General features: G+C 38.1%; 1 pseudogene; it reads left to right on the top strand.

Moving 5' to 3' along the window:
- The first annotated feature begins 13,298 nt into the window (after positions 1-13,298).
- LOC109260147 (MARCKS-related protein-like) lies at positions 13,299-47,686 on the top strand (annotated as a pseudogene).
- Positions 47,687-58,608: the final 10,922 nt, after the last annotated feature.

Here is a 58,608-nt window from a genome sequence, read left to right as displayed (position 1 = left end):
CCATACAACACCCAGTGCTCATCCCAAAATGTGCCCTCCTCAATACCCATCACCCACCCTGCCCTCCCTCCCACCCCCCATCAACCCTCAGTTTGTTCTCAGTTTTTAACAGTCTCTTATGCCTTGGCTCTCTCCCACTCTAACCTCTTTTTTTTTTTCCTTCCCCTCCCACATGGGTTTCTGTTACGTTTCTCAGGATCCACATAAGAGTGAAACCATATGGTATATGTCTTTCTCTGTATGGCTTATTTCACTTAGCATCACACTCTCCAGTTCCATCCATGTTGCTACAAAAGGCCATATTTCATTCTTTCTCATTGCCACGTAGTATTCCATTGTGTATATAAACCACAATTTCTTTATCCATTCATCAGTTGATGGACATTTAGGCTCTTTCCATAATTTGGCTACTGTTGAGAGTGCTGCTATAAACATTGGGGTACAAGTGCCCCTATGCATCAGTACTCCTGTATCCCTTGGATAAATTCCTAGCAGTGCTATTGCTGGGTCATAGGGTAGGTCTATTTTTAATTTTCTGAGGAACCTCCACATTGCTTTCCAGAGCGGCTGCACCAATTTGCATTCCCACCAACAGTGCAAGAGGGTTCCCATTTCTCCACATCCTCTCCAGCATCTATAGTCTCCTGATTTGTTCATTGTGGCCACTCTGACTGGCGTGAGGTGATATCTGAGTGTGGTTTTGATTTGTATTTCCCTGATAAGGAGCGACGTTGAACATCTTTTCATGTGCCTGTTGGCCATCTGGATGTCTTCTTTAGAGAAGTGTCTATTCATGTTTTCTGCCCATTTCTTCACTGGGTTATTTGTTTTTCGGGTGTGGAGTTTGATGAGCTCTTTATAGATTTTGGATACTAGCCCTTTGTCCGATATGTCATTTGCAAATATCTTTTCCCATTCCGTTGGTTGCCTTTTAGTTTTGTTGGTTGTTTCCTTTGCTGTGCAGAAGCTTTTTATCTTCATAAGGTCCCAGTAATTCACTTTTGCTTTTAATTCCCTTGCCTTTGGGGATGTGCAGAGTAAGAGATTGCTACGGCTGAGGTCAGAGAGGTCTTTTCCTGCTTTCTCCTCTAAGGTTTTGATGGTTTCCTGTCTCACATTCAGGTCCTTTATCCATTTTGAGTTTATTTTTGTGAATGGTGTGAGAAAGTGGTCTAGTTTCAACCTTCTGCATGTTGCTGTCCAGTTCTCCCAGCACCATTTGTTAAAGAGACTGTCTTTTTTCCATTGGATGTTCTTTCCTGCTTTGTCAAAGATGAGTTGGCCATACGTTTGTGGGTCTAGTTCTGGGGTTTCTATTCTATTCCATTGGTCTATGTGTCTGTTTTTATGCCAATACCATGCTGTCTTGATGATTACAGCTTTGTGGTAGAGGCTAAAGTCTGGGATTGTGATGCCTCCTGCTTTGGTCTTCTTCTTCAAAATTACTTTGGCTATTCGGGGCCTTTTGTGGTTCCTTATGAATTTTAGGATTGCTTGTTCTAGTTTCGAGAAGAATGCTGGTGCAATTTTGATTGGGATTGCATTGAATGTGCAGATAGCTTTGGGTAGTATTGACATTTTGACAATATTTATTCTTCCAATCCATGAGCAGGGAATGTCTTTCCATTTCTTTATATCTTCTTCAATTACCTGCATAAGCTTTCTATAGTTTTGAGCATACAGATCTTTGACATCTTTGGTTAGATTTATTCCTAGGTATTTTATGCTTCTTGGTGCAATTGTGAATGGGATCAGTTTCTTTATTTGTCTTTCTGTTGCTTCATTGTTAGTGTCTAAGAATGCAAGTGATTTGTGTACACTGATTTTGTATCCTGCAACTTTGCTGAATTCATGTATCAGTTCTGGCAGACTTTTGGTGGAGTCTATCGGATTTTCCATGTATAATATCATGTCATCTGCAAAAAGCGAAAGCTTGACTTCATCTTTGCCAATTTTGATGCCTTTGATTTCCTTTTGTTGTCTGATTGCTGATGCTAGAACTTCCAGCACTATGTTAAACAACAGCGGTGAGAGTGGGCATCCCTGTCGTGTTCCTGATCTCAGGGGGAAAGCTCTCAGTTTTTCCCCGTTGAGGATGATGTTAGCTGTGGGCTTTTCATAAATGGCTTTTATGATCTTTAAGTATGTTCCTTCTATCCCGACTTTCTCAAGGGTTTTTATTAAGAAAGGGTGTTGGATTTTGTCAAAGGCCTTTTCTACATCGATTGACAGGATCATATGCTTCTTCTCTTTTTTTTTTTTTTGTTAATGTGATGTATCACGTTGATCGATTTGCGAATGTTGAACCAGCCCTGCATCCCAGGAATGAATCCCACTTGATCATGGTGAATAATTCTTTTTATATGCTGTTGAATTCAATTTGCTAGTATCTTATTGAGAATTTTTGCATCCATATTCATCAGGGATATTGGCCTGTAGTTCTCTTTTTTTACTGGGTCTCTGTCTGGTTTAGGAATCAAAGGAATACTGGCTTCATAGAATGAGTCTGAAAGTTTTCCTTCCCTTTCTATTTCTTGGAATAGCTTGAGAAGGATAGGTATTATCTCTGCTTTAAACGTCTGGTAGAACTCCCCTGGGAAGCCTCTGGTCCTGGACTCTTATTTGTTGGGAGATTTTTGATGACTGATTCAATTTCTTCGCTGGTTATGGGTCTGTTCAAGCTTTCTATTTCCTCCTGATTGAGTTTTGGAAGAGTGTGGGTGTTTAGGAATTTGTCCATTTCTTCCAGGTTGTCCAATTTGTTGGCATATAATTTTTCATAGTATTCCCTGATAATTGTTTGTATCTCTGAGGGATTGGTTGTAATCATTCCATTTTCATTCATGATTTTATCTATTTGGGTCATCTCCCTTTTCTTTTTGAGAAGCCTGGCTAGAGGTTTGTCAATTTTGTTTATTTTTTCAAAAAACCAACTCTTGGTTTCGTTGATCGGCTGTACAGTTTTTTTAGATTCTATATTGTTTATTTTTTTCTCTGATCTTTATTATTTCTCTTCTTCTGCTGGGTTTAGGCTGCCTTTGCTGCTCTGCTTCTATTTCCTTTAGATGTGCTGTTAGATTTTGTATTTGGGATTTTTCTTGTTTCTTGAGATAGGCCTGGATTGCAATGTATTTTCCTCTCAGGACTGCCTTCGCTGCGTCCCAAAGTGTTTGGATTGTTGTGTTTTCATTTTCGTTTGTTTCCATATATTTTTTAATTTCTTCTCTAATTGCCTGGTTGACCCACTCATTCGTTAGTAGGCTGTTCTTTAACCTCCATGCTTTTGGAGGTTTTCCAGACTTTTTCCTGTGGTTGATTTCAAGCTTCATAGCATTGTGGTCTGAAAGTATGCATGGTATAATTTCAATTCTTGTAAACTTATGAAGGGCTGTTTTGTGACCCAGTATATGATCTATCTTGGAGAATGTTCCATGTGCACTCGAGAAGAAAGTATATTCTGCTTCTTTGGGATACAGAGTTCTAAATATATCTGTCAAGTCCATCTGTTCCAATGTATCATTCAGGGCCCTTGTTTCTTTATTGACCGTGTGTCTAGATGATCTATCCATTTCTGTAAGTGGGGTGTTAAAGTCTCCTGCAATGACCACATTCTTATCAATAAGGTTGCTTATGTTTATGAGTAATTGTTTTATATATTTGGGGGCTCTGGTATTCGGTGCATAGACATTTATAATTGTTAGCTCTTCCTGATGGATAGACCCTGTAATTATTATATAATGTCCTTCTTCATCTCTTGTTCCAGCCTTTAATTTAAAGTCTAGTTTGTCTGATATAAGTATGGCTACTCCAGCTTTCTTTGGCTTCCAGTAGCATGATAAATAGTTCTCCATCCCCTCACTCTCAATCTAAAGGTGTCCTCAGATCTAAAATGAGTCTCTTGTAGACAGCAAATAGATGGGTCTTGTTTTTTTATCCATTCTGATACCCTATGTCTTTTGGTTGGTGCATTTAATCCATTTACATTCAGTGTTATTATAGAAAGATACAGGTTTAGAGTCATTGTGATGTCCGTATGTTTTATGCTTGTAATGATGTCTCTGGTACTTTGTCTCACAGGATCTCCCTTAGGATCTCTTGTAGGGCTGGTTTAGTGGTGACAAATTCCTTCAGTTTTTGTTTGTTTGGGAAGACCTTTATCTCTCCTTCTATTCTAAATGACAGACTTGCTGGATAAAGGATTCTCGGCTGCATATTTTTTCTGTTTAGCACACTGAAGATATCATGCCAAGCCTTTCTGGCCTGCCAAGTTTCAAAGGAGAGATCAGTCACGAGTCTTATAGGTCTCCCTTTATATGTGAGGGCACGTTTATCCCTGCAGCCAAGAATTCTTTATCCAGCAAGGCTGTCATTCAAAATAGAAGGACAGATAAAAAGTTTCCCAAACAAAACTTAAAGGAGTTTGTGATCACTAAGCCAGCCCTGAAAGATGGAAATATATACATATATATATATATATATATATATATATATATATATATACCAAAAGCAACAAAAGATTAGAAAGGACCTGAGGACACCACCAGAAATACCAACTCTACAAGCATCATAATGGCAATAAATTCTTATCTTTCAGTACTCACTCTAAACGTCAATGGACTGACTCAATGCTCCAATCAAAATACATAGGGTAACAGAATGGATAAGAAAACAAGATCCATCTATATGCTGTTTACAAGAGACCCACTTTAGACCTAAAGACACCTTCAGAATGAAAATAAGGGGATGGAGAACCATCTATCAGGCTAATGGTCAACCAAAGAACGCTGGAGTAGCCATATTTATATCAGACAATCTAGACTTTAAAATAAAGACTGTATCAAGAGATGCAGAAGGGCATTATATCATAATCAAGGGGCCTATACCAAGAAGACCTAACAATTGTAAACATTTATGAGCCAAATGTGGCAGCACCCAAATATATAAATTAATTAATCACAAACTCATTGATAGTAATACCATAATAGGAGGAGACTTCAACACTCCATTCACAGCAATGGACAGATCATCTAATCAAAAAATCAACAAGGAAACAATGGCTTTGAGTGACACACTCGACCAGATGGACTTAACAGATATATTCAGAACATTTAATCCTAAAGCAGCAGAATATACATTCTTCTCAGTGCATATGGAACGTTCTCCAGAAGATACCATATACTGGGACACAAATCAACCCTAAGTAAGTACAAAAAGATCGAGATCACACCGTGCATATTTTCAGACCACAGCACTATGAAACTGGAAATCAACCACAAGAAAACATTTGGAAAGGTTACAAATACTTGGAGACTGAAGAACATCCTACCAAAGAATGAATGGGCTAACCAAGCATTTAAAGAGGAAATTAAAAAGTATATGGAAGTCAATGAAAATGATAACACCTCAACCCAAAACCTCTGGGACACAGCAAAGGCAATCATAAGAGGAAAGTATATAGCAATCTAGGCCTTCCTAAAGAAGAAAGAAAGATCTCGGATATACAACCTAAGCTTACACCTTAAGGAGCTGGAAAAAGAACAGCAAATAAAGCCTAAAACCAGCAGAAGACAGGAAATAATAAAGATTAGAGCAGAAATTAATGCTATCAAAACCAAAAAAAAAAAAAAGTATAACAGATCAATGAAACCAGAAGCTGGTTCTTTGAAAGAATTAACAAAATTGATAAAGCACTAGCCAGTTTGATCAAAAAGAAAAAGGAAGGACCCAAATAAATAAAATCAAGAATGAAAGAGGAGAGATCACAACCAACACAACAGAAATAAAAACAATAATAAGACAATATTATGAGCAATTATATGCCAATAAAATGGGCAATCTGGAAGAAATGGACGAATTCCTAGAAACATATACACTACCAAAATTGAAACAGGAAGAAATAGAAAATTTGAACAGACCCATAACCAGTAAGGAAATCGAATTTGTAATCAAAAATCTCCCAAAACACAAGAGTCCAGGGCCAGATGGCTTTCCAGGGGAATTCTACTAAATATTTAAGGAAGAGTTAACTCCTATTCTCTTGAAGGTGTTCCAAAAAATAGAAATGGAAGGAAATACTCCAAACTCTTTCTATGAAGCTAGCATTACCTTGATTCCAAAACCAGACAGAGACCCCACTAAAAAGGACAACTATAGACCAATTTCCCTGATGAACATGGATGCAAAAATCCTCCACAAGATATTAGCCAACAGGATCCAAAATACATTTAAAAAAGTATTCACCATGACCAAGTGGGATTTATACCTGGGGTGCAAGGCTGGTTCAATATCCGCAAAACAATTAACGTGATTCACCACATCAATAAAGGAAAGGACAAGAACCATATGATTCTCTCAATAGATGCAGAGAAAGAATTTAACAAAATACAGCATCCTTTCCTGATAAAAACCCTCAAGAAAGTAGGGATAGAAGGAGAATACCTCGAGATATAAAAGCCATATATGAATGACCCAACACTAATATCATTCTTAATGGGGAAAAACTGAGAGCTTTCCCCCTAAGGTCAGGAACAAGACAGGGATGTCCACTCTCACCACTGTTATTCAACATAGTATTGGAAGTCTTAGCCTCTGCAATCAGACAACACAAAGAAATAAAAGGCATCCAAATTGGCCAGGAGAAGGTCAAACTTTCACTCTTTGCAGATGACATGATACTCTATATGGAACACCCAAAAGATTCCACCAGAAAACTGCTAGAATTGATTCATGAATTCAGAAAACTTGCAGGATATAAAATCAATGCACAGAAATCGGTTCCATTCCTATACACCAACAATGAAGCAACAGAAAGAGAAATCAAGGAATCAATCCCATTTAGAGTTGCACTAAAAACCATAAAATACCTAGGAATAAATCTAACCAAATAGGTGAAAAATCTATACACTGAAAACTATAGAATGCTTATGAAAGAAATTGAAGAAGACACAAAAAAAATGGAAAAAGATTCCATGCTCCTGGATAGGAAGAACAAATATTGTGAAAATGTCGATACTACCCAAAGCAATCTATATATTCAATGCAATCCCTATCAAAGTAACACCAGCATTCTTCACAGAGCTAGAACTAATATTCCTAAAATTTGTATAGAACCAGAAAAGACCCTGAACAGCCAAGAAAATCTTGAAAAAAACACAGCAGGAGGCATCACAATCCCAGACTTCAAGCAATACTACAAAGCTGTAATCATCAAGACAGTATGGTACTGGCCCAAAACCAGACACATAGATCAATGGAACAGAATGGAGAACCCAGAAATGGACCCACAAACGTATGGCCAACTAATCTTTGACAAAGCATGAAAGAATGTCCGATGGAATAAACACAGTCTCTGCAGCAAGTGGTGCTGGGAAAAGTGGACAGCGACATACAGAAAAATGAACCTGGACTACTTTCTTAAACCATACACAAAAATAAACTCAAAATGGATGAAAGATCTCAATGTAAGACAGCAAGCCATCAAAATCCTCAAGGAGAAAGCAGGCAAAAACCTCTTTGACCTTGGTCACAGCAACTTCTTACTCAACACGTCTCTGGAGGCAAGGGAAACAAAAGCAAAAATGAACTATTGGGACCTCATCAACATAAAAAGCTTCTGCACAGCAAAGGAGACAATCAGCAAAACTAAAAGGCAACCGACAGAATGGGAGAAGATATTTGCAAATGAAATAGCAGATAAAGGGTTAGTATCCAAAATCTATAAATAACTTATCAAACTCAACACCCAAAAAACTAATAATCCAGTAAGAAATGGGCACAAGACATGAATAGACACTTCTCCAAGGAAGACATCCAGATGGCCAACCGACACATGAAAAAATGCTCAACTTCACTCCATCAGGGAAATACAAATCAAAACCACAATGAGATACCACCTCACACCTGTTAGAATGGCTAACATTAACAACTCAGGCAACAACAGATGTTGGCGAGGATGCGGAGAAAGCATCTCTTTTGCATTGTTGGTGGGAATGGAAGCTGGTGCAGCCACTCTGGAAAACAATATGGAGATTCCTCAAAAAACTAAAAATAGAACTACCCTACGACCCAGTCATTGCATCCTAGGCACTTATCCACGGGATACAGGTGTGCTGTTTCCAAGGGATACATGCACCCCTATGTTTATAGCAGCACTATAAACAATAGCCAAAGTATGGAAAGAGTCCAAATGTCCATCAATGGATGAATGGATAAAGAAGAAGTGGTATATATATACAATAGAGTATTACTCAACAATCAAAAAGAATGAAATCTTGCCATTTGCAACTACGTGGATGGAACTGGAGGGTATTATGCTAAGTGAAATTAGTCAGAGAAAGACAAAAATCATATGACTTCACTCATATGAGGACTTTAAGAGACAAAACAGATGAACATAAGGGAAGGAGAACAAAAATAATATAAAAATAGGGAGGAGGACAAAACAGAAGAGACTCGTAAATATGGAGATCAAATTGAGGGCTGCTGGAAGGGTTCTTCGAGGGGGGATGGGCTAAATGGGTAAGGGGCATTAAGGAATCTACTCCTGAATTCATTGTTTCACTATATGCGAATTTTTATGTAAATTTTAAAAAATAGATAATAAAATAAAATAAAAAAGAATACTAGGTTGGGTTGAAAAAAGCATAGAAGACAAGAGAATCACCTTCAGCACAGACAAAAGAACTAAAACCCAGTCAGGCCAAAATTAAATGTTATAACCAACATGCAATATCAAATGGATGGATGCCATGATGGTGATGGTGGATGAATCGGTAGTGCATCAGTAATATAGAATATAGAATAGTAATATAGAAGATAAAATTATGGAAATTAATGAACCTGAAGAGAAAGAAACAAAGGCAAAATATTATGATACAACAGTTAGAGAATTCAGCAACTTACTAAAGAGGACTAACATTCGTATCATAGGGGCCCGAGAAGATGAAGAGTGAGAAAAAGGTACAGAACATTTATGTGAGCAAATTATAACTGAAGACTTTCCTAATCTGGAGAAGGGCACAGCTATCAAAATTCAAGAAGTACAGAGAACTCCAATTAAATTCAACAAAAGCTGACCATCACCAAGGCATACCATAATATCAAATCCACAAAATACACAGACAGGGAAAGAATCATGAAAGCAGCAAAGAGTAAAAAGTCCTTAACCTACAAGGGAAGACAGGTCAGGTTCACAGTTGATCTGTCCACAGAAACTCAGCAAACCAGAAAGGAGTGGAGGATATATTCAATGTGTTGAATCAGAAAAATATGCATCCACGAATTCTTTTCAAGCAATGCTGTCATTCAGAATAGGAGAGATAAAAGAATTTCCCAGACAAACAAACACTAAAGGAGTTCATGACCACTAAACCTGCCCTGCAAGAAATTTTAAGGGGAATTCTTTGAGTGGAGAAAACAAACAAACAAACAAAAAAACAAAACAAACAAAAAAAAACCCCAAAGCAACAAAGACTAGAAAGGACCAGAGAACACCACCAGAAACGCCTACTTTACAGGCAACACAATGTCATGAAATTAATACCTTTCAATAATCACTCTGAATGTAAATGGACTAAATGCTCCAATCAAAAGACATAGAATATCAGAATGAATAAAAAAACAAGATCCATCTATATGCTGCCTACAAGAGACTCATTTTAGACCTAAAGTCACCTGTATATTGACAGACAAACGAGATTTAAAAACAAGACTGTAACTAGAGATGAAGAAGGGCATTATATCATAATTAAGGGGTTTATCCATCAAGAAGATCTAACAATTGTAAATATTTAAGCTCCCAACTTGGAAGAACCCAAATATATAAATCAATTAATAACAAACATTAAAAAAAAATCTTTGATAACAATACAAAAATAGTAAGGACTTTAACACCCCGCTAACAGCAATAGACAGATCATCTAAGCAGAAAATCAACAAGGAAGCAATGGCTTTGAATAACACACCAAAGCAGATGGACTTTACAGATATCTTCAGAACATTTCATCATAAAGCAGCAGAATGCACTTTCTTCTCAAGTGCACATGAAATATTCTCCAGAATAGATCACATAATGGGTCACAAATCAGCCCTCAACAAGTACAAAAAGATTGAGATCATACCATGCATATTTTCAGACCATAATGCTATGAAAGTTGAAAACAACCACAAGAAAAAAAATTGGAAAGACCACAAATACTTGGAGGTTAAAAAACATCCTACTAAAGAATGTATGGGTTAACCAAGAAATTAAAGAGGAAATAAATAGGTACATGAAAGCCAATAAAAATGAAAATATGACAGTCCAAAAACTCCAGGATGCAGACTGGGATGCAGGTGGTCATAAGAAGGAAGCATATAGCAATCCAGGCCCTTCCTTAAGAAGAAAGGTCTCAAATACATAACCTAATCTTAGACGTAAAGGAGCTGGAAAAAGAACAACAAAAAAAGCCCAAAACAAGCGGAAGAAGGGAAATAATAAAGATTAGAGCAGAAATCAATGATATTGAAATTTAAAAAAAACACAGAAGAGATCAGTGAAACTAGGAGCTGTTTCTTTAAAGAATTAACAAAATTGATAAGCCCTTAGCCAATTGATCAAAAAAAAAAGGAAAAGACACAAATAAAATCATTAGTGAAAGAGGAGAAATCACAACCAACACCACAGAAATACAAACAATCATAAGAGAATATTATGAGAAATTATATGCCAACAATTTGGACAATCTGGAAGAAATGGATGAATTCTTAGAAACATATAAACCACCAAAACTAAAACAGGAAGAAAGAGAAAATTTGAACAGACCCATAACCAGGAAAAGTATTGAATCAGTAATCAAATATCTCCCCACAAAGAAGAGTCCAGAGCCTCATGGCTTCCAGGGGAATTCTACCAGATATTTAAAGAAGAGTTAATACCTATTCTTTTGAAACCATTCCAAAAAAACATAAATGGAAGGAAAACTTCCAATCTCATTCTATGAGGCCATACTACCCTGATTCCAAAACCAGGCAAAGGCCACACTAAAAAGGAGAATGACGGACCAATTTCTTTTTAAATATGGATGCAAGAATTCTCAACAAGATACTAACAAATTGAATCCAAAAATACATTAAAAAATTATTCACCATGATCAAATGAGATTTATTCCTGTGTCACAAGGGTGGTTCAATATCTGCAAATCAATGTTATACACCACATCAATAAGAGAAAGAATAAAAACCACATGATCTGCTCAATATATGCAGAAAAAATGTTTGACAAAATACAGCATTCTTTCTTGAAAAAAACTCTCAAGGAAGTAGGGATAGAAGGAGCATACCTCAACATTATAATGTCTATATATGAAAAACCCACAACTAATATCATCCACAATGGGGAAAAACTGAGAGCTTTCCCCCTAAGATCAGGAACACGACAAGGATGTCCACTCTCATCATTGTTGTTCAACAATAAAACTGGAAGTCCTAGCTTCAGCTATCAGACAACAAAAAGAAATAAAAGGCATACAATTTGTCAAGGAAGAAGTCAAACTTTCACTCTTCATGGATGACATGATACTGTACGTGGAAAACCTGAAAGAGTCCATCAAAAAACTGCTAGAACTGATACATGAATTCAGCAAAGTCCCAGGTTATAAAATCAACATACAGAAATCTGTTGCATTACTATACACCAATAATTAAGCAGCAAAAAAAGATATCAAGGAATCAATCCCATTTACAATTGCACCAAAAACCATAAGATACCTAGGAATAACCCTAACTAAAGGAGGTAAAAGATCTGTATGCTTAAAACTATAGAATGTTTATGAAAGAAATTGAAGAAGACACAAAGATATGGAAAAATATTCCATGCTCATGGATTAAAAAAAACAAATATTGTTAAAATGTCGATACTGCCCAAAGAAATATACATATAGAATGCACTCCCTATCAAAATGACATGAGCACTCTTCACAGAGCTAAAAAAAACAATGCTAAAATTTGTGTGGAACCAGAAAAGACCACGAGTAGCCAAAGTAATGTTGAAAAAGAAAACCAAAGCTGGAGGCATCACAATTTCGGACTTCAAGCTGTATTACAAACCTGTAATCATCAAGACAGTATGGTACTGGAACAAAAACAGACACATATATCAATAGAATAAAACAGAGAACCCAAAAATGGACCCACAAATGTATGGCAAACTAGTCTTCAACAAAGCAGGAAAGACTATCCAATGGAAATAAGACAGTCTCTTTAGCAAATGGTGTTGTGAAAAATGGACAGCGACACGCAGAAGAATGAACCTGGAACCCTTTTTTATACCATACACAAAAATAAATTCAAAATAGATAAAAGACCTAAATGTAAGATAGGAAACCACCAAAGTCCTACAGGACAAAACAGGCAGCAACCTCTTTGACCTTGGCTGCAGCAACTTCTTACTTAACATGTCTACAGAGGCAAGGGAAATGAAAATAAAAATGAACATTGGGACATCATCAAAATCAAAAGCTTCTGCACAGCAAACAACCAACAAAACTAAACAGCAACCAACGGAATGAGAGAAGATATTTGCAAATGACATATCAAGTAAAGGGATAGCATCCAAAATTTATAAAGTCGTTATCAAAGTCAACACCCCAAAAACAAATAATCCAGTGAAGAAATGGGCAGAGGATATGAATAGACACTTTTCCATGAAAACATCCGGATGACTAACAGACATGAAAAGATGCTCAAAATCACTCATCAGCAGAGAAATACAAATCAAAACCACAATGGGATACCACATCACACCTCTCAGAATGGCTAAAATTAACAACTCAGCAAACAACAGATGTTGGCAAGGATGTGGAGAAAGGGGACCCCTCTTACACTATTGGTGGGAATACAAACTGGTGTAGCCACTCTGGAAAACAGTATGGAGGTTCCTCAAAAAAATGGAAAATGGGACTACCCTATGACCCAGCAATTGCATTACTAGGTATTTATCCAAACGATACAAAAAAACACAAAAAACAACACCCCATTGTTTATAGCAGTGCTATCACCAATAGCCAAATTATGCAACAAGCCCAAATGTCCATCAATGATGAATGGATAAAGTAGATGTGGTATAGATTCTGGCACAGGTCGGTGGGCACAGCTAGCGGGTCCTGAGATGGAAAGGGGGGTGAAGCTCTGTTCACCCCCATACTCCTCCCCCTCAGGTGCAAGCGTCACCCTTTTGCCAGCCAGGCCAACCCGGCTGAACTATCCACTGCAGCACAAGGGGAAGGGGGGGAGGCTCCGGGCGACCCCAGTAGACCCCCATCATGGGAAGCCAGAGTTCCAAGGCTCCCTGGGGCAAGGTGACCACCAAGGAGGCAGCTGGCACCTCCCCTGCTAAGGTAAAGTGACAGGAGAATGGCCACGTGAAAAGCAATGGAAACTTATCCCCCAAGGGCGAAGGGGAATCGCCCTCCATGAACGGAACAGAGGAGGCAGCCAGGGGCCACTGGCGATCCCATTGAGCCAGTACCCCCTAGCCAGGGCATTGAGGTCAAGGGGGATGCCCCCACCAAGGAGACCCCCAAGAAGAAGAAGAAATTCTCTTTCAAGAAGCCTTTCAAACTGAGTTGTCTGTCCTTCAAGAGAAATGGGAACGAGGGTGGGGGTGTTACATGACTCCTCACCCAAAGAGGAAGAGCAGAAGCAGGGGGAGATCAGTGCCTGTGGCAAGGAAGGCACAGCTCAGGAAAGGGCCAGGAGCCCCAGGCCAAAGGGGCAGAGGCTGGTGTTGCCTCCAAAGGAGGAGACACAGAAAAAGAGGCAGGGTCTACAGAACCATCCACTCCCGTGGGGCCGGATAGTGGCCCTACACCCACCAGTGAGCAGAATGAGCAGCTGGGTGAGGAAAGGTAGGTGAGCTCTAAGCTGCAAAAATTGTGCTGTCCTTGTGAGGTCACTGCCTGGACCTGGTGACCTGGTTGCCTTCCTCTGCCAAGAAAGGAAGGGGCTGTTGCCCCCTCCCATCCACGTTCCCTCTCCTTTTCCCTCCTGTGGATTCTCCCATCCTCCATTTGGGCTTTCTCTTAAGGTCAGTTGAAGATGGTCCCTTGCAGTTTCCCAAGTTAAGTTAGTGATGTGAAATGCTCCTGTCCCTGGCCTTACCTCTCCTGTCCCCACCCCTACAGAAGGCAATTGCTGGTTTTCTTCCCCAATTCTTTTCCAAGTAGGTTTTGTGTACTCTTTTCCCCAAATCCCTGAGCCAGATGTGGAGTACCTACACTCCCAAACCCTGAGGGTCCAGCATCCCCCTCCACCCCCATTGAGTTTTTAGTCTCTTGTCCTGTGCCTAGTGGCACCTGGGCTGGGGAGGACACTGCCCCTGTCTAGGTTTTTATAAATGTCTTACTGAAATTCAAACCTCCAGCTTGTGAATCAACTGTGTCTCTTTGTTGACTTGGTAAGCAAGTATTAGGCTTTGGGGTGTGGCAGGGAGGTCTGTAATGTGAAACAACTTCTGTTGTCTTCTTTTCCCCCTCCAAACCCCAGATTTGTACTTTTTTTCTAACTGCTAAAACCATTCATTTCCACGTGGTTTTAGTGTAACATTTGGAAAATGAATAAATGTCATCCCTTTAAAAGAAAAAGAAGTGGCTTATATATATATATATATATACATATATATATATATATATTGCATGTACATATGTAATATATGTATATATATAGTGTATGTACCTATGTAATATATGTACATATATACATATGTACAATGGAATATTATTCAGCCATCTAAAATAATAAATTCTTGCCATTTGCAACAACATGGATGGAACTAGAGTTTATTATGTTAAGCAACCTAAGTCTTTCAGAGAAAGTCAAATATCAGATGATTTCACTCAGATGTGGAATTCAAGAAACACAACAGATGAACATAGGTGAAGGGAAGGAAAAATACAATAAGATAAATCATAGAAAGAGGCAAACCATAAGATAATATAAAATACAGAGAACAAACTAAGGGTTGCTGGAGGGAAAGAGGGTGGGGAGATGGGCCCCTTGGGTAATGGACATTAAGGAAGGCACTGGGTGTTATATGTAAGTGATGAATCACTAAATTCTAAATTCTACTCCTGAAACCACTACTACACTATATCTTAACTAACTGAATTTAAATAAAATAAATAAAATAAATAAAATAAAATAAAATAATTTATTCCAAAGACTAAAACTATGCAGAGATCTCAAACTTTGATCCTCTCATTAGAAGGACCTGCTGGTTTAGATAAGGCTGGTCACTGTAAAGGAAATAAAACTGGTTAGTTTTTTGGTTTGATGCACATATTTGTGAAGACTGCAGAAACCCAGATTGCTTTTTCTAAGAGAGAAAATCCATGGCCAAGGTGTATACATCCCACTTCACCACTCCCTGCCCCTTCTCTTTATTTGAAGACCTACTTCAAATCTTTTAGTAGGTATCAACAGGGACTTCTGAGCAGAGTCAAAAAACAAAAAGAATGGCATGGATAACTAACTGAACTATCATTTCTCAGTCAAGACAAAGAAGTAGGGGAATTGAGTACTGGAGCTTGTAGCTTTGACTTGTTAGCTAATGGGTGGGTAGTTGCAGAGAATAAGAAGAGTGAATTGAACTATCCACAATGTAGTGCTTTGATAGGCAGCCAGTTCACAATATTCAGAACTTGTAAATGCTTCTGTGTTTTGCCTGAGTGATGAAAGGGGAGGCCAGAAAAATGTTTTGATTAGGAAAAGACATTATGTGCTCTTTTTAAAGTTTATTTATTTATATTTGAGAGAAACAGAAATGGTGTGAACAGGGGAGGGAGGAGGGGCAGAGAGACAGGGAGAGATAATCCCAAGGAGACTCTGCACTGTCAGCAGAGCCTAATGCAGGACTCAAACTCATGAACCTGTGAGATCATGACCTGAGCTGAAACTAGGAGTTGGACACTTAACCAACTGAGCCACCTAGGTGCCCTTATACTTTATTTAATTATCTTAAATGCCTTTGTTTTTGTCAGATTTAATGAGGTACAATTGATAAATAAAATTCTAATATATTTAAAATATATATTGTCTTTATACACACAAACACACACACACATACACACACACACACACGCTGTGAAAGGATCCCCACCATCATCTAGTCAATCATCACATCCATCACCTTGCACATTTGTGAGTAGGGTAGTTTCATGAGAAAATTTAAGTTCTACTCTCTTAGAAACCTGAATTAGACATTTACACACCACTCTTGGATTTAAAAACTGTAACCAAGAGGGCTTAAATGTCTGCTGATAAAGTCTGCTGGGTAAAATCTAATATCTGGGTCTTATATGACCATGTCATAATGTGCTTAATGACAACAAGGAGTGCAGTGAGAATATACCATGTAGGAAATAGGTTCTATGGGGCTGATTTTACCAAATGAAGGTTGAAGTTGGGGTATCATTCATTAGACAAGTGTTTTTTGAGCACCTACTATGTGTAAAGCATTGTGCTATGCTATCTTATAGATCAATGAACTTTCACAAATATGGCAGATGCTATGGGGGATACATACTTCTGCCTTCAAAGAGGCTACAGTTTATTAGGGGAGATAAGACGTATACAAAAAAGAATTATAGAAATATAAAAGTAACAGTGGTTTAGTGTCATGTTAATGGTACACATGACTATGAAATTTCAGAGATGAAGAAATAATTTCCTAACAGAATGATCATGGATGTTTTACAGAGGGATGGACAGGATTTCGTGTATGCATGTATTTGGATTTCTTTGAAAATGTGAAAAGAGACTATAAGGAGGATGACAGAGCATCTGTTCTTGGATTCTAGCAACAGTAGGTAGGGAATAGGTTTAAAATACATCAGAGTAATTTGGGGTAACATATGAAAAGCATCTTCCTGATTCTATGGACAGTAAGACGCTGGAAGACACAAGAAAACTTAGAAAGTTTACAACATTTTAAAGTTGAAGATTAGATAGTCATAAACCTGTGATAGTTTAAAATGAGTATTTTGTACAAGCAGGTAAATGGTACTACCTCCTTGGATGTTTTCCATAAGCACAGTTATAACATGTTTGAAAGGGAATTCATCTTTTTTCCTTCACCACCCTAAACTAGCTCCTCCTCTTGAGTTATCCATCTCAGTGAATAACTGGACCATTCACCTGCTCAAGGTCAGAATCCTTGATACTCTTCTCTCTCCTTCACTTCCTACATCTAAAATGCCACTAAGTCCTGGTTATTCTAGCTCCAGAATCTCTCTTGAGTTTCCCCACTTCTCCCCAACCCCACTGCCACTTCCCTAGTTCAGTTCCCCATCATTTTTCCCTAAAGTGCCATGTTAGTCTCCAAAGTGTTCTCACTGTTTACAAATGTAAGATAAAAGTTTCAAGGGAAACTCAAGAAGTGCTTTCATCTCCTTACCAGTGCATTTTACCACCATCCCCCAATATTATTGGAATTATCTTCCTAAGACACATGTCTAAAACTTCGGCTCACTTCTTAATAATAATTTTTCCCTACAAAGGCCAAATATCATTTTAGTGCACATTCTTAGTTCAATCTATGATAATAAAAGTCTGATGACTTCTTTTTCTTATTTTTTTCTTATTTATTTTTTTAAAATTTACATCCAAGTTAGTTAGTATATAGTGCAATAATGATTTCAGGAGTAGAATCCAGTGATGATTCATCCCTACATATAACAGTCAATGCTCATCCCAACAAGTGTCTTCCTTAAAGCCCCTTGCCCATTTAGCCCATTCCCCACCCACAACCCCTCCAGCAACCCTCAGTTGTTCTCTATATTTAAGAGTCAAAGTCTGATGACTGAGTAATAGGGAGAACAAGCTGGAGAGAGAGAGAATTACAGGAATAGAAAAATTTGTTCAGAGCTTTATTTGTTCACTGAAGGTGAACTCAAAGGCTACTCCAAGAATTAAAAGGTGAGAAGCTCTACCACCAATGTTACACTAGGAATCTATTTTCATTTAATACACATTTACTAAACCTTATGCAAGGGCCTTAATAGATGCTGTGGGAGATACAAAAGTGGACAATTTGGTCACTGCTATTTAGGAGCTTACAGTCTAGTATGACATAGATAAGGGAAAAAAATCACAATGAGTACAAGCTTGAGTAACTAGAAGGATAACTGGTGCCTTAGCAGAGGTAATAAAAAAAATCCATGTTTTTTTTTATTGGACCACCTGACTTTATTGTTAGAATCCATGGATTGTAACATGCCTTAAATGTTACACATTATTTATTTATTCTTGCTAAGTTTTTATTTAAATTCCAGCTACTTAACATATAGTGCCATATCAGTTTCAGGTGTTCACTGTGTTTATTTTAACAGTTCTCAAAATATGTGAATGAGTATAAATGGGGTATGTTGGGTTGGAAAATAAAAGACCACTTTATTCTTTTTTTCTTCCAAGATGTTATTTAAATTCAAGTTAGTTAACATATAGTGTAGTATTGGTTTCAGGAGTAGAATTTAGTGATTCATCACTTACATTTAACACCCAGTGCTCATCACAAGTGCCCTCCTTAACGGACATTACCATTGGGCCCATCCCCCCACCCACCTTCCCTCCAGCAACTCTGTTTGTTTTCTATATTTAAGACTCTCTTATGGTTTGCCTCCCTCTGTGTTTTTATCTTATTTTATTTTTCCTTCCTTCCCCCTATGTTCATCTGTTTTGTTTCTTAAATTCCACATGAGTGAAATCATGTGATATTTGACTTTCTTTGACTTCGGTGTTAGCATAATAGACTCTAGTTCCATCCACATTGTTGCAAATGGCAAGAATTCATTGTTTTTGATGGCAAAGTATTATTCCATTGTGTGTGTGTGTGTGTGTGTGTGTGTGTGTGTGTGTGTGTAATATATATACATTATTGGCTATTGTTGATTGTGATGTTATAAACATTGGGGTGTATGTGTCCCTTTGAATCAGTATTTTTGTATCTTTTGGATAAATACCTAGTAGTGCAGGGGCGCCTGGGTGGCTCAGCTGATTGAGCATCTGACTTCTGCTCAGGTCGTAATCTCGCAGTTCACGTGTTCGGCCCAACGTTGGGCTCTGTGCTGACAGCTCAGAGCCTAAAGACTGCTTTGGATTCTGTGTCTTCCTCTCTCTCTGCCCCTCCCCTGCTTGCACTCTGTCTCTTTCTCAAGAATAAATAAATATTTTAAAAAACTTAAAAACACCTAGTAGTGCAATTGCTGGGTCAGAAGGTAGTTTTACTTTTAACTTTTTGAGAAATTTCCATACTGTTTTTCAGAGTGGCTGTACCAGTTTCCATTTCAACCAACGGTCTAAGAGGGTTCCCCTATCTCTGCATGCTTGCCAACATCTGTTGTTTCGTGAGTTGTTAAATTTAGCCATTCAAGACAGCTTTATTCTTAAGGCTAGCTGTGACATTGAACTTTTTATATTAAGGAATTCAATATATTTTCACATATAGTTTCACCCTCTTATGTCATTCCTTCAGGTACAGAGAGATAGACATTATCCAGAGTATGCAATAAAGTCATATTTCCAAAGTCCCTCAACAACAAATAGAAACAGGACTGTAATGTAGGTTTTCTAATCCCCACTCTAATCTCCCCTAGTTTAAACTCCTCTCCTTCCCAAGATTATACGTAGAAAATGTTAAGTAAAATCTTCTCTATTCAGTACTGCTAACTATGATTCATTTATTACATTTTTGTTCACTTCAAATCTTAGTCACTGGAAATATCTTAAAGACATTGCATTGGAATTTACTGGAAATGGAATCTTAAGTATAGACAGACTTGGCAGGGTCTGCAGACTGAATTCCCAGTAATTTGTATGGAACCAGAAAAGACTCCGAATAGCCAAAGCAATCTTGAAAAAGAAAATCAAAGCAGGAGGCATCACAATCCCGGACTTCAAGCTATACTACAAAGTTGTAATCATCAAGGCATTATGGCACTGGCACAAGAACAGACACTCAGATCAGTGGAACAGAATAGAGAACCCAGAAATGGACCCACAAACGTATGGCCAACTAATCTTTGACAAAGCAGGAAGGAACAGCCAATGGAATAAAGACAGTCTCAGCAGCAAGTGGTGCTGGGAAAAGTGGACAGCGACATGACGAAGAATGAACCTGGACCACTTTCTTACACCATATGCAAAAATAAACTCAAAATGGATGAAAGACCTCAATGTAAGACAGTAAGCCATCAAAATACTCAAGGAGAAAGCAGGCAAAAGCCTCTTTGATCTTGGTCACAGCAACTTCTTACTCAACACATCTCTGGAGGCAAGGGAAACAAAAGCAAAAATGAACTATTGGGACCTCATCAAAATAAAAAGCTTCTGCACAGCAAAGGAGACAATCAGCAAAACTAAAAGGCAACCGACAGAATGGGAGAAGATATTTGCAAATGAAATACCAGATAAAGGGTTAGTATCCAAAATCTATAAATAACTTATCAAACTCAACACCCAAAACCAAATAATCCAGTGAAGAAATGGGCAAACGACATGAATACACACTTCTCCAAAGAAGACATCCAGATGGCCAACCGACACATGAAAAAATGCTCAACTTCACTCATCATCAGGGAAATACAAATCAAAACCACAATGAGATACCACCTCACACCTGTCAGAATGGCTAACATCAACAAGTCAGGCAACAAGAGATGTTGGTGAGGATGTGGAGAAAGAGGATCTCTTTTGCACTGTTGGCGGGAATGCAAGCTGGTGCAGCCACTCTGGAAAACAATATGGAGGTTCCTAAAAAAACTAAAAATAGAACTACCCTACGACCCAGCAATTGCACTACTAGGTATTTATCCAAGGGATACAGGTATGTTGTTTCCAAGGGACACATGCACCCCCATGTCCATAGTAGCACTATCAACAATAGCCAAAGTATGGTAAGAGCTTAAATGTCCATCAATGGATGAATGGATAAAGAAGAAGTGGTATATATATACAATGGAGTATTACTCGGCAATTAAAAAGAATGAGATCTTGCCATTTGCAACTACGTGGATGGAACTGGAGGGTATTATGCTAAATGAAATTAGTCAGTCAGAGAAAGACAAAAATCACATGACTTCACTCATATGAGGACTTTAAGAGACAAAACAGATGAACATAAGGGAAGGAGAACAAAAATAATATAAAAATAGGGAGGGGGACAAAACAGAAGAGACTCGTAAATATGGAGAACAAACTGAGGGCTGCTGGAAGGGTTGTGGGAGGGGCTATGGGCTAAATGGGTAAGGGGCATTAAGGAATCTACTCCTGAATTCATTGTTTCACTATATGCTAACTAATTTGGATGTAAATTTTTAAAAGTAAAAAGTAAAATTAAAAAAAAGAAAACAAGTAACACACACACACATACTCAAAAGAAAGTAGTGGGGTATACTCCGTATCTTCATTCAGATAACAGAGGAGGATGAGCTTCAAATTGCCAAAAAGTTATTTATTATGAATAATCTAATTATTTAGTGCTATAATAGAAGAACACTTACCCTTGTTCTACAAAATATGAGGAGGCCATGCAAAAGTGAGAAAATGTAGGACTCAGGATGAGAAGTCCTTGTTTCTCTAAGATTTATCATTCTCTTATTCCTTTATTTAGATATGCATACAGCAAATACTTATTAAGAGTCTACATTGTGCTAGTTACTGGAGATACAATGGTGAACATTACTGTGTGACTATAGGTAAATTACCTCTCTTGAGCCCGAATTTTTTCATCTATAAAAATGAAAGGCTGGCAAAAAAATGTCCCTAACTTACAAGGGAAGATCCATGAAGCTAGCTGCAGATTTCTTAACAGAAACATTTCAGGTCAAAAGAGAGTGGCAAGATATAGACAAAGTGCTGAAAGAGAAAAATCTCATCCAAGAATACTCTATCCAGCAAGGCTATCATTCAGAATAGAAGGAGAGATACGGAGTTTCCCAGACAAAAACTAAAAGCGTTTGTGACCACTAAACCAGCCCTGCAAGAAATTTTAAAGGGAACTCTTTGAGTGAGAAATAAAGACCAAAAGTGACGAAAACTAGAAAGGAGTAGAGAAAGGTTCAGAAACAACACAAAACAAGTACTAAGATAGCACTAAATACATATATATCAATAATTACTCTGATTGTAAATGGACTAAACACTTCAATCAAAAGACACAGGGTGTCAGAATGGATTAAAAAAAAATGAGAGCCATCTATCTGTTGCCTACAGGAGATTCATTTTATACATAAAGACACCTGCGGATTGAAAGTGAGGGGATGGAGAAATATTTATCATGGAAATGGACATCAAAAGAAAGCCAGAGTAGCAATACTTATATCAGACAAAGTAGACTTTAAAACAAAAACTGTAACAAGATGAAGGGCACTATATGATAATAAAAGGGACAATCCAAGAAGATCTAAGAATTGCAAATTTTTATGCACTCAACTAGAAACACCCAAATATATAAAATAATAATAAACATAAAGTAACTCATTGATAATAATACAGTAATAGTAGGGGAGTGTAACTTCCCACTTACATCAATGGACAGATCATATAAGCAGAAAATCAACAAGAAACAGTGGCTTTGAATGACGCACTGAACCAGATGAACTTAACAGATATATTCAGAACATTCCATCCTAAAACAGAATACACATTTTTTTCAAGTGCACATGGGACATTCTCAGAATAGATCACATACAAGGTCACCAAACAGGCCTCAACAAGTACAGAGACTGAGATCATACCATGCATATTTTCTGACCACAATGCTATGAAACTTGATAAACCACAAGAAAAAAATGGAAAGACCACAAATTATGGAGGTTACACAACATTCTACTAAACAGTGAATGGGTAAGCCAGTAAATAAAGGAAGAAATTTTAAAAATACATGGAAACATGAAAATAAAAACACAATGGTCAAAAATCTTGGGGATGCAGCAAAAGCAGTCATCAGAGGGAGGAATATAGCAACAAAGGCCTATTTCCAAAAAGCAAGAAAAATCCCAATTACACAACCCACACTTACACCTAAGGAGCTAGAAGAAGAACAACAAAGAAGTCTGAAAGGAGAAGAAGGGAAATAATAAAGATTAGAGCAGAAATAAAATGATACAAAAACTAAAAAACAATAGAACAGACAAATGAAACCAGGAGATGGTTCCTTGAAAAAAATTGATGAAATTGATAAACACCTAGCCAGACATATCAAAAAGAAAAAATAAAGGACCCAAATAAATAAAATCACAAATGAGAATAGAGAAATAACAACCAACACTACAGAAATCAAAACAGTTATGAGAACTTTATAAAATACTTTATGCCAACAAACTAGACAACCTGGAAGAAATGGATGAACTTTTAGAAATTTATAAACTATGAAAACTGAAACAAGATGAAATAGAAAACTTGAACAGATTGATAAACAACAACGAAGTTGAATCAGTGATAAAAAAAAATCTTCCAATAAAAGGGCCAGATGGCTTCATATGTGGATTATACTAAACATTTAATGTTTATTTATTCATTTTTTGGAGAGAGAGAGAGAGTGTCTGAGCAGGGGAAGGGCACAAAGAGGGAGACACAGAATCTGAAGCAGGCTTCAGGCTCTGAACTGTCAGTACAGAGCCTGATGCGGGGCTTGAACTCATGAACTGTGAGATTATGACCTGAGCTGAAGTCGGCTGCTGAACTGACTGAGCCACCTATGCACCCCTATACCAAACATTTAAATAAGAGTTAATATGTATCCTTCTCAAACTATTTCAAAAAAAAACAGAAGAGGAAGAAAACTTCCAAATTCATTCTATGAGGCCAGTATTATCCCTGATACCAAAACCAAAGACTCCACTAAAAAAAAAAAGGAACTACAGGCCAATATCTCTGATGACATGGATGCAAAAATTCTAAATAGAATACTAGGAAAACAAACCAAACAGTACATGAAAGGAATCATTCTCCACGATCAAGTGGGATTTATTCCTGGGCTGCAAGTATGGTTGAATATTAACAAATCAATCAATGTGACACACCACATCAATAAGGCAATGATAGGAACCATATTATCCTTTCAATAAATGCTGGAAAAAGAAACATTTAACTAAAGTACAATTCCATTCATGATCAAAACGCTCTAACAAAGTATGGTTAGAGGGAACATAACTCAACACAATAAAGACCATACACGAAAAACTCACAGCTAATATCATCCTCCATGGGCAATAAATGAGAGCCTTTCCTCTACATTCAGGAACAAGACAGAGGTGTCCACTCCCACCACTGTTATTTATCATAATACCTGAAGTCCTAGCTACAACACTCAGACAACAAAAAAGAAATAAAAGGCATCCAATATGACAGGGAAGAAGTCAAAATTTCACCATTTGCAATTGACATGATACTCTATATAGAAAACCCAAAGACTCCATCAACAATTGCTAGAACTGATACATGAATTCAGTGAAGTGCCAGGATACAAAATTAACGTACAGAAATCTGTTGCATTTCTGTACACCAATAATGAAGAAGCAGAAAGAGAAATCAAGGAATCAATACCATTTCCACATGCATCAAAAACCCTAAGATAATTAGGAATAAATCTAACCAAAGAGGTGAAAGACCTATATCTGAAAACTACAAAACACTGATGAAAGAAATTGAAGATTCACAAAGAAATGGAAAGATATTCCATGCTCATGGATGTCTATTGTTAAAATATTGTTAAGGGGCGCCTGGGTGGCTCAGTCGGTTAAGCGTCTGACTTTGGCTCAGGTCATGATCTCACTGCTCGTGAGTTCAAGCCCCACATCGGGCTCTGTGCTGACAGCTCAGAGCCTGGAGGCTGCTTTAGATTCTGTCTCCCTTTCTGCCCATCCCTGGCTTGCACTCTGTCTCTCTCTCTGTCTCTCAAAAATAAATAAACATTAAAAAAAATTTAAAATATTGTTAAAATGTCTATATTACCCAAAGCAGTCTACACATTTAATGCAATCTCTGTCGAAATACCAACAGCATTTTCCACAGAGCAAGAACGAACAATCCAAAAATTTGTATGGAACCACAAAAAAACAAGAATAGCCAAAATAACCTTGAAAAAGAAAAGCAAAGCTGGAGGCATCACAATTCCAGACTTCAAGTTATATTACAAAGCTGTAATGATGAAAACAATATAGTATTGGCACAAAAATAGACACATAAGTTAATAAAACAGAATAGAAATCCCAGAAATGAACACACAACTATATCATTAATTAAGCTTCAGGAAAGCAGGAAATAATATCCAATGGAAAGAGTTTCTTCAACAAAGGATGTTGGGAAAACTAGACAGCATCATGCAAAAGAATGAAACTGGACCACTTTCTTACACTATACACAAAAAGAAACTCAAAATGAATGAAAGACCTAAATGTGAGATAAGAAACCATTACAACTGTAGAGGAGAACACAAGCAGTAACCTCTTTGAAATCAGTTGTAGCGGGGTGCCTGAGTGGCTCAGTTGGTTGAGCATCTGACCAGCTCAGGTCATGATCTCACACTCTGTGAGTTCAAGCCCCACATTGGGCTATGTGCTGACAGCTCAGAGCCTGGAGCCTGCTTCAGATTCTGTGTCTCCCTTTCTCTCTGCCCCTCCCCTGCTCATGTTCTGTCTCTCTCTGTCTCAAAAATAAATTTTAAAAAATTTAAAAAAAATGAAATCAGTTGTAGCAACTTCTTACTAGGTATGTCTCCTGGGGTAAGGGAAATAAAAGCAAAAATAAACTATTGGTACTTCATAAAGATAAAAAAAAAATTCTTCACAGTGAAGGAAACAATCAGCAAAACTAAAAGGCAACCTACAGAATGGGACAAGATATTTGCAAATGGTATATCTGATAAAGGGCTAGTATCCAAAATATATAAAGAATGTAGAAAATTCAACACACCAAAAACAAATAATCCAATTTAAAAATGTGTGAAAGATGTGAACAAAATTTCTCCAAAGAAGACATACTGATGGCCCACACACATACGAAAAGATTCTCAAAATCACTCATTATCATGGAAATAAAAATCAAAACTACAATGAGATATCACCTCACACCAGTCAGAATGGCTAAAATTAACAACACAAGAAACAACAGAAGTTGGTGAGAATGCAGAGAAAGGGTAACCCTCTTGCACTGTTGGTGGGAATGCAAACTGGTGCAACCACTGTGGAAAACAGTATGGAGATTCCTCAAAAAGTTAAAAATAGAAGTACCCTATGATCCAGCAATTGCACTACTAGTTATTTACCCAAAGAATACAAAAATACTACTTTGAAGTGAAACATGCAACCTGATGTTTATAGCAGCATTATCAACAATAGTCAAATTACAGAAAGAGTCCAAATGTTCATCGACTGATGAATGGATAAAGAGGTGGTATGTATATATAATGGAATATTATTCAGTAATAAAAAAGAATGGAATCGACGAGGTGGAAGATGGCAGGTTAGGAGGACGCTGGGCTCACCATGTCCTGCGGATCACTTAGATTCCACCCACACCTGCCTAAATAACTCAGAAAACCACCAGAAGACTAGCAGAACGGATTCTCTGGAGCCAAGCATAGACAAGAGGCCCACGGAAGAGGGTAGGAAGGGCAGAGACGTGGTGTGCACTACACGGACTGGTGGGAGGGAGCCGGGGTGGAGGGGCAGCCCGCCGGCAAAGCAGAGCCCCTAAGTCTGGCTTCCAAAAGCAGAGGGGCCAGACGGAGTGTGTTCTGACAGCAAGAGGGACTTAAAATCTGGAAGGTTATAAGTTAACAGCTCTCCTTGGAGAGCGGGAGGGCTGGAGGACAACGGGAGGGAGAGTTGTTGAGCCTCAGACAACAGAGCTCAGCTTGGCGGGGAACAAAGGCACTTGCCAGCTCCATCTCCCTCGCCCATCCCCCAGCCAAAATCCCAAAGGGAACCAGTTCCTGTCAGGGAAATTGCTTGCACTGCGCAAACACCCAACACTGTGCTTCTGCGGATCCATCCCTCTGGTGGCAGGTCTGACTCCCTCCCGGTGCCGCAGAGCCCCTCCTGAAGCAGATCACCAAAGGAAAAGCGAGCTGAGCTTGCCCCTCCCGCTCTGTGCATCTTGCCGATCCACCCCAGCTAATACACCAGATCCCCAGCACCACAAGCCTGGTAATGGGTGGGTAGCCCAGATGGGCGACGCCACCCCACAGTGAATCCTGCCCCTAGGAGAGGGGAAGAGAAAGTACGCACCAGTCTGACAGTGGCCCCAGTGGTGGGCTGGGGGCAGACATCAGGTCTGAATGCGGCCCTGCCCACCAACGCAAGTTATTCAAGACAGCACAGGGGAAGTGCCCTGCAGTTCCGCACGACTCCAGGGACTATCCAAAATGACAGAACGGAAGAATTACCCTCAAAAAAACCTCCAGGATATAACAACAGCTAATGAACTGATCAAAAATGATTTAAACAATATACCAGAAACTGAATTAGAATAATAGTCATAAAATTAATCGCTGGGCTTGAAAACAGTATAAAGGACAGCAGAGAATCTATTGCTACAGAGATCAAGGGACTAAGGAACTGCCAGGAGGAGCTAAAAAATGCTATTAATGAGCTGCAAAATAAAATGGAGACAACCACAGCTCGGACTGAAGAGGCAGAGGAGAGAATAGGTGAACTGGAAGATAAAATTATGGAAAAAGAGGAAGCTGAGAAAAAGAGAGATAAAAAAATCCAGGAGTATGAGGGGAAAATTAGAGAACTAAGTGATGCACTAAAGAGAAATAATCTACGCATAATTGGTATTCCAGAGGAGGAAGAAAGAGGGAAAGATGCTGAAGCTGTATTTGAAGAAATCATAGCTGAGAACTTTCCTGATCTGGGGAAGGAAAAAGGCATTGAAATCCAAGAGGCACAGAGAACTCCCTTCAGACGTAACTTGAATCGATCTTCTGCACGACATATCATAGTGAAACTGGCAAAATACAAGGATAAAGAGAAAATTCTGAAAGCAGCAAGGGATAAACGTGCTCTAACATATAAAGGGAGACAAATAAGACAAGTGACAGATCTCTCTACTGAAACTTGGCAGGCCAGAAAGGAATGGCAGGAAATCTTCAATGTGATTAACAGAAAAATATGCAGCCAAGAATCCTTTATCCAGCAAGTCTGTCATTAAGAATAGAAGGAGAGATAAAGGTCTTCCCAAAAAAACATAAACTGAAGGAATTCATCACCACTAAACCAGGCCTACAAGAGATCTTAAGGGGGATCCTGTGCAACAAGGTACCAGAGACATCGCTACAAGCATGAAACCTATGGACATCACAATGACTCTAAACCCATATCTTTCTATAATAACACTGAATGTAAATGGACTAAATGTGCCAACCAAAAGACATAGGGTATCAGAATGGAAAAAAAACAAGACCCATCTATTTGCTGTCTACAAGAGCCTCATTTTAGACCTGAGGACACTTTCAGATTGAAAGTGAGGGGATGGAGAAATATTTATTATGCTACTGGAAGTCAAAAGAAGGCTGGAGTAGCCATACTTATATCAGACAAACTAGACTTTAAATTAAAGGTTGTAACAAGAGAGGAAGAAGGGCATTATCTAATAATTACAGGGTCTATCCATCAAGAAGAACTAACAATTATAAATGTCTATGCGCCAAATACGGGAGCCCCCAAATATATAAAACAATTACTCACAAACATAAGCAAACTTATTGACAAGAATGTGGTAATTTCAGGGGACTTTAATACCCCACTTAAAACAATGGATAGATCATCTAGACACATGGTCAATAAAGAAACAAGGGCCCTGAGAGATACATTGGATCAGATGGACTTGACAGATATATTTAGAACTCTGCATCCCAAAGCAACAGAATATACTTTCTTCTCGAGTGCACATGGAACATTCTCCAAGATAGATCACATACCGGGTCACAAAACAGCCCTTTATAAGTATACAAGAATTGAGATCATACCATGCATACTTTCGGACCACAATGCTATGAAGCTTGAAATCAACCACAGGAAAAAGTCTGGAAAACCTCCAAAAGCATGGAGGATAAAGAACACCCTACTAAAGAATGAATGGGTCAACCAGGCAATTAGAGAAGAAATCAAAAAATATATGGAAACAAACAAAAATGAAAATACAACAATCCAAACGCTTTGGGATGCAGCAAAGGCAGTCCTGAGAGGAAAATACATTGCAATCCAGGCCTATCTCAAGAAACAAGAAAAATCCCAAATACAAAATCTAACAGCACACCTAAAGGAAATAGAAGCAGAGCAGCAAAGACACCCCAAACCCAGCAGAAGAAGAGAAATAATAAATCAGGGCAGAAATAAACAATGTAGAATCTAAAAAAACTGTAGAGCAGATCAATGAAACCAAGAGTTGTTTTTTTGAAACAATAAACAAAATTGATAAACCTCTAGACAGGCTTCTCAAAAAGAAAAGGGAGATGACCCAAATAGATAAAATCATGAAAGAAAATGGAATTATTACAACCAATCCCTCAGAGATACAAGCAATTGTCAGGGAATACTATGAAAAATTACATGCCAACAAACTTGACAACTGGAAGAAATGGACAAATTCCTAAACACCCACATGCTTCCAAAACTCAATCAGGAGGAAATAGAAAGCTTGAACAGACCCAGAACCAGTGAAGAAGTTGAATCAGTTATCAAAAATCTTCCATCAAATAAGAGTCCAGGACCAGATGGCTTCCCTGGGGAATTCTACCAGACATTTAAAGCAAAGATAATACCTATCCTTCTCAAGCTATTCCAAAAAATACAAAGGGAAGGAAAACTTCCGGACTCATTCTATGAAGCCAGTATTACTTTGATTCCTAAACCAGACAGAGACCCAGTAAAAAAAGAGAACTACAGGCCAACATCCCTGATGAACATGGATGAAAAATTCTCAATAAGATACTAGCAAATTGAATTCAACAGCATATAAAAAGAATTATTCACCATGATCAAGTGGGATTCATTCCTGGGATGCAGGGCTGGTTCAACATTCGCAAATCAATCAACGTGATACATCACATTAATAAAAGAAAAGAAAAGAACCATATGATCCTGTCAATCAATGCAGAAAAAGCATTTGACAAAATTCAGCATCCTTTCTTAATAAAAACCCTCGAGAAAGGTGGGATAGAAGGAACATATTAAAAACATCATCAAAGCCATTTATGAAAAGCCCACAGCTAATATCATCCTCAGTGGGGAAAAACCGAGAGCTTTCCCCCTGAGAACAGGAACATGACAGGGATGCCCACTCTCACTGCTGTTTTTTTTTTTTAATTTTTTTTTTAACGTTTATTTATTTTTGAGACAGAGACAGAGCACGAACGGGGGAGGGGCAGAGAGAGAGGGAGACACAGAATCGGAAGCAGGCTCCAGGCTCTGAGCCATCAGCCCAGAGCCCGACGCGGGGCTCGAACTCATGGACTCACAGACCGTGAGATCGTGACCTGAGCTGAAGTTGGCCGCTTAACCGACTAAGCCACCCAGGCGCCCCTCACTGCTGTTGTTTAAGATAGTGTTGGAAATGCTAGCATCAGCAATCAGACAACAAAAGGAAATCAAAGGAATCAAAATTGGCAAAGATGAAGTCAAGCTTTCACTTTTTGCAGATGACATGATATTATACATGGAAAATCCGAAAGACTCCACCAAAAGTCTGCTAGAACTGATACATGAATTCAGCAAAGTTGCAGGATACAAAATCAATGTACAGAAATCAGTTCCATTCTTATACACTAATAATGAAGCAACAGAAAGACAAATAAAGAAACTGATCCCATTCACAATTGCACCAAGAAGCATAAAATACCTAGGAATAAATCTAACCAAAGATGTAAAAGATCTGTATGCTGAAATCTATGGAAAGCTTATGAAAGAAATTGAAGAAAATATACAGAAATGGAAAAACATTGCGTGCTCATGGGTTGGAAGAATAAATATTGTCAAAATATCAATACTCCCCAAAGCTATCTACACATTCAATGCAATCCCAATCAAAATTGCACCAGCATTCTTCTTGAAGCTAGAACAAGCAATTCTAAAATTCATATGGAACCACAAAAGGCCCCGAATAACCAAAGTAATTTTGAAGAAGACCTAAGCAGGAGGCATCACAATCCCAGACTTTAGCCTCTATTACAAAGCTGTCATCATCAAGACTGCATGGGATTGGCACAAAAACAGACACATAGACCAATGGAATAGAATAGAAACCCCAGAACTAGACCCACAAAAGTATGGCCAACTAATCTTTGACAAAGCAGGAAAGAATATCCAATGGAAAAAAAGTCTCTTTAACAAATGGTGCTGGCAGAACTGGAAAGCAACATGCAGAAGAATGAAACTAGACCACTTTCTTACACCATTCACAAAAATAAACTCAAAATGGATAACGGACCTGAATGTGACACAGGAAACCATCAAAACCCTAGAGGAGAAAGCAGGAAAAGACCTCTCTGATCTCAGCCGTAGCAATTTCTTACTTGACACATCCCCAAAGGCAAGGGAATTTTAAGCAAAAATGAACTATTGGGACCTCATGAAGATAAAAAGCTTCTGCACAGCAAAGAAAACAATCAAGAAAACTAAAAGGCAACCAACGGGATGGGAAAAGATATTTGCAAATGACATATCGGACAAAGGGCTAGTATCCAAAATCTATAAAGAGCTCACCAAACTCCACACCCGAAAAACAAATAACCCAGTGAAGAAATGGGCGGAAAACATGAATAGACACTTCTCTAAAGAAGACATCCGGATGGACAACAGGGACGTGAAAAGATGCTCAACGTCACTCCTCATCAGGGAAATACAAATCAAAACCACACTCAGATATCACCTCACGCCAGTCAGAGTGGCCACAATGAACAAATCAGGAGACTATAGATGCTGGAGAGGATCTGGAGAAACGGGAACCCCTCGCACTGTTGGTGGGAATGCAAACTGGTGCAGCCACTCTGGAAAACAGTGTGGAGGTTCCTCAGAAAATTAAAAATAGACCTACCCTATGACCCAGCATAGCACTGCTAGGAATTTACCCAAGGGAAAGAGGAGTACTGATGCATAGGGGCACTTGTACCCCAATGTTTATAGCAGCACTCTCAACAATAGCCAAATTGTGGAAAGAGCCTAAATGTCCATCAACTGATGAATGGATAAAGAAATTGTGGTTTATATACACAATGGAATACTACGTGGCAATGAGAAAGAATGAAATATGGCCCTTTGTAGCAACATGGATGGAACTGGAGAGTGTGATGGTACGTGAAATAAGCCATACATAGAAAGACAGATACCATATGTTTTCATTCGTATGTGTATCCTGAGAAACTTAACAGAAACCCATTGGGGAGGGGAAGGAAAAAAAAAAGGTTAGAGTGGGAGAGAACCAAAGCCTAAGAGACTCTTAAAAGCTGAGAACAAACTGAGGGTTGATGGAGGGTGGGAGGGAGGGAGGGTAGGTGATGGGTATTGAAGAGGACATCTTTTGGGTTGAACACTGGGTGTTGTATGGAAATCAATTTGACCTTAAATCTCATATATTACAAAAAGAATGGAATCTTGTCATTTGTAATAATGTAGATAGAGTAGAGTGTATTATGCTAAGTGAAATAAGTCAAAGAAAGACAAATACCATATAATTTAACTCATATGTGGAATTTAAGAAACAAAACAAAGAGTCATGGGGGGAAATAGTAAAACCAAGATGCAGTGTGTTTGTAAAGAACAAACTGATGACTATAAAAGATGAGGTGAATGGGGATATGGTTTAAATAGCTGATATGGTTTAAGGTATACACTTGTGAAGAGCACTGGCATTGCATTTAAGTGTTGAATCAGTAAATTGTACCCCTGAAACTAATATACTGCATGTTAACTAACTGAAATTAAAAAAAAACTTTTAAAAAATTATCTTTGGTTATGAAAATACGTTGCTTATGATAAAACATTGTAAAAATGTAATAGTATAATGCTAGGTATCCCATACCAAATATATCAAAATATCGAGATCGTGCTATACATATTTTTAGATCATAATTCTATTAAACTTGAAGTCAACCACAAGAAAAAATTTGGAAAACCTTCAAATCCATGGAAGTTAAAGAGCATCCTACTAATGGATGAATGGATTAACCAGGAAATTAAAGAAGAAATTTAAAAATACATGGAAGCATATGTAAATGAAAACATGACAGTCAAAAACCTTTGGAATGCAGCAAAGGCATTCCTAAGAGGAAAACACATTGCAATTCAGGCCTATCTCAAAAAGCAAGAGAGGTTCCAAATATACAACCTAACCTTACACCTAAAGGAGCTAGAAAACAAGCAACAAATAAAGCCCAAAGCTAGCAGGAGAAGGGAAATAATAAAGATTAGAGCAGAAATTAAAAATATAGAAACCATAAAAACAGTACAACAGATCAATGAAACTAAGAGTTGGTTTTTTGAAAGAATAAACAAAACTGACAAACCCCTAGCCCGACTTCTCAAAGAGGAAAGAGAGAGGAGCCAAATAGATAAAATCACTAATGAAAGAGGAGAGATCACAACCAATGCCACAGAAATATAAACACTTAGAAGAGAACACTATGAAAAATTATATGCCAACAAACTGGACAATATGGAAGAAATGGACAAATTCCTAGACACTCACACAGTACCAAAACTCAAACAGGAAGAAAGAGAAAATTTGAACAGGCCTATAACCAGCAAAGAAATTGAATCATTTATCAAAAATCTCCCAACAAATAAGAGTCCTGGGCCAGATCACTTCCCAGGGGAATTCTACCAGACGTTTAAAGAAAAGTTAATACCTATTCTCCTCAAACTGTTCCAAAAAATTAGAAATGGAAGGAAAGCTTCCAAACTCATCCAATGAAGCCAGCATTACCTTGATTCCAAAACCAGACAAAGATAGCACTAAAAAGGAGAATTACAGGCCAATATCTCTGATTGACCTGGATGCAAAAATTCTCAACAAGGTAATAGTAAATCAAATTTAACAGCATCAGAAGAATTATTCATCATGATCAAGTGGGATTTACACCTGGGCTGCAGGGCTGGTTCAATATTCACAAATCAATAAAGATGATACACCACATTTATAAAAGAAAGGATAAGAAACAAATGACCCTGTCAACAAATGCAGAAAAAGCCTTTGACAAAATACAGCATCCTTTCTATATAAAAACCCTCAAGAGAGTAGGGGTAGAAGAAACATACCTTAACATCATAAAAGCCATATATGAAAGGCCTACAGTTATTATCCTTAATGGGGCAAAACTGAGAAGTTTCCCCCTAAAATCAGGAACACAACAGGGATGTCCGCTCTCACCACTGTTTTTCAACATAATAGGGGAGGTAACAGCCTCAGCAATCAGACAACAAAAAGAAACAAAAGGCATCCAAATCAGCAAAGAAGAAGTCAAATTTTCACTTTTTGAAGACGACATGACACTCTACATGGAAAACCTGAAAGACTCCACTAAAAGACTGCTAGACTGATACATGAATTCAGCAAAGTCACAGGATATAAAATCAATGTACACAAATAGGTTGCATTTCTATACACCAATAATGAAGCAGCAGAAGGAGATATAAAGGAATCAATCCTATTTATTGAAAACCATTAAGATACCTAGGGATAAACCTGCCCAAATAGATAAAAGATCTTTATGGTGCAAACTACAGAAAGCTTATGAAAGCAGTTGAAGAAGACATAAAGAAATGGAAAAACATTCCATGCTCATGGATTGGAAGAACAAATATTGTTAAATAGTTGATACTACCCCGAGCAATGTACACATTCAATGCAATCCCTATCAAAATAACACCAGATTTCTTCACAGAGCCAAAACAAACAAACCCAAAGTTTGTATGGAACTACAAAAGACCCTAAATTACCAAAGTAATGTTGAAAAAGAAAAGCGAAGCTGGAGGCATCAAAATTCCAGACTTTAAGCTGTATTACAAAGCTGTAATCATCAAGACAGTACGGTATTGGTACAAAAACAGACACATAGATGAGTGGAATGGAATAGAATAGAGAACCCAGAAATGGACCCACAAATATATGGTCAACTAATTTTTGACAAGCAGGAAAGACTATCAAATTGAAAAAAGATATAGTCTCTTCAGTCAATGGTGCTGGGAAAACTGGACAGCAACATGCAGAAGAATCAACCTGGACCACTTTCTTATACCATACACAAAAATAAACTCAATATGTATGAAAGACTAAAACATATGACAGGAAGCCATCAAAATCCTAGAAAAGACAACAGGCAACAACCTCTTTGACCTCAGCCGCAGCAACTTCTTACTTGACATGTCTCCAGAGGCAAGGGAAATAAAAGCAAAAATGAACTATTGGGACCTCATCAAGATAAAAACCTTCGGTGAAGGTACGGTGAAGGAAACAATTAACGAAACTAAAAGGCAACCAACATAATGGGAGAAAATATTTGCAAATGGCATATAACGGGTTGGTATCAAAATCTATAAAGAATTTACCAAACTCAACAGCCAAAAAGCAAATAACTCAGTGAAGAAATGGGCAAAAGACATGAATAGACACTTTTCCATGAAGACATCCAGATGGTTAACAGACACATGAAAGGATGCTTCACATCAGTGATCATCAGGGAAATATAAATCAAAACGACAATGAGATACCACCTTATATCTGTCAGAATGGCTAAAATTAATAACTCAGGCAACAACAGATGTTGGTGATGATGAAGAGAAAGGGGAACCCTTTGTACTGCTGGTGGGAATGCAAACTGGTGCAGTCACTTTGGAAAACAGTATGGAGGTTCCTTAAAAAATTAAAAATAGAACTACCCTATGACCTAGCAATTGCACTACTAGGTATTTATCCAAGGGATACAAGTGTGCTGTTTCAAAGGGGCACATGCACCCCAATGTTTATAGCAGTGCTATCAACAGTAGCCAAAGTATGGAAAGAGCCTAAATGTCCATTGATGGATGAATGGATAAAGAAGATGTGGCATATATATACAATGGAATACTACTCAAAGATCAAAAATAATGAAATTCTGCCACTTGTAACAACGTGGATAGAACTAGAGCATATTATGCTAGTTGAAATAAGTCAGTCAGACAAAGATAAATATCATGATTTCACTCATATGTGAAAACACATGAACATAAGTGAAGGGAAGCAAAAATAAGATAAAAAACAGAGGGAGGCAAACCATAAGAGACTCTTTTTTTTTTTCAATATATGAAATTTCTTGTCAAACTGGTTTCCATACAACACCCAGTGCTCATCCCAAAAGGTGCCCTCCTCAATACCCATCACTCACCCTCCCCTCCCTCCCACCCCCCATCAACCCTCAGTTTGTTCTCAGTTTTTAACAGTCTCTTATGCTTTGGCTCTCTCCCACTCTAACCTCTTTTTTTTTTCCTTCCCCTCCCCAATGGGTTTCTGTTAAGTTTCTCAGGATCCACATAAGAGTGAAACCATATGGTATCTGTCTTTCTCTGTATGGCTTATTTCACTTAGCATCACACTCTCCAGTTCCATCCATGTTGCTACAAAGGGCCATATTTCATTCTTTCTCATTGCCATGTAGTACTCCATTGTGTATATAAACCACAATTTCTTTATCCATTCATCAGTTAATGGACATTTAGGCTCTTTCCACAATTTGGCTATTGTTGAGAGTGCTGCTATAAACATTGGGGTACAAGTGCCCCTATGCATCAGTACTCCTGTATCCCTTGGATAAATTCCTAGCAGTGCTATTGCTGGGTCATAGGGTAGGTCTATTTTTAATTTTCTGAGGAACCTCCACACTGCTTTCCAGAGTGGCTGCACCAATTTGCATTCCCACCAACAGTGCAAGAGGGTTCCCGTTTCTCCACATCCTCTCCAGCATCTATAGTCTCCTGATTTGTTCATTGTGGCCACTCTGACTGGCGTGAGGTGATATCTGAGTGTGGTTTTGATTTGTATTTCCCTGATAAGGAGCGACGTTGAACATCTTTTCATGTGCCTGTTGGCCATCCGGATGTCTTCTTTTGAGAAGTGTCTATTCATGTTTTCTGCCCATTTCTTCACTGGGTTGTTTTTCGGGTGTGGAGTTTGGTGAGCTCTTTATAGATTTTGGATACTAGCCCTTTGTCCGATATGTCATTTGCGAATATCATTTCCCATTCCGTTGGCTGCCTTTTAGTTTTGTTGGTTGTTTCCTTTGCTGTGCAGAAGCTTTTTATTTTCATAAGGTCCCAGTAATTCATTTTCGCTTTTAATTCCCTTGCCTTTGGGGATGTGTCGAGTAAGAAATTGCTACGGCTGAGGTCAGAGAGGTCTTTTCCTGCTTTCTCCTCTAAGGTTTTGATGGTTTCCTGTGTCACATTCAGGTCCGTTATCCATTTTGAGTTTATTTTTGTGAATGGTGTGAGAAAGTGGTCTAGTTTCAACCTTCTGCACATTGCTTTCCAGTTCTCCCAGCACCATTTGTGAAAGAGACTGTCTTTTTTCCATTGGATATTCTTTCCTGCTTTGTCAAAGATTAGTTGGCCATACTTTTGTGGGTCTAGTTCTGGGGTTTCTATTCTATTCCATTGGTCTATGTGTCTGTTTTTGTGCCAATACCATGCTGTCTTGATGATGACAGCTTTGTAGTAGAGGCTAAAGTCTGGGATTGTGATGCCTCCTGCTTCGGTCATCTTCTTCAACATTACTTTGGCTATTCGGGGCCTTTTGTGGTTCCATATGAATTTTAGGATTGCTTGTTCTAGTTTCGAGAAGAATGCTGGTGCAATTTTGATTGGGATTGCATTGAATGTATAGATAGCTTTGGGTAGTATTGATATTTTGACAATATTTATTCTTCCAACCCATGAGCAGGGGATGTCTTTCCATTTCTTCATATCTTTTTCAATTACCTTCATAAGCTTTCTATAGTTTTCAGCATACGGATCTTTTACATCTTTGGTTAGATTAATTCCTAGGTATTTTATGCTTCTTGGTGCAATTGTGAATGGGATCAGTTTCTTTATTTGTCTTTCTGTTGCTTCATTGTTAGTGTATAAGAATGCAACTGATTTCTGTACATTGATTTTGTATCCTGCAACTTTGCTGAATTCGTGTATCAGTTCTAGCAGACTTTTGGTGGAGTCTTTCGGATTTTCCATGTATAATATCATGTCATCTGCAAAAGCGAAAGCTTGACTTCCTCTTTGCCAATTTTGATGCCTTTGATTTCCTTTTGTTGTCTGATTGCTGATGTTAGAACTTCCAACACTATGTTAAACAACAGCAGTGAGAGTGGGCATCCCTGTCGTGCTCCTGATCTCAGGGACAAAGCTCTCAGTTTTTCCCCATTGAGGATGATATTAGCTGTGGGCTTTTCATAAATGGCTTTTATGATGTTTAAGTATGTTCCTTCTATCCCGACTTTCTCAAGGGTTTTTATTAAGAAAGGGTGCTGGATTTTGTCAAAGGCCTTTTCTGCATCGATTGACAGGATCATATCGTTCTTCTCTTTTCTTCTATTAATGTGATGTATCACGTTGATTGATTTGTGAATGTTGAACCAGCCCTGCATCCCAGGAATGAATCCCACTTGAGCATGGTGAATAATTCTTTTTATATGCTGTTGAATTCAATTTGCTAGTATCTTATTGAGAATTTTTGCATCCATATTCATCAGGGATATTGGCCTGTAGTTCTCTTTTTTTACTGGGTCTCTGTCTGGTTTAGGAATCAAAGTAATACTGGCTTCATAGAATGAATCTGGAAGTTTTCCTTCCCTTTCTATTTTTTGGAATAGCCTGAGAAGGATAGCTATTGCTTCTGCTTTAAACGTCTGGTAGAACTCCCCTGGGAAGCCATCTGGTCCTGGACTCTTATTTGTTGGGAGATTTTTGATAACCGATTCAATTTCTTTGCTGGTTCTGGGTCTGTTCAAGCTTTCTATTTCCTCCTGATTGAGTTTTGGAAGAGTGTGGGTGTTTAGGAATTTGTCCATTTCTTCCAGGGTGTCCAATTTGTCGGCATATAATTTTTCATAGTATTCCCTGATAATTGTTTGTATCTCTGAGGGATTGGTTGTAATCATTCCATTTTCATTCATGATTTTATCATTTGGGTCATCTCCCTTTTCTTTTTGAGAAGCCTGGCTAGAGGTTTGTCAATTTTGTTTATTTTTTCAAAAAACCAACTCTTGGTTTCGTTGATCTGCTCTACAGTTTTTTTAGATTCTATATTGTTTATTTTTTGCTCTGATCTTTATTATTTCTCTTCTTCTGCTGGGTTTAGGCTGCCTTTGCTGTTCTGCTTCTAGTTCCTTTAGGTGTGCTGTTAGATTTTGTATTTGGGATTTTTCTTGTTTCTTGAGATAGGCCTGGATTGCAATGTATTTTCCTCTCAGGACTGCCTTTGCTGCATCCCAAATCGTTTGGATTGTTGTCTTTTCCTTTTCGTTTGTTTCCATATATTTTTAAATTTCTTCTCTAATTGCCTGGTTGACCCACTCATTCTTTACTAGGGTGTTCTTTAACCTCCTTGCTTTTGGAGGTTTTCCAGACTTTTTCCTGTGGTTGATTTCAAGCTTCATAGCATTGTGGTCTGAAAGTATGCATGGTATAATTTCAACTCTTGTAAACTTACGAAGGGCTGTTTTGTGACCCAGTATATGATCTATCTTGGAGAATGTTCCATGTGCACTCGAGAAGAAAGTATATTCTGCTTCTTTGGGATGCAGAATTCTAAATATATCTGTCAAGTCCATCTGATCGAATGTATCATTCAGGGCCCTTGTTTCTTTATGGACCGTGTGTCTAGATGATCTATCCATTTCTGTAAGTGGGGTGTTAAAGTCCCCTGCAATGACCACATTCTTAACAATAAGGTTGCTTATGTTTATGAGTAATTGTTTTATATATTTGGGGGCTCCGGTATTCAGTGCATAGACATTTATAATTGTTAGCTCTTCCTGATGGATAGACCCTGTAATTATTATATAATGCCCTTCTTCATCTCTTGTTCCAGCCTTTAATTTAAAGTCTAGTTTGTCTGATATAAGTATGGCTACTCCAGCTTTCTTTGGCTTCCAGTAGCATGATAAATAGTTCTCCATCCCCTCACTCTCAATCTAAAGGTGTCCTCAGATCTAAAATGAGTCTCTTGTAGACAGCAAATAGATGGGTCTTGTTTTTTTATCCATTCTGATACCCTATGTCTTTTGGTTGGCGCATTTAATCCATTTACATTCAGTGTTATTATAGAAAGATACGGGTTTAGAGTCATTGTGATGTCTGTATGTTTTATGCTTGTAGTGATGTCTCTGGTACTTTGTCTCACAGGATCCCCCTTAGGATCTCTTGTAGGGCTGGTTTCGTGGTGACAAATTCCTTCAGTTTTTGTTTGTTTGGGAAGACCTTTATCTCTCCTTCTATTCTAAATGACAGACTTGCTGGATAAAGGATTCTCGGCTGCATATTTTTCCTCTTCAGCACACTGAAGATCTCGTGCCAATCCTTTCTGGCCTGCCAAGTTTCAAAAGAGAGATCAGTCATGAGTCTTATAGGTCTTCCTTTATATGTGAGGGCACGTTTATCCCTTGCTGCTTTCAGAATTTTCTCTTTATCCTTGTATTTTGCCAGTTTCACTATGATATGTCATGCAGAAGATCGATTCAAGTTACGTCTGAAAGGAGTTCTCTGTGCCTCTTGGATTTCAATGCCTTTTTCCTTCCCCAGTTCAGGGAAGTTCTCAGCTATTACTTCTTCAAGTACCCCTTCAGCACCTTTCCCTCTCTCTTCCTCCTCTGGGATACCAATTATGCGTATATTATTTCTTTTTAGTGTATCACTTAGTTCTCTAATTTTCCCCTCATACTCCTGGATTTTTTTATCTCTCTTTTTCTCAGCTTCCTCTTTGTCCATAACTTTATCTTCTAGTTCACCTATTCTCTACTCTGGCTCTTCAATCCGAGCCGTCGTAGTTTCCATTTTGTTTTGCATTTCGTTTAAAGTGTTTTTCAGCTCCTCCTGACTGTTCCTTAGTCCCTTGATTTCTGTAGCAAGAGATTCTCTGCTGTCCTCTCTACTGTTTTCAAGCCCAGCCATTAATTTTATGACTATTATTCTAAATTCACTTTCTGTTATATTATTTAAATCCTTTTTGATCAGTTCATTAGCTGTTGTTATTTCCTGGAGATTCTTCTGAGGGGAATTCTTCCGTTTGGTCATTTTGGATAGTCCCTGGAGCGGTACGGACCTGCAGGGCACTTCCCCCTGTGCTGTGGTGTATAACTGGAGTTGGTGGGCGGGGCCACAGTCAGACCTGATGTCTGCCCCCAGCGCACTGCTGGGGCCACTGTCAGACTGGTGTGTGCCTTCTCTTCCCCTCTCCTAGGGGCGGGATTCACTGTGGGGTGGCGTGTCCCGTCTGGGCTACTTGCACACTGCCACGCTTGTGGTGCTGGGGATCTGGCGTATTAGCTGGAGTGGGTAGGCAAGGTGCATGGGGGCAGGAGGGGCAGGCTTAGCTCACTTCTCCTTAGGTGATCCACTTCAGGAGGGGCCCTGTGGCAGCGGGAGGGAGTCAGATCCGCTGCCAGAGGTTTGGCTCCACAGAAGCACAGCGTTGGGTGTTTGCGCGGAGCAAGCAAGTTCCCTGGCAGGAACTGGTTCCCTTTGGGATTTTGGCTGGGGGATGGGCGAGGGAGATGGCTTTGGCGAGCACCTTTGTTCCCCACCAAACTGAGCTCTATCATCCGGGGGCTCAGCAGCTCTCCCTCCCTTTGTCCTCCTGCCTTCCCGCTTTCCGAGCAGAGCTGTTAACTTATGACCTCCCAGATGCTAAGTCGCGCTTGCTGTCGGAACACACTCCGTCCAGCCCCTCTGCTTTTGCCAGCCAGACTCGGGGGCTCTGCTTGGCCGGCAGGCTGCCCCTCCATCCCAGCTCCCTCCTGCCAGTCCATGCAGTGCGCACCGCCTCTCCGCTCTTCCTACCCTCTTCCATGGGCCTCTCATCTGTGCTTGCCTCCAGTGACTCAGTTCTGCTAGTCTTCTGGTGGTTTTCTGGGTTAGTTAGGCAGATGTAGGTGGAATCTAAGTGATCAGCAGGACGCGCGGTGAGCCCAGCGTCCTCCTACGCCGCCATCTTCCTGGACCCATAAGAGACTTTTATTTATTTATTTATTTTTTATTTTTATTTTTTATTTTTTATTTTTTTATTTTTTATTTTTTATTTTTTAATATATGAAATTTACTGTAAAATTCGTTTCCATACAACACCCAGTGCTCATCCCAAAAGGTGCCCTCCTCAATACCCACCACCCACCCTGCCCTCCCTCCCGCCCCCCATCAACCCTCAGTTTGTTCTCAGTTTTTAACAGTCTCGTAAGAGACTTTTAAATACAGAGAACAAACTGAGCATTGCTAGTGGGGTGCTGGGTGTGGGGGATGGGCCAATGGGTGATGGACATTAAGGAGGGCACTTGTGGAGCACTGGGTGTTATATATAAGTAATGAATCACTAAATTCTATTCCTGAAATCATTATTATACTATATGTTAACTAACTTGGATTTAAATATAAAAAAATGAAATGGTTAGAAAAAAAAGAAACTAATTCTAGGTTCAAGGACATACATAGGCTCAAGGTAAAGGCAAGGAAAAATTATTTCATGCAAATTGCACGTAACCAAAACAGATCAGGAGTGGCAATACCTACTTCAGGCTAAGTAGACTTTAAGTCAAAAACCATCTCTAGAAACAAAAGTAAATACGCATTGATATATGGATCAATTCAACAGGAAGATATAACAAAGGCAAATACATATGCATCAAATATCTGGGCACCTAAGCATATAAAGCAAATATTGACAGATCTCAGAAGAGAAATTGACAGCAATGCAATAATTGTAGCAGATTTCAATGCCCCACTTTCAATAATGGATATAACATCTAGACAGAAAATCAATAAACAGCTGACTTAATACCAAATGTACCAAACAGACATATACAGAATCTTTCACCTAACAGCAGAATAATGCACATTCTTCTCAAATGTACATGGAACATCTCTAGGATAGATCATATGTTATGTCAAGAAACAACTCTTAATAAATTTAAGATCAAAGTCATACCAAGTATCTTTCCAACCACAATGAAATGAATCCAGAAACCAATATCAGCAAGAAAATGGAAAAATTCAAATACATGAAACTAAAGGACATACACTTGAACAATCATTAGATCAAATAGGAAATCAAAAGAGAATTGAAATAATTTCTTGAGACATGCCAAAATACAGTATACTAAAATGTATGGGATGCAGCAAAAGCAGTACTAAGGGAGGGTTTTATAGTGATTAATGCCTACATTAAAAAAGAAAGATATCATATAAAACAGCCCAAGTTTACACCTCAAGGAAATAGAAAAGAAGAACAAATTAAGCCCAAAGTTAGAAGAGGGAAGGAAAGTCAGAGAATGGAAAAAAAACAGTAGAGAAAAATCAACAAAACTATGAGTTGTGATTTTAAGAAAATAAAATAGACAAATTCATAGCTAGACTAGGAATAAAAACAGAGAGTTCTCAAATAAACAAAAGCAGATATGAAATAGGAGACATTTCAATTGATGCCTGAGGAATAAAAATGACCATAAGAGCCTATTATGAACAATTGTATGTCAACAAATTAGATAACAGGGAAAAAATGGATAAATTAACATACAACTTACCAAGACTGAATTAAGAAGAAATAGAAAGCCTGAACAGACCAATAACAATTAAGAAAATTGAAGTAGTAATTTAAAAAACCTCCCAAGAAAATCTCCAGAATAGATGGCTTAATAGCTGAATTCTAACACACTTTCAAAATAATTAATATCTATCCTTCTCAAACTCTTCTAAAAAAACAGTAAAGGGAATACTTCCAAACTCACTGTATGAGGCCAGCGTCGTCCTGATACAAAAGTCAGAAAAAGACAATATAAGAAAACTACAGGCCAATATCTCTGATGAAAGTAGATGCAAAAATCCTCAATAAAATACCAGCAAGCCAAATTCAACAACACATTAAAAAGATTATATACCATGACCAAGTGAAATTTAATCATGAGATGCAAGGTTGGTATACATCTGTAAATCAATGTGATGAACCACATTAATAAAAGATTAAAACTATATGATAATCACAATATATGTAGAAAAATTTGGAAAAGTTCATAATCATTCATGATAAAAACTCTCAATACAATGGGTATGGTAGGAACTTACCTCAACACAGTAGAAGCTATTTATGAAAGCTCCACAAATAACATAATCAATGGGGAAAAACAGAAAAATTTTACCTCTAAGGTCAGTACAAGGCAATAATACCCATTTTCACCACTTCTATTCAATATAGTACTGGATGTACTAGCAAAAGCAATTAGACAATGAAAGGAAATAAAAGCATCCAATTCTGAAAGAAAGAAGTAAAATTATCTGTAGATGACATGATCTTATATGTGGAAAACTCTAAAGCCTTCATTAAAACAATTCTTAGACTTAATAAGCAAATTCAGTAAAGTTGGGGGACACAAGGTCAATGTGAAAAAATAATCTATATTTCTTTACACTATAAGTGATCTATTCAAAGAGGAAATCAAGAACACAATCCCATTTACAATAGCATCAAAAAGAATAAAATACTTAGGAATAAATTTAACAAAGGTACACTGAAAAGCAAAACATTGATGAAAGAAAAGAGCAAAACACTGATGAAAGAAATTGAAGGCACAAATAAACATAGATATCCCATATTTATGCAACAGAAGAGTATTGTTAAAATGTCCATACTACCCAAAGTGATCTATAGATTCAATACAATCCATAACAAAATTCCAATGTCATTTTTCACAGAAATAGAGCAAACCTAAAATTTGTATGGAAGTACAAAAGATTCTGAATATCCAAAGCATCTTGAGAAAGAAGAATAAAGTTGGAAGCATCATATTTCCTGATCTCAAATTATAATCTATAGTAATCAAGATAGTATGGTACTGATATAAAAACACATTGAGAAATAGAACATAATACAGAGCCTGGAAATAAACTCAAGCATATATGGCCAGTAAATTTTCAACAAGGGTGTTAAGAATACACAATGGGGAAAGGATAGGCTCTTCAAATGATGCTGGGAAAACTAAAAATCTACATGTAAAAGAATAATACTGGACCTGTAGATTACCATACAAAATAATCAATTTTCTTAAGTTTATTTATTTATTTTGAGAGGGGGGAGTGAGGATCAGAGAGAGAGAGAGAGAGAGAGAGAGAGAGAGAGAGAGAATCCCAAGCAAGTTCCGTGCCGTCAACACAGAGACCTGTGTGGGGCTCAATCTCACGAACTGTGAGATCATGACATGAGCTGAAATCAAGAGTCTAATGCTTAACTGACTGAGCCACCTAGGGGCCCCCCAAATAAACAATTTAAAGTGGATTAAAGATTTAAATGTAAGACCTAAAACCATAAAACTAGAAAAAAACATAAGGAGAAATTCCGTTGACACTGGTCTTGACAATAAGTTTTTGGATACAACAACGAAAGCTCAGGCAACAAAAGCAAAAATAAACAAGTGAGACTACATCAAATGAATAAGCTTAGGCATAGCAAAGAAACTTTCCTGACTCAGGAAATTGATGAAAGCAAATATATTGTATTTTCAATTGCTTCAATTGTTTCATAATTTAATTTTTTTCCATAGCCCCTGATTTGCAAATAACTGCTTGGAAGTCTCCTGTGACTCTTAGAAATAAATCCCCATAGGCTTGTTTAGCAGAACCATATTAAAACTGAACATAGAAGAGACCAATTATAATTTATTAGGCTAATTGACAAATATAAATCTTATTATAACTTTCTTCCCTTGCACAAATACATAGTGTAAGGAATGTTTGTAGTTTTTGGACCTGGTATTAAGCTTCTAGGAGGCCAGATATGAAGAAGTATTTCCCACATGACCTTATTAAGAAAGGTTGTGAAAAAAGATTTATACCAACAGCTGGAAAGCCTGGTTTTTGTTTTGTTTTGAACTTTATTGTCTTAGAACAGCTTAGCTGTATAGACTAGTGGTTGGATTGAAAAATTAAATGTAATAAAATCCAGAAAAAGACATTAGATTGCCCATTTTAATTGATGTTCTCTCACCCTAGTCATTATGCACTCTAATTAGCTTTGCAGTATGATGCTGTCTGAATGGACTAAAAATAGAATCCTACAGTAGTTTCTGCTCAGACCCTGACTACATCCTTGGAAACTCTCATCCATTAGGCTTGGGTTCTTCACTTTCTGTGGGTTCTTCAGATACGGTGAGGATTTGAAGAAGTTGAGAACTACTTATTTACTCCAACAAAACTGCAGATCCATTAGTTAGCTGAGATGTGGAACAGATCCTACCTGTGCTTGGTGTCAGTTGGCTGACTTTGGGCTTGTTGCTCAGCCCATCTGTACTGCCACTTCATCATAGTTCTGAAGGTTAGACACCTAAAATTAAGGTGTTAGCAGGGCCATGGTCCTTTCAAACCTCAGGGGGAGGATTCTTTCTTGTATCTTCCAGGTTTTGGTAGCCCCAGACATTCCTTGGCTTGTGAATGCAATCACCCCAATCTCTGCCTCTGTCATCACATATCCCTGTGTTTATCCTCACATTTTTACATTTTTCTTCATACTGTTTATTGAATAAATGATATTGCTTACTATGAAATCTTTTACATGAACCCGTGTTACCCTGGCATGAAAACTTTCTATTGTTAACCAGGAAGTTCATTCAAAATTGTTACCTTCTCTGTGTTAGTCATGTTAATAATCACTTTCATAGAAAATTAACTGTAGTTTCAAACATTAAGTTAGAATGGCTACAGAAATGGATGCAGAGAGCATACAAATTGTATTCTGAGCTACAGATTAAATTATACATTGATGAATTTCATGTGATCTTAATATATGAAGAGGAATGTTAATATCTCTAAAACCTTATAGAGGCATGACCATTTGAAATCAATATGAAGGCTCCACTGAATTATACTTTTCACTTTTTTTCCTAAAACAGACAAATGATGAGAAATGGCAGTAACTTGGGATAACCAAAATACTGAACTGAAATATAATTTTTGAAAAGGACATTCAGCAACAAATCTAGAAAGATCTTTTCATTCTTTTTTGAGCGATCTGCTTGAGAAAGTTTTCCCATCAGAGTTTTATCAGGAGGGGAAGTCAGCTGGGAGAATAATTGATTCAACCAAGGGTTTACTTAGTCAATTTCCAATTATTCAATGGTTGAAAATTTGACTCCTAGATCATCAATGCCTAAACTTTCTGATTGGGCTGTTTTCTTACCGACTCTAGTGTTTGAGGGTAAGTTTTCTCTGGGATTTGGAGCAGTATGCCTTGTGTCTGAGATCTTTAAGCTTTATTTGAGTTTTGTTTTCAGACCTTGGTTTTTGTTTTTATCTGTAAATGTATTCATTTGGCCTTCAGTGTGACTCCTTTTCAGAACTGGATTATTATTGATGGAACTGTGCTAGCCTTTGGTCTGACTCCTTTTAGGAGCCAGATTGTTCTTGCTGGAACTTTGCCAGTTGGAAATGTGTAGGCCTTTGGTCTGACTCCTTCTTAAGATTGGACTGTTTTGGTTGGAACTGTACCTGTTGGAAATGCACTAGCTTTTGATTCAAGTCCTATCTAGGATTGGACTGTTCCTACTGGAACTGTGCTGGTCTTTGGTCTGATTCATTCTGGGACCAGGCTGTTCCTAGAAAATCTCCAAGAAATGGGATTCCAGTCATCAAAATGTTTTGATCCCACCTCTCCTTTCTGAGACTCCAGCCAGTTTTATGGTTAAAACCTATGGTCCCTGGGCATTATATACTTTTATACTTATTATTATAATACTATATTATTATACTTTTATAATTAAGTGGAGTAACTTAGCCAGAAGTTCTTTTTTTCTTCGTTTTTACTCTTTAAGTTTTTATTTAAATTTCAGTTAACATACAGAGTAATATTAGCTATAGGTGTACAATTAAGTCATTAAACACTTACCTACCATACTCAGTGCTCATCACAAGTGCACTCCTTAATCCCCATCACCTATTTAACCCACCTCCCTCTGGTAACCATCAGTTTGTTCTCTAGAGTTAAGAGTCTGATTCTTGGTTTGTCTCTCTCTCTCCCTTTTTCCTCTTTGATTCTATCTTTTGTTTCTTAAATTCCACATATGAGTGAAGTCATATGGTATTTTTCTTACTCTGACTGATTTTGCTTAGCATAATACTCTAGCTCCATCCATGTCATTGCAAAGAGCAAGATTTCATGATTTTCATGGCTAATATTCCATTGTGTGTGTGTGTGTGTGTGTGTGTGTGTGTGTGTGTGTGTGTGTATCTTCTTTTCCATTAATCAGCCAATGGAAACTGGGGCTCTTTCCATAATTTGGCTATTGTTGATAATGCTACTATAAAGGATTTCATGTATCCCTTTGAGTTAGTATTTTTGTGTTCTTCAGGTAAATACCTAGTAGTGCAATTGCTACTATTTTTAACATTCTGAGGAAATTCCATAATGTTTTCCACAGTGACTGCACCAGTTTACATTCCTACCAACAATGTAAGAGGGTTCCCCATTCCCCACATCCTCACCAACACCTGTTGTTTCTTGTGTTGTTAATTTTAGCCATTATGACTGGTATGAGGTGATATTTCATTGTAGTTTTGATTTGTATTTCCCTGGTGATCAATGATGTTGAGCATCTTTTCATGTGTTGTTGGCTATCTGTAGTTCTTTGGAAAAATGTCTATTCATGTCGTCTGCCCATTTCTTAACTGGATTATTTGTTTTTTTAGGTGTTGAGTTTGATAGTAGTTCTTTGTGGATTTTGGATACTAACCCTTTATCAGATATGTCATTTGCAAATATCCCATTCTTCAGTGTGCCTTTTAATTTTGTTGTTTTCTTCACTGTGCAGAAGCTTTTTATCTTGATGAAGTCATAGTAGTTTATTTTCATTTTTTTTTCCCTTGCCTCAGGAGACATACTAGTAAGAAGTTACTATGGCCAATGTCAAAAAAGGTTATTGCCTATGTTCTCCACGATTTTGATGGTTTCCTGTCTCACATTTAGGTCTTTCATCCATTTTGAATTCATTTTTGTGCGTGGTGTAACAAAATGGACCAGTTTAATTCTTTTGCATGTTGCTGTTCAGTTTTCCTAACATCATTTGTTGAAGACACTGCATTTTTTCCATTGGATATTATTTCCTGCTTTCCCAAAGATTAATTAAACATATAGCTGTAGGTTCATTTTTTTGGATTTCTGTTATGTTTTATTAACCTATGTGTCTATTTTTGTGCCAGTACCATACTGTTTCATCACTACAGCTTTGTAATATACCTTGAAGTCTGGAATTGTGATGCCTCCAGCTTTGTGTTTCTTTTTCAAGGTTGCTTTGGCTATTCTTGGTCTTTTGTGGTTCCATACAAATTTTAGGATTGTTTTTTCTTGCTCTGTGGAAAATGCTGTTAGTATTTTGATAGAGATTGCATTAAATGTGTAGATTGCTTTGGGTAATATAGACATTTTAACAATATTTGTTCTTCTGATCCATGAGAATGGAATGTCTTTCCATTTCTTTGTGTCATATTCAATTTCTTTCATCAGTGTTTTATACTTTTCAGAGTACAAGTCTTTCCCCTCTTTGGTTAGGTTAACTCCTAGGTACCTTGTGGATTTTGGTGTAATTGTAAAGGGAATTGATTCCTTGATTTCTCTTTCTGCTGATTTATTATTGGTGTCTAGAAATGCAACAGGTTTCCGTATGTTGATTTTGTATCCTGAAACTTGACTGAATTCATATATCAATTCTAGCAATTTTTTGGTGGAGTCTTTTAACCAAAAGTAATTTAGAAATTCAGGAAAACTTCCAGTCTCACCAAACTTGTTTCACTCAAATCAAATTAGAAATTCACGGCTTCTCAAGAGAAAAGGAAAAAAAAAAACCTGAATGGTATACTGATTTTAAATGGTACCTTGAGGCTTCCAGATATTTTCAGGATTCTACATTTCTTCTGCAAAATACTATTTCTAAATTAACTGAGGAAAACAATTTTAAAAAGTCAAAATGGCTTCTGAGGCCTCTTTTTTTCCTCTCCAGTCTTCTTTGTCTGTAGACATGTGGTGGCTACCTTGTCTTCAGGCCCTGCCTCTGGCACAATTTTCTTCTATTCTCTCTGCCAAACTTTCCTTGTCTTCTAAATCTTTCCCCACTCACTCATCTCCTGAACCTAGCAAAACCTGTCTCTTTAAATTTTCTGAGGATCACAATAAACCTCAACTTTCTTATGTTCCCTGGTATAAGGCTGAACTGCAAGCCATGGTTAAAGAGTTTCTTAAAGTGACTGAGGGCCTCCATAGATTTGCTAAGAATTTTAGTGTAGCTATTTAAGGTTATCAACCTGGTTTCTCAGATTTATATCAATTAGTACACATGTTTGTTGGTGAGGACCATGTCAAACATTGAATGAAACTAGCCAGAAGGGAACATTCTGAAGAGGATTTAGGGAAACAAACCCCTAAATTTGGCACGATGCTAGATCACTCATTGGAAATTTCCACAGAGAAATTACAGTAGCTTTTTTCTTAAGTTTTCATTTATTTATTTATTTTGAAAGTGGGGGAGGTAGGGCAGAGAGAGAGACAGAATCCCAAGCAGGCTCTGAGCTGTCAACATAGAGCCTGACATGGGGTTCAATCCCATGAATCATGAGATCATGACCTATGCCGGAATCAAGAGTTTGGAGCCACCCCACAGTTTTTTCTAAGCCTGCTGACTGGAACAAAATTCAGCCTTGCACACAAGTCTTATGAACCTGTTCATGACTATTACAATCAACTCCAAATTGTCTTTTAAAGAAAATTTTGGTCTTCCTTTAGATATTGAAACCACCTGGGTAGCATTTAACTCTATGTTCATTAATGGGCTGACTGAGGATCATTCCTTTTTAGTTAAAAGAACCAGCCAATTTGTATCCTAGATGAGTCACCTAAAAGAAAGACCATTCGAATTCTCAATTTTTAACTTCAGCAAATGCAGGCCCCTAAAGGAAACCAAAAACCTTCTAGTTTATGGTATTATTGCAAAGAACCAGGGCATTAAAAAAGAGATTGTTAGAAATTTAAGTGCTCCAGCAACCTTTAGGCCTCTAACCAACTTTTCCAATGTCCTCTTAATTCCCAGTGATGGGGCTCTGAGGAACTATAGGGGTTCTTCCAATCTTCCTTCTTTTTTAAAATGTTTACTTATTTTGAGAAAGAGAGAGAGTGAGAGAGAATGAGCATGAGAGAGCGAGGGAGTGGCAGAGAGAGGAAGACAGAGGATCTGAAGTGGGCACTGTGCTGACAGCACACAGCCTGATGTGGGGCTCAAACTCATGAACAGTGAGATCATGACTTGAGCCGAAGTTGAATGTTTAACCGACTGAGCCACCCAGGCACCCCCAATCTTTCTTCTTAAATGGCTTAGAGAAAATGCTCTCCAGATTGGGAATGAAACTCTCTCCTTGTCTTTATTGACACCAGAGCTACAATCCTGGTGCTTAACCCCACTGCTATAAAGCAGTCCCTTCCTGAGAGTGCTAAAACAGTTCAAGTAGTGGTGGTATTTAATAAACCTCACAGGTTCCGTTCTCTTAACCTATTCCATTCTGCCTAGGCTCTTTGTGGGATACTCACCCTTCTTCTCCTTAATTCCTCCACTACTATTCATTTATTGGCCCCATATCTCATAGAAAACTATCATGCCAGAATTTTTCCCAAAAGGGGGAAACAATTCTATAATTCGACATTAGTAATCAAAATAGCGAACCAGGGGAAATAAATAACACTTCAGCATCTTTTCTATGTTCTATCTCTGATGGCACTATAGCTGAATCTGGGGACACTGATCATTTATACCTATTAGATCAACTACAATACTAATGGGCAAAAATGGACAAAATCCTCAGCTGATATTGCCAGAATCCATAGCGCACCTCCAAGATTCAAATAGATTGCTCAAAATCTCTCTCCAGAATTAATCAATGCCTATAAGTAAAGAAGACCTTGAGGGCATCAAACCCACAATAGATTATAAGGCCCATGGTCTCATTATTCCCTGCATTAGTCCTTGTAACACCGCTATTTTACCTGTGAGAAAACCCAATGGCTGAGGATTGAGGTGTGTCTAGGAGCTCTGAATAAAAACATAACATTGTCATCCCTTGGTACCCGATTGTTCCTAACCACCCCCTACCCCACACTACTGATATCCATTACCACTGAAAGCAAATTTTTCACTGTAATTGACTTATGCAGTGCATTTTTAGTATTCCAGTTGATTAGGGTAGTCAATATCTTTTTGCTTTCACTTGGGAAGAATGGAAATGCACCTGGGCAGTAATGCCAGAGTTTCACAGAGAGTCCTTTTTACTTCTCACAAACCTTAAAAACTGATTTAAATGATAATAAAATTTTCTGCAGCCTCTAATTTGTTACAATATGCAGATAATTTGCTTCTCTACTCCCCTTCTCAAATCTCTTCACAGGAAAATAGCATCCACCTGTTAAACTTTTGGCCTTACAGGACATAAATTCTCCAGAGAACAATTGCAGTTTACCCGGATTCAGGTTAAATACTAAGCGTATTGGATCTTGAAACAAGGACTACATTTGGATCCAGATGAAACACTTCACACCTGCTTAATACTGATAGGTTAACTTTTGACTCCCCATGATAATTTACAAGTAACTCTTCCAGCCAAGGCAGATTTTTCATGGTTTACTAATAGTTCTTATTTATTTTTTCTTTTTTCAAACATTTGTTTATTTTATTTTTTTCAATATATGAAATTTATTGTCAAATTGGTTTCCATACAACACCCAGTGCTCATCCCAAAAGGTGCCCTTCTCAATACCCATCACCCACCCTCCCCTCCCTCCCACCCCCCATCAGCCCTCAGTTTGTTCTCAGTTTTTAAAAGTCTCTTATGCTTTGGCTCTCTCCCACTCTAACCTCTTTTTTTTTTCCTTTCCATCCCCCATGTGTTTCTGTTAAGTTTCTCAGGATCCACATAAGAGTGAAACCATATGCTATCTGTCTTTCTCTGTGTGGCTTATTTCACTTAGCATCACACTCTCCAGTTCCATCCACGTTGCTACAAAGGGCCATATTTCATTCTTTCTCATTGCCACGTAGTACTCCATTGTGTATATAAACCACAATTTCTTTATCCATTCATCAGTTGATGGACATTTAGGCTTTTTCCACAATTTGGCTACTGTTGAGAGTGCTGCTATAAACATTGGGGTACAAGTGCCCCTATGCATCAGTACTCCTGTATCCCTTGGGTAAATTCCTAGCAGTGCTACTGCTGGGTCATAGGGTAGGTCTATTTTTAATTTTTTGAGGAACCTCCACACTGTTTTCCAGAGTGGCTGCACCAGTCTGCATTCCCACCAACAGTGCGAAGGGGTTCCCATTTCTCCACATCCTCTCCAGCATCTATAGTCTCCTGATTTGTTCATTTTGGCCACTCTGACTGGTGTGAGGTGATATCTGAGTGTGGTTTTGATTTGTATTTCCCTGATGAGCAGCGACGTTGAGCATCTTTTCATGTGCCTGTTGGCCATCCGGATGTCTTCTCTAGAGAAGTGTCTATTCATGTTTTCTGCCCATTTCTTCACTGGGTTATTTGTTTTTCGGGTGTGGAGTTTGGTGAGCTCTTTATAGATTTTGGATACTAGCCCTTTGTCTGATATGTCATTGGCAAATATCTTTTCCCATTCCGTTGGTTGCCTTTTAGTTTTCTCGGTTGTTTCCTTTGCTGTGCTGAAACTTTTTATCTTCATAAGGTCCCAATAGTTCATTTTTGCTTTTAATTCCCTTGCCTTTGGGGATGTGTCGAGTAAGAGATTCTTACAGCTGAGGTCAGAGAGGTCTCTTCCTGCTTTCTCCTCTAGGGTTTTGATGGTTTCCTGTCTCACATTCAGGTCCTTTATCCATTTTGAGTTTATTTTTGTGAATGGTGTGAGAAAGTGGTCTAGTTTCAATCTTCTGCATGTTGCTGTCCAGTTCTCCCAGCACCATTTGTTAAAGAGACTGTCTTTTTTCCATTGGATGTTCTTTCCTGCTTTGTCAAAGATGAGTTGGCCATACGTTTGTGGGTCTAGTTCTGGGGTTTCTATTCTATTCCATTGGTCTATGTGTCTGTTTTTGTGTCAATACCATGCTGTCTTGATGATGACAGCTTTGTAGTAGAGGCTAAAGTCTGGGATTGTGATGCCTCCTGCTTTGGTCTTCTTCTTCAAAATTACTTTGGCTATTCGGGGCCTTTTGTGGTTCCATATGAATTTTAGGATTGCTTGTTCTAGCTTTGAGAAGAATGCTGGTGCAATTTTGATTGGGATTGCATTGAATGTGTAGATAGCTTTGGGTAGTATTGACATTTTGACAATAAGATACTAGCAAATAGAATTCAACAGCTTATAAAAAGAATTATTCACCATGATCAAGTGGGATTCATTCCTGGGATGCAGGGCTGGTTCAACATTCACAAATCAATCAATGTGATACATCACATTAATAAAAGTAAAGATAAGAACCATATGATACTGTCAATGGATGCAGAAAAAGCATTTGACAAAATTCAGCATCCTTTCTTAATAAAAACCCTCGAGAAAGTCGGGATAGAAGGAACATACTTTAAGATCATAAAAGCCATTTATGAAAAGCCCACAGCTAACATCATCCTCAATGGGGAAAAACAGAGCTTTCTCCCTGAGATCAGGAACACGACAGGGATGCCCACTCTCACCGCTGTTGTTTAACAGTGTTGGAAGTTCTAGCATCAGCAATCAGACAACAAAAGGAAATCAAAGGCATCAAAATTGGCAGATGAAGTTAAGCTTTCACTTTTTGCAGCTGACATGATATTATACATGGAAAACCCGATAGACTCCACCAAAAGTCTGCTAGAACTGATACATGAATTCAGCAAAGTTGCAGGATACAAAATCAATGTACAGAAATCAGTTGCATTCTTATACACTAACAATGAAGCAACAGAAAGACAAATAAAGAAACTGATCCCATTCACAATTGCACCAAGAAGCATAAAATACCTAGGAATAAATCTAACCAAAGATGTAAAAGATCTGTATGCTGAAAACTATAGAAAGCTTATTAAGGAAATTGAAGAAGATATAAAGAAATGGAAAAACATTCCGTGCTCATGGATTGGAAGAACTAATAGTTCTTATTTAAAGAATGAAATGGTAAATATTGTGTTGGGTATGCTATTATAACTCCTTTTGAAGTCATTGAGATGGCACTTTTACATTTTGGCTCCTTGGGCCCAACAGGCTGAATTATACACCCTTACTTGAGCCTCTTGTACTTTAGCCAAGGCAAAACTGCAAGCATTTATACCATTAGTTGGTGTGCCTTTGGGGTAGCTCATGACTTTGGAATTAGTATTGAAACAATGAGATGTCCTTACCTTCAATAGGAACAATATTAGAAATGCCTATGTCCAAGCATTTATTTGATGCCATACTCTTGTCAGCGCTCTGGCTATTAAGGTTCCAGACTCCATATCCTGGAAGCCAAACTAATCCACCTCACTTATATTTCCAAAGAAAATGTTGCTCTCAAGGATACCAAGAGCCAAATCCCATCATATTACAAGGGGATGTTCTCCCAAATGATAAATTTTAGAAAAAATTGACAAGAGATACCCAACAATTGGCCCCAAAAAGGGAAAAACAACACTGGAAATCTAATAATTGATGGCTCAAGAAAAAGAGAACTCTGGTTTGGACCAAGTAACAATCTGGCCCTACCAGACATCCTAAAATTCCCACTATTTACAACTGTGCATGCATTAAACCATTGATCTACTTACAAAATGATAGCATTCATGAACCAATATTGGTGGGAAAAAGTTAATCAGGATGCAAAAGGTGCCTACTTTGCTTGTTCCACCTGTCCAAAATACAAACCAGGGAATCCAAAAACAGTACAAATGGATTTCACACACCTTTTCCATTTCATGGATGTACATGTTTTAGTCATGGTTTGTATGTTTTCTCACTGGACCAAAGCATTCTCTTGTAGACAGGCCAACACCACTTCCATGGCTAAAATTCTGTTAGAAATGAGTATTCCTGGGGAACCCCTCTTGAACTTTATAGTGATTGAGGAACATATTTTACTGGTCAGGTGCTTTGACAATTGTGTTGTTTGCCTGGTGTTATAACACTTTCATTGTGCCATACCACCCTCAATTCTCAGAGTTAGTCACACTCACTAACAGCACTATTAAGACTTAATTGACAAAATTTGTAGTAACTCTCCAAAATCTTTGGCGCAAAGCCTGGTTACTGGTCCTTCTAAATCTCAGATGTACTCCCTTGGGAACTCATAAACTCTCACCCTTTAAGATAGTCATAGGATGTCCACTGTATTTGGCCCCTGCCTCCTTTTGACCCACAGTTGATAAAGGGAGATATGCTTTAATATTGTAAAGTCTTAATTGTTTCTATTAAAAATAACTATGCTTTGGTAGACTAATCTTTTCACAGTGCACTCCTGGGAGATGACCTTAAGCATGACACCTTGCAACCTGGAGATTATGTCTGTTGTAAAAGACACCTCCATAAACACCCTTCAACCTTGGTGGAAAGCCCCTCATCAGGAACTGCTAACCAACCTGTATGCCATCAAACTCCAGGAAATAGACTCTAGGATTTATGTGACACATCTAAAAAACACCAAACCCTGACTGAACCTGCACACCATTTAGTGACCTGAAAGTAAAGGCTTCCTGGAATTGAGGCAGATGACATCTGATGAGACAGCTTTCCCAAGATATCTGGACTAGGCTTGTATACCTTTTTTTTTCACTGTCACATCTTCTAGCTCTCCTTTGGAAAGAAAATGCTCTTGTCTGCATTCCCCATACTCTTATAAAAGGAGGAAACTTCTCCTATAATTATGGCCTCTTGGAAACAGCATCATCAATGTCTCGTGACAAATTTATTTTTCACTTGTCTTTTCTGAAAGTTTGGAAGTTCAGAGTTCACAAAAGTCTTTCTTTCATCTAAACTTTTAACTAACTTTGGATTCTTATCCAAATTCATGGTCTCTGAATTTACAAGCTTGTAGACTATATTATGAAAACACATATGGTTCTAAACATTCAAGGTAAAAATACTTTGTCTTTGACGTTTTGCTGTTATATAAAAAGTGCACCAGCTATTTCTTCATGTTTATGCCTGTACTGTATCTTCCCAAATGCACTCAGTTAATCCTTTCAGTGTGCTCCTGCAGTATTCACTTTTTGCTTTCATTGCTGCTTTAAGCAGAGACTTCTAGGAGGCCTACACGACTCCAGGTTTACCCTTATAGGGAGAAACTTACTCCCCTAAGTTGTAGTAAGTGCCAATAGATATTTCAGTTGGCTACTTTCAAACGTAGAGTCCTGGTTTAGAACTATCATATATAACTTGGAATTGCTATGCTACTACTGTCCTGTATAATTAAGTTTTGTAGTCTGTTGACTGTTGAACCTTTTTTTTCCGTAGAAAAGATGTACCCAGTAAGATTATGATGCTTCAAGATGATCTCCAATACTTATGACCTTGAGAAGATGTAGACTTTAGATGGGAAGTGCCTGAGAGATTCTCCCTCCTAATCTTCCTCGTTACTCACAAATGGCCTTAAGTGGTTTACTTCTACTACGCACTTTCCCTCTGATGTAGGACATGACAGTCAGAAAAGGTCCTTCCTGGAACTGTGGGAAAAAAAACCCACTAAATATAAAGGACCTGACTCTTGATCAGTGATGCTTTCAAAGAAAGATCTTGATCAAAAGGGGGAAATGTGAAAATTAATAAAGGGAAATCTCACTAAAATAGAGTTGGGAGGTTTGGCATGGGGAGCTCTCACACCCTACCACTCACAGTCAGTTGCAGACCCAACAGGAACGGATCTTGAACCATGGATACTACTTTACTACCCCAGCAGGAGGAAGAAAGGCTTCTTCCTCTACCAGCAACATCTCAGCCAATGAAAAGCCACTATATCTAGAACTCCCAGGTTACTCCAATGAACTTTTTGTTTATAAACAGCTTTCCCAATTCCTCACTTTCTTCTATAAAAGAGCATTCCACTCCTTTGTTGGGTGGACTTGCCTAAGATTTTGTCATAGCTTGCTTTTCCTAGATTGCAATTATCTGCTATTCCTGAATAAACCTACATTTTGCTGGTAAAATAATGGACAGTTTTATTTTTTAAGGTTAAAACAGCACAGCATATGTACAAAAGACATCTTGTGTCATGAGCCACATGATAACACAGGCTGTAGTCAATATCCTTATTTTATACCCATTAGCAGTAACTTCCCATTCCTCTGCCACACACTCCTATCCCTAGGCAACCACTAACCTACCTTCTATTCCTATAGATTTGCATGTTTTAGAGTG

Source organism: Panthera pardus, unplaced genomic scaffold (assembly GCF_024362965.1).
Source record: "Panthera pardus isolate Hobbes unplaced genomic scaffold, ASM2436296v1 HiC_scaffold_27, whole genome shotgun sequence".
NCBI lineage: Eukaryota > Metazoa > Chordata > Mammalia > Carnivora > Felidae > Panthera > Panthera pardus.
This window is presented reverse-complemented; position numbering and strand designations above follow the sequence as displayed.